At 43.2% G+C, this 60,948-nt stretch overlaps 3 protein-coding genes across 4 annotated transcripts in view; all 3 read left to right on the top strand.

Moving 5' to 3' along the window:
* Positions 1-1,995: 1,995 nt before the first annotated feature.
* C20H1orf68 (chromosome 20 C1orf68 homolog) lies at positions 1,996-20,361 on the top strand. Of its 2 annotated transcripts, none has more exons than XM_043877506.1 (2): positions 1,996-2,015; positions 19,344-20,361. In XM_043877506.1, the coding sequence occupies exon 2, from the start codon at positions 19,365-19,367 to the stop codon at positions 20,166-20,168; it is 804 nt and encodes a 267-aa protein (XP_043733441.1). In that variant the 5' UTR covers positions 1,996-2,015; positions 19,344-19,364; the 3' UTR covers positions 20,169-20,361. The 2 variants fall into 2 exon arrangements, with proteins under 2 accessions (XP_043733441.1, XP_043733440.1); XM_043877505.1 differs by lacking the exon at positions 1,996-2,015 and adding an exon at positions 18,517-18,541.
* Positions 20,362-35,918: 15,557 nt separating this feature from the next.
* Positions 35,919-37,174, top strand: LOC122678301 (late cornified envelope protein 5A-like). The gene is made up of 2 exons (XM_043878945.1): positions 35,919-35,945; positions 36,640-37,174. The coding sequence occupies exon 2, from the start codon at positions 36,662-36,664 to the stop codon at positions 36,980-36,982; it is 321 nt and encodes a 106-aa protein (XP_043734880.1). The 5' UTR covers positions 35,919-35,945; positions 36,640-36,661; the 3' UTR covers positions 36,983-37,174.
* Positions 37,175-57,660: 20,486 nt separating this feature from the next.
* LOC122677282 (keratinocyte proline rich protein) overlaps positions 57,661-60,948 on the top strand; it is a 4,203-nt gene continuing 915 nt past the window's right edge. Inside the window, exons 1-2 of the mRNA XM_043877230.1 lie at positions 57,661-57,693; positions 59,367-60,948. The exon at positions 59,367-60,948 is cut by the window's right edge and continues 915 nt beyond it. Coding sequence (XP_043733165.1) covers positions 59,395-60,948 — 1,554 coding nt within the window. The 5' untranslated portion in view covers positions 57,661-57,693; positions 59,367-59,394. The remainder of the gene's footprint in view (positions 57,694-59,366) is intronic.

Here is a 60,948-nt window from a genome sequence, read left to right as displayed (position 1 = left end):
GAAAATGGCACATGGACTCGGGTGGGGCCCTCTGGCCCTGCGACCTCTCTTAGGGGAAACATGTGTTGGGTACGTGACCGTGTGGCAGGGGGGGAAGGAAGGGGGGAGGGGGAGTCGGGGAGATGGGGTAGCAGGGTTGAGGGAGAGTCAGGAGAGGTTTCAGTGCCAGTAGGTGAGTTGGATGAAGGGGAAGGAGAGGGGCGGCGGGGTGGCGGGTAGGGAGGGGGCTCGTCCACGGGGTCGAACTCTGGGGGTACAGAAGCTTGCGGTCTGCGGTTAGTTGAGGAAGAAGAGCCCTTTTGCTTGGGAGGCAAGGTGCATAGAAGGACTTCGTGGGTGGAGCAGGCCTGGCATAGGGAGGGCCTGCTCCGAAGAGCCCAAAAGGCTTGGGCATAGGGGATCTCCGACCACTTGCCATTCCGTTTAAGGAAGTCAGTGAGATTTTGGAGAATGTTAAAGTCAAATGTGCCGACCTCAGGCCAGCGGTCTTGATTGTCTAATTGATATTGAGGCCAAATCTGTGTACAGAGTTGCTTTAAGCGGTTAGCTTTGAGTTCAGTGAGTGAGAGTGGTTTGAGATTTTTGAGAACACAGGCCAGAGGGGAATCTTTTGGGACAGAGTGGCCAGACCCCATAATTGAAAGGCAAGCAGAGGCTCCTATTGGGAACTCGAGTCGTCACCCGTAGTCGCAATAGGAGTTATGAGAAGAGAGCTCTGTGTCGAGGTGGAGCGTCCCCCACCGTCGCCCACAGAGTGGCCCTGGGCCGGGGGTCCCTGGGACCCGGAGAGGACTGAATTCTAGGGCGCCTCTAGAACTCCGTCCGGATCGGATCTTACCTTAATCTAGGGGCCGGCTGGAGTGGAGTGTTGCATGCAGAGCGGTCGAATGGCAAGAGGTCCCTATTCTGGAGGTCGTCAGAGAGAGAGAGAAAAGGGGGTAAAGCCGAGGCCTGGGGGTACGCAAATCATCAATAAAGTCTTAGCACAAGACTTGCACCGCTCACGAAGGCACTAGGCGTCCCCGAGGGGAACTTAAGAGCCCTGGCAGAGAAGTGAGCTCGGAGGATGTTTGCGCTCCCAGACTCCGGGAAAAGGGGAAAACAGTGAGAGGGAGGGAGAGTGAGAGAGAGTGAGACGAGTGCCTCGCCCCCTCCCGGGTTTCGGCACCAAAAATGTAAGGTATTTTTTTTTTTTTTTTTTTTTTTTAACAGAAGTAGGTTACCTTTATTTAGGCAAGGAGGGGCGACAGTCGGCCTAATGACCAGGCTGAGCGCCGAAAGAGATCAGGGAGGCTTCATACTTATAGAGAGGTTTGTGGAAGCGATAAGGGAAACGTCAATCAAGTGAGATATTTTGAGTATTCTTTTGTTGAGATGACACTTGTAGTTGGGCAGGGGGTGATAAGTCTTCTGGGCGGGTGTAGGGGGTGGTAGGTTTCCGGACAGGGGGTGATAAGTCCCAGATAGATGCAGCTGGCCTGGAACATCAGGATAAAACTAAAGTTATGCTTTGTTTTCTCCAAAGTTAGATGATTCAGCAAGGGGCCTTTGAAACTGTTGTTCTCTTTTCTAGGCCCAAAAGACTCCTTCAATACCTTCTTTATATCCAGTTCCAAAAGCAGAAGAAATGGTTTCTCACATTCTTTTAGCTTTCAGACTTTATTCAATATTTCCATGAGAGATAATTGAAAAACATTAATAGAGAGATAGCAGCATAGGCTAGATGTATCTGGAAAAAGTTTGGACTGCATGGAGGGTTGACAGAATCTCTGTAGTGATGTTCTGCTGGCAGATGAGAGTCCCCTGTTCCAGGCAGAGGGACTGGCAACAGGACCACAGTGCACTGCTTCTGGGCATCACGCTCCATCTTGGGCTCCCCATGACCCAGAGTCACACTGCTGTGTTCCTCCTCACCGTCTGCCTCTGCCTCTGCCTAGAGGAGCAGAGCTGTTCTGGGCCTGTCCTGTCACTCACAGGGGAGCTTCTTGACTTCGCAGTTGGACCATGAAGAACGAGTAGGTAATTTCTCTTCCTTTATCCCATCTCTAACCAGCTCTCTGGGTAATGAGGCATGGGGAAATGAGAAAGAAGACCACCTCCTAAAGAGGTAGGGAGCCTCTGGCATATTTTATGGTCCTTCTCATTCACCTTGAACTGAAACTATCTGCTCTGGAGATAATTTAAGAGATCTAAATTAAAGCTTTGGTAATGAGAATTCAAAACATCTGAGTCCCTCAAGCTCACTCTGGGGCATCACATTATTTTTTTTTTAGGGAAATAAAGTCACCCAATGCCAGTTTTCCAAAAGCCAAATTTTTGCTCACCAAATTAGTTCTAGGTGGGTTGTCCATAAAAAATATTTGTGTTTGATATGATTGCTAGTTGAAAATCAGCTTTATTTCATCTATATTAATGTCTTCCATGGCAGTTTTTAAGGTTTAGACAGTTAGACTGGTTGAAATCCGTGGACTGATTGAAATCCGTCATTGCTTTAAAATATTCACCAGATAATTGTTCCAAAAGTATGAAAAGAGAAAGGAAGCAGGATCTTGTGATGGGGAAGAAAACTCATGGTCAGAGATCAAGAGCAAAGCAGTGGCCTAGGCGGGTGGGAGGAGGTCTCAGGAGCTATGACGGTGAGGTGAGAGAGGAAAGGAGATACCCACCAGGATGCCTGGGGAAGGAGCCAGAGAGGCACAGAGGCACCAGGGGAATAGGGAGAACCAGGCTGAAGGCAGAGGATAGGAGGTCCCTGATGTCAGGGGAGTGTAATTGCCTCGGTTCTGTCTCGTCACAACAAAGATTTGAAGCAATGGACGTTAAAGTCCTTGGTGCGTCACAGCTCTCGGACAGTCCATGTTATAGTTCTTGGACAGATCAGTTTTATTTAGAAAATAAAGGAAAATACATCCTCGAGGCGTGAGGGCATGCCGACCCAAAAGACGTAAAGAGAAGAAAGAAAGAGAGAGAGAACGCGCACACGCGGGAGAGAGAGGCCCCCGGCCCTTTGGCTCCTCTTTTTATATGTTTTTTTTCCTCCCCTTAGGCCTGCCGTATGTAGATTGGGCTAGCCAGGAGTGCTGTTTGTTCTACCTGAGGTCCTTACTCCGGTCCTCGGAGCTTCCTTTGTTCTATTTTTGCGGGTTTTTCCCTTGTCTTTTAGCTACCGCCATTCTGGACTCCTTTTTTCTATTCTAACTACCTAACACTGATAAAGTGAAAGAGGAGAGTAAAAAAGTTGGCTTAAAGCTCAACAACCAGAAAACTAAGATCATGGCATCTGGTCCCATCACCTCATGGGAAATAGATGGGGAAACATTGGAAACAGTGTTAGACTTTATTTTGGGGGGCTCCAAAATCACTGCAGATGGTGATTGCAGCCATGAAATTAAAAGACACTTACTCCTTGGAAGGAAAGTTATGACCAACCTAGGCAGCATATTAAAAAGCAGAGACATTACTTTGCCAACAAAGATCCGTTTGGTCAAGGCTATGGTTTTTCCAGTGGTCATGTATGGATATTAGAGTTGGACTATAAAGAAAGCTGAGCACAGAAGAATTGATGCTTTTGAACTGTGGTGTTGGAGAAGACTCTTGAGAGTCCCTTGGACTGAAAGGAGAGCCAACCAGTCCATCCTGAAGGAGATCAGTCCTGGGTGTTCTTTGGAAGGACTGATGCGGAAGCTGAAATTCCAATCCTTTGGCCACCTCATGCAACGTGTTGACTCATTGGAAAAGACCGTGATGCTGGGAGGGATTGCGGGCAGGAGGAGAAGGGGACGACAGAGGATGAGATGGCTGGATGGCATCACCAACTCAATGGGCATGAGTTTGAGTAAACTCCGAGAGTTGGTGATGGACAGGGAGGCCTGGTGTGTTGCGATTCATGGGGTCGCATAAAGTCGGACATGACTGAGCGACTGAACTGAACTGAACACTGATAAAGCCAGGGTCAATGAAAAGCTACGCAAAACAGAAACTTTTATCTAGAGGATTGGGATTTAGAGTCAGGAAGGTTAGAAAGAACTGTAAGGACAGAGAAATCATGTGACCGTCAGCCCCTGAGTCCTCTCACTTCTGCACTTCTGTCACCTGGATGAGGGAGATGACCAAAAGACAGGCCCCTCTCCTGCAGGCATTTCCCCGCCAAATCGTCCTCTTCCCTTATCAGAGAAACCTCGTGTGTGTGTGTCTAAATGTAAATGTTAATTTTGTTTTATTATAAAAAAGAAAACATGCTTTTTGTGGAAACTTGGAACATATGTGGACTGGAAAATATAATCAGCAATGCATGGCCACTGTTGACTTTAGGCATTAGCATTCTTCTTCTATTTACACTTTTATGTATCTTTGATTTTAAGATGAAAGCAATACTTTATATTGCTCTGTTCACTGATTTTATACAACAGGCAGTTTTGATTCCTGTAAAACATGATAGAAGCTTAGTTTCACATCTTAACCAGTTTTCCTCCAGGAAGTCATACAAAGCAAAAAGGAGCACAGGATGCATGTGAGTAGATACATACACACAGAGACACATATACTACGTATATCCCTACATGTGTGGTGGATCTGGGATACAGAGAAAACCTACAGCCTCTGAATGATGTGAGGGTGTGGCCTGCACGGGCAGCTATGGGTGGAACCATGGGGAACAGCAAGGTCAGAGCAGCTTGGCAATGGCAAGCCTCAGGATAATCTGCCAATACTCACTCCCAGGAGAGAGCTCCACCCTGGGTGGGAACAGCCACGAATAGGACTAAGATGAAATTGGGGGTGTCTGCAGATCACTAAATTGCTCATGGCAGAAGATCTCTGCCATGAGATCTTCCAGTGGCAGATCTCTGGAAGCAACAGCCTAGCAAAGGAACTGCAATGCAGAGGCAGGTCCCCTGGTAGCCGAGGCCAGTGGCAACATGGAGCTGAGGAGTGTTTGGGGGTCTCAGGGTTGGCTTTAGACCTTCCCTGAACTAGATCAGATCCTGAGAGTCCAGGTGAAACGGCTACCCATGCTTAGTCGTTTAGTCTTTCATTGTAACAGAAGGGGGAGCCCTTGAGCAGAGAAACGTGGAAAGCTTAAACTAGGTCCATCCCCACCTCTAGGGCTTCCACAGAAATTTCCTGCTAAAAGTTGGTCCAGGAAAATCCAATTTTGCAGAACTGTGTAACAAAAAACCATAAACACAGAAACCATAAGACATTAAATAGTGTGAAAAAGTACACTGAAGTTCATTCTTTAAAAAACACACAGGAGACAAATGTTGCAGCAAAGATGAAAAGAATAACCTATCATTTGAACATGAATATTGCAATTTTCAGGCTTCCCTGGTGGGCTCAGACTGTAGAGAATCTGCCTGCAAAGCGGTTTGATGGTTTGACCCCTGGATTGGGAAGATACCCTGGAGGAGAGCTTGGCAACCCACTCCAGTACTCTTGCCTAGAGAATCCCTGGACAGAGGAGCTTGGCGGGTTACAGTCCATGGGGTCACAAAAAGTCAGACACAGCTGAATGGCTAAGCACAGCATAGAATTACAATTTTCATGGAACAATTGAAGTTATGAAGAAGAACCACAAATAATAACAACAATTTGTTTACCAAGAACCTGACATGAGACAGAGCCTGGTTGTGAGCAGGAGCTTTTAGTTGATCTGTGCCTGAGTCTTAATTTATAAAGGTGACAACATGCAGGGGCTCTTGCAATTGGGAATACTTATTACTTTTATTTCCTAAGAGAAGGCAACACACCATGTCATTCAGGGCCACATGGCGGTGCACTGGGTTTTGGAGGCAACAGCAGGAGTGAGGGGAAAACAGAGACCATAACCCTTATTGTTCAGGAGGGAAGGGGAAACAGAGACCATAACCCTTACTGTGTTTTCCATGGGATAGGAGCAACAGTTTAAGACTGGCTAGTTTGAATAATTCCAGCAGGCTTTGGGGAATAGGGACTGTCTCCAGTTGCCTGGTGCCTGACCCTGGGATGGTTCAGGGCAAGAGAAATACTGTCTTGGTGTATGAGAGTTGGAAAGGAGATGGGGCATAGACTTGGGATTGGTTGGTGTGCATATGAAACATGGAATTAGCTAGCTCTGGGAGGGACAGTCTTTTCCCATCAGTGGTCCCTAAGATGTCAAAACATGATAAATAAAGGAAAAATATATTTTTCATTATAAATAATGCAAACAATATCATTATTACAATAGTTTACTAGAAAAGGCAGATGATTAAGCAAGCAATTACAGTAACTCATGTTATGGGTGAAAAAATTGGGGACCTAAGTTAGCCTGGGTGTCAGGAAAGATGTAAAAGAAGCATTTTGCCCAAATATTTATTGTTCCTTTGAATTCTCTGTTTTGTCAATTTTCAGTTTTAATAATACCCCTTTATCTTTAAGCACTTAGTGTTTTACTTATTTATTTGTTTTACTGTCTTCTTATTGATCATATCAGGTTTTGAAAGTTTCTAACTTGAGACTAGGATTCCACACAAATATTCTGACTCTTGAATTTGGCTGCTGCCATGCACAGTCTACTCTTTCTGTTGTGTTGAACATCAGGGTTACTATCTAACTTCGGTGTCTGTGTTTCTCTTTCCAGTTTAATTGTGAACTCTGAGTGCAGGGGCTTAGGTTGGTTTGTCAGTATTTTTCACAGTCACAGGGCACAGTTGCTCACAGATTAAAGGTCCAGATGTGGGTGAGTTTGTTGTGATAACTGTTCCCTGTAACCTATGACTTTATCCCTGTTTCCATGAGACCCTCAAGTGAGTTTTGAATGCCTTGAGATTGGGACATTGTATTAGTGGGGTGACAGGAGGACATATCTAGAAAAGCACTTGCCAGGAAACTCTTTTTCCACCCCTATTTCAACTCATGCATTATGAGCTGGCAGTCACAGTTACCACAAAGGTAGTTAGTTCCTGGTCTTTGAAGGGAGGGAAAGCAAGTTTGAAATTTAGTCATCTTCCTTGTCCTTGTTAAAATATCATTCACACAAGTAGCAACTTTGTCATCATTAAGCATCTATTTTCCAGAGGAGATGTTGCTAGAAGTGCAAATCCCACCAAGATGTCCTCTCAGCAGAACCAGCAGCCATGCCAACCCCCTCCCAAGTGCCCCCAAATCGTCCTACCTCTAAGCATCCCCCAAAGTGCCCACTCCAGTGTCCAACTCCCTATCCATCTCCAGTCTCTTCCTGCTGTGGCCCCAGGTGTGGGGGCTGCTGTAGCTCTGGGTGTGGGGACTGCTGCCTGAGCCACACAGAGCCCGTCTCTCCCACCAGCCAGGGCACCAGAGCCCCTACTGCTATGAATGTGAGTTCTCGGGGGGCTGCAGGCGCTGTGATGGCCCTGGGGGCTGCTGCTGACCTTGACCAGACCACGAGAAACACTGAAGAAGGGCACTGGAAGAATGAAAGGACAAAGGACCTACTGCAGCCTGGTTTTACCCTCTTCTCTCATATCTTTCCTTTCTGGACCCTCATCAGTTAAATAAACAGAAAATTTGCCTCTCTAAGCCATCTGTGTTATGCCTTGGATTTTTGTATTCTATTGGCCTCATGTTAGTATCTGTATTTCTCAAATTGTTGGAAAAATTCTAAAGCCTTGCTTTGCAACTGTAAGCATGCCTTTCCCTATTTGTAGTTTTTATTCCACTTTTCTTCTCTTTTACCTAAATCCCAATCTTTTTTCCCTAGATAGAAAGTCAGATTTACTGAAGAAAAAAACAACCAATTAAACTTTAATGAATTCATGTTTAATGTATGCATAACTTCAAGAGAGTTTAAAATGTTGCTGTTTCATGTAATGCCAATAAAGAAGGGTTGCCTAGAATTCCAGGATGAGTCTGACTTAAAAAAGTATTAGCAGGGGGTAGGAGAAATGGGGAGATATTATTCATAATATAAACTTCCAATCTGAATAGGAATAAATTCTGGGATATACTTCAGAAGAATTGATGCTTTTGAACTGTGGTATTGGAGAAGACTCTTGAGAGTCCCTTGGACTGCAAGGAAATCCAACCAGTTCATCCTAAAGGAGATCAATCCTGTGTGTTCATGGGAAGGACTGATGTTGAAACTGAAATTCCAATCCTTTGGCCACCTGATGTGAAGAGCTGACTCATTTGAAATGACCCTGATGCTGGGAAAGATTGAGGGCAGGAGGGGAAGGGGACGACAGAAGATGAGATGGTTGGATGGCATCACCCACACAATGGACATGAGTTTGCGTAAATTCCGGGAGTCGGTGATGGACTGGGAGGCCTGGCGTGCTGCAGTTCATGGGGTCGCAAAGAATCGGACACGACTGAGTGACTGAACTGAACTGAACTCACAACTTGGTGGTTGTAGACAATACTGTCCTATATACTTGAAACCTGATGGAGCATAAATCTAAAATGTTCTAAGCACTAAAAAAAAATTAAAAATAAAAAAATAAAGTGTTCTCAGCACTAAAAAATGGTGTTTATGTAATATAACAGAGATGTCAGCTAACACTAAGCTGGAATCACATTTCAATACATAATTATATCAAATCAACAGGCTTTACAATTTAAACTTATACAACGTGTCATGTTAATTATATCTCAGTAAGGCTGGAAAAATATTAGTGATAAAAAAAAATAGCCATGTCAATGAAGTAGTTTGAACAGAAGATCCTATTTACTTGAATAAAACTGTACCGATTGCCTCATACGTACATCTTTAAGGCAATATCTCTCTCATTAAGATAACAGAATAATTACAACTTTTTCTGGGAACTGATGGAGAAAACTTACAGATCTTTGAGGATGTACTCACTAGTTGTGACATGCATGTACCAAAATCTGGTTAAATAAAGTGCTGTTGAAACCCAGACTTTTAGTTTTAAAAGAAGCCTATACACAGAGACCCACTCTGTCCTAGAGCTGGGCAGTCCCCTTTTACAGAGTTCTGCTGGTTTGGGGCTCCCTCTGAAGCAGAACTCTTGGATATGGCAGATTAGGTATTGTAGACCCATCTTAGCTTGTGGTCATGCAAGGGGGAGGAGGCACTGAACGAATTCACTGAGAGGAAACACTGTAGAGCTGAGGGAGGCGTGGCTTGCACACTCAGGTCTTCTGAGAAACCTGATTTTAAATAAATCGAGTTTGTTGTTATTGTTCTTGCATTTACCACCACTTGAAATTACATATTTCTTTCTTTTCATTTGCCAAATACCTCTTACTTTCTCCCTGAAGAAGACTGTATTCTGTAATTTATACTATATAAGCTTCATGAGGTCAATGTCCAGTCATGTGAACAGAGACCACTCTGGCTATTTGAAACAGAGAAGAGTTTAGTGCAGGGACTTTTTAATAGAAGTCTTGGAATAAGAAACACAAGAACTAAGGGTGCAAAGTGCAGTATGATGACTATAGCTAACACTGCTTTTCAATACATAGAAAGTTGTTAAAAAAGCAAACCCCATGAGTTTTCATCACAAGGAAACTTCTTCCCTTTATCTTTCCTTCTTTTTCTTCTTTTTATTGCTTCTATATGAGAAGATGGATGTTAGCTGAACCTGTTGTGCTAATCATTTTACAGTATATGTAAATCAAACTGTCATGCTATGGGCCTTAAATGTCTACAGTGATGTATGTCAATTGCTTCTCAATAAAATTGAAGATAAATGAATAAATAGTCAAACTAAAAAAAAAAAAAAAACACCTTAGAGAGACTGAAGAAGTAGAAGGGCTGCTTGGGTGTTAGCCAAAGATACAGAAGCATCAGGGACAGGGCAGCACCACCCAAACTCCTGTCTGCAGTCTTAGGACATGCTGAACAGCTGTGCTTGCCCTGTAGGGCACAGGAAACAAAACCATGCATCTTAATCCACTCACCCAAAGAAGCACTGTTGTGGTGGATCTCAGAACACTATTTGAAATTCTGATCCTGCACTTCTTGAAATGATGTATTGGGACTGAGAATGTGTGGAACACGGTGGCTGATGTGGCCAGGTGCTGTTTGAGGAGGTTACAGCTTTTCTGGGATATAATTTATCTGCATTAAAAGACAATCCCTATTTTTTTTTACCCTACCCACCTGCCTTCACTGTTTTTGCTCAGGGCTGAATGCAACTGAGGTTACAGCTGATGAGGGATAAAAGACAGCCGTACTAGCAAAACTTATCAACATTCAGTTAGTACTTGCTCACATTAGGCATGTTCTTTGTTTCACAGTAATATTTGCTTGCACATTCAAAAGATATTTATTAGGTAGGTACCTATGTTACAAGAGCAGTTTTAAGATTTAATAATATGCATGGGGATTCCCAAGTGGCACAACATTAAAGAATCTGCCTGCCAATGCAGGAAACACCAGAGATGCAAGTTTGATCCTTTGGTCAAGAAAATTCCTTGGAGTAGGAAATGGCAATGCACTCCAGTGTTCTTGCCTGGAGAATTACATGGACAGAGGAGCCTGGTGGGCTACAGTCTATGGGTTTGGGTAGAGAGTGACTTGACTGAGCACACATGCATGCATGCAATATGTCACTTATGCATGCATGCTCAGTCACTCTAATATAAATGTGAACAAAACAGGTAAAAATTTCACCCTCCTTGAGCTTATTCTAATAAGGGAAGACAGATGACAAACAAGATAAATAAGAAAATATATACTATTTGCTCATTCGGCAGGTATGTTTTGAGTGTGCCAAGCACCTGAGTAAGACATTGTGGATACAGCAGTGAACAAAGGAGATGAAATTTCTTTTGTGATACATTTACATTTTGATGGGAGAAAATGGAAAACACTATATATGTAAAATGGATAATGCATTAGACGATTCTAAATTCTGAGGAGAAAAATTAAGCTTGGAAGAGAGGCAGGAAGTGCCAGTTGGTCTGGGTTTTCATTTTAAACAGAATCAGCAGCAAAGGCTTCCCTGAAGTCATATTTGAATAAAGAGTTAAAGACTGTGAAGTAAACATGTTAGTCACCTCCAAAATGTTAGAACATTTTTAGTAGAGGAAAAAGTAAGAGCAAAGTTCCCCAAAGTAGAGTGCCTGGAGAGTCAGATGAGCTGCAAAGAGACCCATGTGGCAGGGGGAGAGAGAGGGGGAGTGAGTGGGACCAGATGTGAGGGATCAGGGAAGTAAAGGGTGGAGTCATGAGGTCAAGTCTGTGAACCCCTGTGAAAGCGATTATACCAAACTGAACTAGGAAGAAATAGAAAATCTTAACAGACCCATCACAAGCACGGAAATTGAAACTGTAGTCAGAAATCTTCCAACAAACAAAAACCTGGGACCAGATGGCTTCACAGCTGAATTCTACCAAAAATTTAGAGAAGAGCTAACACCTATCCTACTCAAACTCTTCCAGAAAATTGCAGAGGAAGGTAAACTTCCAAACTCATTCTATGAGGCCACTATCACCCTAATGCCAAAACCGGACAAAGATGCCACAAAAAAAGAAAAGTACAGGCCAATATCACTGATGAACATAGATGCAAAAATCTTAACAAAATTCCAGCAAACAGAGTCCAACAACGTACTAAAAAGATTATACATCATGACCAAGAGGGCTTTATCCCAGGGATGCAAGGGTTATTCAATATTCACAAAGCAATCAATGTGATACACCACATTAACAAACTGAAAGATAAAAACCATATGACTATCTCAGTAGATGCAGAGAAAGCCTTTGACAAAATTCAACATCCATTTATGATAAAAACCCTTCAGAAAGCAGGTATAGAAGGAACAGTCCTCAACATAATAAAAGCCAAATATGATAAACCCACAGCAAACATTATCCTCAATGGTGAAAAATTGAAAGCATTTCCCCTAAAGTCAGGAACAAGGCAAAAGTGCCCAGTCTCACCACTACTATTCACCATAGTTTTGGAAGTTTTAGCCACAGCAATCAGAGAATAAAAAGAAATAAAAGGAATCCAGCTTGGAAAAGAAGAAGTAAAATTCTTACTGTTTGCAGATGACATGATCCTCTACATAGAAAACCCTAAAGACACCACCAGAAAATTACTAGAACTAATCAATGACTATAGTAAAGTGGTAGGATATAAAATTAACACACAGAAATCCCTTGCATTCCTTTACACTAACAATGAGAAAACAGAAAGAGAAATTAAGGAAACATTCCATTCACCATTGCAATGAAAAGAATAAAATACTTAGGAATAAATCTACTTAAAGAAACAAAAGACCTATAAATAGAAAATTAGAAAACACTGATGAAAGAAATCAAAGATGACACAAATAGATGGAGAAATATACCATGTTCTTGGATCAGAAGAATCAATATAGTGAAAATGAGTATACTAACCAAAGCAATCTATAGATTCAATTCAATCCCTATCAAGCTATCAATGGTATTTTTTAGAGAACTAGAACAAATAATTTCACAATTTGTATGGAAATACAAAAAACCTCTAATAGCCAAAGCATTCTTGAGAAAGAAGAATGAAACTGGAGAAATCAACCTGCCTGACTTCAGACTGTACTAAAAAGCTACAGTCATCGAGACAGTATGGTACTGGCACAAAGATAGAAATATAGATCAATGGAACAAAATAGAAAGCCCAGAGATAAATCCACGCACCTATGGACACCTTATCTTTGACAAAGGAGGCAAGAATATACAATAGAGAAAAGACAATCTCTTTAACAAGTGATGCTGGGAAAACTGGTCAACCACTTGTAAAAGAATGAAACTAGAACACTTTCTAAAACCATACTCAAAATACTCAAAAATAAACTCAAAATGGATTAAAAATCCAAATGTAAGACCAGAAACTGTGAAACTTCTAGAGGAAAACATAGGCAAAACACTCTCGGACATAAATCACAGCAGGATCCTCTATAATCCACATCCCAGAGTAATGGAAATAAAAGCAAAAATAAACAAATGGCACCTAATTAAACTTAAAAGCTTTTGCACAATGAAGGAAACTCTAAGCAAGGTGAAAAGACAGCCCTCAGAATGGGAGAAAATAATACCAAATGAAGTAACTGACAAAGAATTAATCTAAAAATAAAAATAAGCAGCTCCTACAGCTCAGTTACAGAAAAATAAACAACCCAATCAAAAAATGGGCTAAAGATGTAAACAGACATTTCTCCAAAGAAGACAGATGGCTAACAAACACATGAAAAGATGCTCAACATCACTCATTATCAGTTCAGTTCAGTTCAGTTGCTCAGCCATGTCCCACTCTTGGTGACCCCATGAACTGTAGCACACCAGGCCTCCCTGTCCATCACCAACTCCCAGAGTCTACCCAAACCCATGTCCATTGAGTCGGTGATGCATCCATCCATCTCATCCTCTGTCGTCCCCTTCTCCTCCTGCCCCCAATCCCTCCCAGCATCAGGGTCTTTTCAAATGAGTCAGCTCTTCATGTCAGATGGCCAAAGTATTGGAGTTTCAGCTTCAACATCAGTCCTTCCCATGAACACACAGGATTGATCTCCTTTAGGATGGACTGGTTGGATCTCCTTGCAGTCCAAGGGACTCTCAAGAGTCTTCTCCAACACCACAGTTCAAAAGCATCAATTCTTTGGCACTCAGCTTTCTTTATAGTCCAATTCTCACATCCATACGTGACTACTGGAAAAACCATAGCCTTGACTAGATGGACCTTTGTTGACAAAGTAATGTCTCTGCTTTTTAATATGCTGCCTAGGTTGGTCATAACTTTCCTTCCAAGGAGTAAGCGTCTTTTAATTTCATGGCTGCAATCACCATCTGCAGTGATTTTGGAGCCCCCCAAAATAAAGTCAGCCACTGTTTCCAATGTTTCCCCATCTATTCGCCATGAAGTGATGGGACCGGATGCCAAGATCTTAGTTTTGTGAATGTTGAGCTTTAAGCCAACTTTTTCACTCTCCTCTTTCACTTTCATCAAGAGGCTCTTTAGTTCTTCATTTTCTGCCATAAGGTTGGTGTCATCTGTGTATCTGAGGTTATTGATATTTCTCCTGGCAATCTTGATTCCAGCTTGTGCTTACTCCAGCCCAGCATTTCTCATTATCAGAGAAATGTAAATCAAAACCATGATGAGATATCACCTCACGCTGGTCAGAATGGCTGCTATCAAAAAGCCTATGAACAATAAATGCTGGAGAGGGTGCAGAGAAAATGGAACGTTGGTTGGAATGAAAACTAGTACAGCCACTATGGAGAACAGAGAGGAGATTCTTTAAAAAGCTGGAAATAGAACTGCCATACAACCCAGCAATCACACTGCTGGGCATATACACTGAGGAAACTAGAATTGAAAGAGACACAGGTACCCCAATGTTCATCATAGCACTGTTTACAATAGCCAGGACATGGAAGCAACCTAGATGTCCATTGGCAGATGAATGGATAAGAAGGCTGTGGTACATATACACAGTGACCCATGGGGCTCTGAGACATGTGGGCTGGGGTTTTCATCTTTTGACAACCCATAGGTTCACACAGTGGGAATCCTGGGTGACCCTTCCCCACATATGTGAAAACATTTTGGTTCTGTAGAGGATGCTTCTTAGGGGACTTGCATTGGTTTCTCTTGTGATAACCTTGGTGACTTTGAGGGCAGAGAGGGAGGCAAGAAAGAGGCCAGGTGATGATGCTTCCTTAACAGGCCTGCTCAGTGACCACATACTGGAATGTGCCCTAGACGGGATTCAGAAATTCCTGTCTAGCATCTTCTCTTACCTGGATGTGTGGCCTTGAGTAAGTTTCTTTCCTTCTGTGCAGACCTCAGTTACAATATAGGGGGTTAACTCCTACCTGTGCCTGTAAATGTCCTCACTAGTCCTCTATTCCATGACTCTATAATATAATCTCCCAGTCATCTAGGGGGAACCCCCAGTTGTCACTGGAATAATGATGGAGAGGATCTTAGAGCTGAGTCTGGAACAGAGACTCATGCAGATATGGGATCTAATGGAGGGGACCCCCATACTATCTTCTCAGACATGGCAGTGACATTTTTCACTGGACTTCAAGGTTCCTGTGCCCTCCCCTTCCTGGGAGGTGGCGTCTCACTTCCTCTTTCCACAGAAAAGGAAGGACTCACATTTTTACCTTCAGAGCATCCACAGACCCTGATCAAAGAAAGCTCACAAGAAGAAGGGAGATCCAGGCCCTGTCCTCAGAGAACAACATGTCAACTTGGGTACTTCCCCCGCTGATTTCCTGGTTGGGGTTGAAATCTTGGTTTTGTTCACACACTCAGGGGCACAACTTCAAACACCTTATAGCACATACAGCTAATGCTGTAAAGAACTCTAGAGATAACCTAGTATACATTAGCTGATTCTGATTCTCCAGGCGGTAAATTCTGAAATAAGCTAACCAGTGGGACTTCAGAGAATGCTGAAGACCAGAAGATCTTCCTAAGTAGAAGTTAGGCCAGGTGATGATGAGGCAGGTACTGACCCAGTTTATCGCAAAGACCAGATCCCATGACTTGTGTTAGTCCTCTCCACCTCAGAGATGCCAGAATTCTGAATCTGTGATTCTGTTATTCTGTGAATTCACAATTCTCTCTACCTGCTACACTGTGAGTTTACTGGACTATTATTGCATGAGTCCACAGTCTCTGATTCAATGAGTTTTTATCTAAAGAGATAAACAGGGCCTTGTAGGGATAGCCCTGTGACTCATCCTGGCACTTAAATCAGTCATCTGACAACTCTGCCTTGCCTTGCCGCCTATAGAATAGGTGGGGCACAACCCACCTACCTGTGGCACCTGGAAGCAGTATCTCTCGCCAGGGATGTCAGTGCTACTTGAACATGTCAAGCCCATTAGTAGAGTCTGACCCCACAGAGCAGGACATTTGCTAATGAGAGCTCACAGATGACATGAGATGGAAAGACTGGTTAACAGCTAGATGGGCTCTCACCGCACAGAGGGAGAAGATGATTGAGACTGCACAGTCCATGCAAAGCATCCCCATTCATTCATTCACTCATCTAGTCAGAGCTCCCTATGTCCGGTGCTTGAGGCAGGTGATATACAGGGAACATGTCCACAGTCTCCAACACATGGTGATTATAGTCCAGTGGGAATAACTCCATGGACCACTAGGATGTGGATAAATTTCCTTTCTAGAACAAGCCCTTATAATCACAGGATATCATAGCCAGAAGGGGCCTCATCTAGCTCTTTATTTCAGAGTGGAAGAAGGAAAGGTCCAGAGATGGAGGGCACAGTGGAATCACACTGCAGGGCAGTGGCAGAATCAGAACCAGGGCTGAGTTCTACTTGTACCTGGAAGTGTCTCTCTAAAATGCCTTAAAATAGCTGTACTTTTAAAGTGTTTTCTTCCTTGTAGAGTGGGGCTGTCCCATCCTATGTACAAGATAGTGGGCTTAATGAATGTGTCTGTTGAGTGACTTAAAGGAATGGTTATAAAGCGTTTTGGATTTTAACACTTGAAACATTTGCTGTGGTAGGAACAATTTGTTGTGGTAGGAAAAAAAATGAAATATAAACCCAGGTTCAAATATAAACCTGGGGTTCTACATCTACTACTTCTAGCTATGGGAGCTTGAGCAAGTTTGTTTACTTATTTGAGACACTTATTGTAGGAACTAAATTTGATGAGTTATCCCATGTGAAGTACCTGGCCTCAATAAAACATCATCTCTTTCCTCTTCTGTTTGCACAATGTCAGGCCTGGGTATTGATGAGCTTACAGGTCTTAGGGAAATTGAGGGTCCTTAATGGACAAATGCAGGAGCACCTCTTACCCTAGAGGCCTCAGGGCCCATGGTGGGACCTGGACTGGCTGATCTAGGGGAGTGGTAGTTTGGAACCAGTGCTAGTCTCAGGATTAAGATAATCTACACTGGGCAACCCAGCGTGGCCTGATGGGAAGAGTGTGACTCTGAAACGAAACATGCTTGGATTCAAGTGATGCTCCATTGCCTACCAGTGGCATGACCTTGGTGAAGTGGTTAGGCCTTGGATCTTAGATTATTCTCCTTTAAAAACAGGGCAGGGGAACTTCCCAGGTGGTTAAGGATCCATCTTCCAATGTAGGGGATGTGGGTTTAATCCCTGGATGGGGAACTAAGATCCCCCAGGCTGCAGGGCAACTGAGCCTGCTCACTGCAACTACTGAGCCCATGCACTCTGGAGCCCATGAAAGATCCTGCATGATGCAGCTAAAACTCCATGCAGCCAAATAAATAAATATTAAAAGACAGGGCTAACGTAGCCTATGTTTAAGGGTTATTGTGAAGATCAAATGAAGTAACACAGGTGAAGAAGCCAGGACAGTATGCAGTACATTGAATACATTAAGAACATAAGTGTTTAATACATATATTCCCATTTCTCTCCCTATATCTACTGTACTGGGAAGGGAATGGAGGTAGAGATCCAGGTGCTGGTGCTAACTTGTTTCACTTTGTTACCCTATGGACTCAGCCTGCCAAGCTCCTCTGTCCATGAGATTCTCCAGACAAGAATACTGGACTGGGTTGCCATGCTCTCCTCCAGGGGATCTTCCCAACCTGAGGATCAAACCTGCATCTCTTGTGTCTCCTGCATTTGCAGGTGGGTTCTTTATCACTAGTGCCACCTGGGGTTTTAGAGATTCAGGGACTATACTACGTCCAGAAATAGGAGGCAATATGTTGTAGAGATAAAGACCATGGCTTATGAAAGCAGACTGCCTACGTTTGAACTCTTGCTCTGGTATTTACTTGCTTTGTGACAAGGAGTAACTTAATCTTTTGGGGCTTCAGTTACAGTACCATCTATAAGTGAACATGTATTATGAACTGTTTGGCACATAAAAAGCATTCAATTAAATTCCCCTGTTCTAGGTCCTTGTGGATCTAGACCTGATAGAGAAGTCCAGGAAGGTTAGGATGAGGGAGTTTATAGTGCATGAGGAGGAGAGGAGAGGCAGCCTAGATATAGAGCCTGGGGTCTGGGATCATCAGGTACACACCCAGTTTCCCCAAGAAACTTAGAATAACCTGCCAGCCCAGAACAAGCCATTTCTTGGAGGGGTGCTTTGCTGCCACGTTGAGGCAGAGACTGCAGGGCCAAACTCTTTGGGCCCAACAACTCAAGCCAGCAGGAAGCACCATGGAAGCCCTCAGAGAGAACACATTACGTAGCTGGGAAGATTCTGTGTAGCTTTTAGTACAGTGTGTGAAGAATTGAGACCCTAATTACATCTTGAACAAGTCCTTGAAGACTCATGTGATGTAGAAATCATTTCATAATGGCAGCTCTTGCAGGCATCTCATCTCTCATAACTCTTAGGAGAAGACTGAATAGTTTCATGAAGAAAGTGATAGGAATCATTTATCTTGTGTTCAGGAAAATTCAGTGTCAAGCAGAGACATGCCCTGCCTCTGATGATGGGCCAAGCATACTGGGGAGGAATCTCACCAATGCCATGCCAGGCCTCGTCCTTGTGACCTCATGCTTCACTCAGATGCCATTAAATTGCTTCATTGCTACCCTATAAAAGGTGTCCCCAACGGCCAGTTCTTCAGATCACTGGCTTCTTCCAGTCCTGCTTGATCAGCAAAGAGGGTAAGTCTATGCCTGGGACAGTGACACAGAAAGAAGGAGAGCCTTGGTGACACTTGGCTCTTGGGATGAGGGTGGTCAGGATGAGACACAAAGGGAAGTCACTGCCTGGAAGCTCAGAGTCTGGAGTGTGAGAGGACAGGACCAGCTGTTAGTTCTGCATGAGAGGGTTTTGCAGAGAACTGGGTTGCCACCCTCTCCCTCTTCGAGTTCAGCTGTGCCATCCTCTCTTGGGTCCATTAATGAGGTGCAAGGATAGTACCACTGATCCAAAGAGCAAAAGGTGGAGACTTATTCAAATTTGTCCTACCTCTGTTAGGATCAGCTTGAGACTCAGGTTGATTCAGCCTCTGGTGATGTGAATTTGTAATCCCTGGGTCCTGGCTGACCAGGCAGGAGGAAGAAGAGAAGCCTCTTGTGGGGGACTTGGTGAGGAGGGGGAAATCAGCTGGGAAATGACAATTTCCCCAGGTGAATTCATAATGCAGGAGTTGGAATAGGTGAAACAAGTCACTTGAAGAGTTGGGTAGAAACATGGAGATCTCTCTGTCAAACTCTTCCTCTTCATTTTCCATTTTGGAAACAGATTCCCACAGGTGAGCAGTGACTTAGGCAAAGGCACCCAGCTCAGATAAAGTCACAAGAGCTGAGCCTAGGATCCCTGATTCTGAGTCTGCCCTAATGCCAGATCTTGGTGCCTGTGACCTTCTCAAAAAGGCTACTGCTTACAGGCCACTTTATCCAAAGGGGAAGCTGCAGGTTTCCTTGGAAGCCTTCTTAGACCTAATGAGAACTTTCTTTTCAGATTTTGCAAAGCCACAGGAAGATGTGTGACCAGCAGAAACAGACACAATTCCCTCCATCTTGCGTGAAAGGTTCGGGATTGGGGGTTGTGCAGAGTACCAAATGTACTTCTGTAAAATGCCCACCTCCATGTCCGACTCAAACCTTCGTGAAATGCTCACCTCCGTGTCCAACTCAAACCTTTGTGAAATGCCCAGGTCCATGTCTGACTCAAACCTACGTGAAATGTCCACCTCTGTGTCCAACTCAAAACTATGTGAAATGCCCAGCTCCGTTCCAGACGAAGACCTATGTGAAATGTGTAACTCCTTGCCAGACCCTCGTGAAGTGCCCAGCTCCAAGCCAGACGACCTATGTGAAATACCCAGCTCCCTGCCAGACATTTGTGAAGTGCCCTGCTCCATGCCAGACGACCTATGTGAAATCCCCAGCCCCTTGCCAGACCCAGACATACTATGTTCAGACCCCTGCTCCTTCCCAAACCTACTATGCTCAGGCTCCTGTAAGAGGCTCAGTCACCTCATGTTGTGTCCCTGATCCATGCTCTGCTCCCTGTTCCACCAGCTACTGCTGTCTGGCTCCCCGGACCTTTGGGGTGAGTCCCCTGAGACGCTGGATCCAACGGCCCCAGGAGTGCAACTCAGGATCGTCTGGTGGCTGTGAGGATTCCGGATGCTGTGACTCTGGGTGCTGCAGCTCTGGATGCTGCAGCTCTGGGTGCTGTGGCTCTGGATGCTGTGGCTCTGGGTGCTGTTGTCTAGGAATTATTCCCATGAGGTCCCGAGGTCCTGCATGCTGTGATTGCGACGATGACTGCGACTGTTAAATACAGAAGAACAGCTCTGCTCCAGAACTCACCACCCTGATCTATCTTCTTGGAGACTCCCCAGCTTCTGCTCCCCTCCCTGTATTCAAATCTCATTGCTCCACCTCCCTACCTTGCTTCATTATTAAGGCAGCCTACCAGAGTTAGCGCAACTCCCAAACTCTGGCAAGAATAAAGCTTTGAATGCAGTTCACAGTGACTTCCTGTTTATTTGGTTCATATATACACTTTCCCCTCAGAAACTCATCTACCTTCCCCACTCTACTCTTGTTTCTCAGCAAGATGAAACATCTGCAGGGCATGAACAAGCAGGTTGGGCTGGTGGCCCCTGGGGACTCTTTTGCCTCCCAGAAAGCTGGGAATAAACTTCCCTATGCAAGTCAAGCTTCCCAGGTGATGCTAGTGGTGAAGAACCTGCCTGCTAATGCAGGAGATGTAAGAGACGCAGGCTTGATCCCTGGGTTGGGAAGATTCCCTGGAGAAAGAGCTTGGCAACCCACTCCAGCATTCTTGCCTGAAGAATCCCATGGACAGTGGAGCCTGGTGGGCTACAGTCCATAGGGTCACAAAGAGTTGGACACAACTGAAGCAACTTAGCAGCACACATGTTATCAGGATCTGGGGTGGAAGATTTGGGGGCTAAAGGACACCTCTCTCTTGCCCTCTGATCAATCTGAGGAAATGGTATGGCCTTGATGAGGATGTCCTGGTAGCATGACCACTGGATGTAAACTCAGAGTTTGTCATCCTGAATGGAGAAGCAGCTATGGAATCAGAACTTCCCAGGAGCATCACAGTTATATTCCAGCTGCTGTGTGAGTGGACGTGAACTCATGGTGGGTGTTTACTCATCTGATAAGCTTGCCCTCCTGACACCATAGAGTAAAGAGTTGAGAGAAGAAGCTAAAGCTGCCCTGAAGCAGGTAGACATCTCCCTGTCATCACTGGAGAGACAGCTCAGGTAGTGAGTGGGAGGTTTCAGAGAGGAAGATAAGCCCTGTGGATAGTCTTTTGGGTCCTAAGGCCAGGCACTCTTCCTCATTAGCACCTTTTTCTCCATGACTTTGCTAACTCTGGAGGGCTTGGGGTAAATTGTTTTTTAGTAACAAAAGACTATAAACCCACACATTAAAAGAAGAGGTAGAGGGATAAGTGATGTTCAAAGCAACCCTGCAAGGCTTGGTGCATGAGCCCCGGAGATGTGTTTGGTGAATGCATAAATGGATGTTTTTACAAGAACAGAGAATTTTGTGTTTGTTTCTAAGCAACCTCTTTTGAGTCACCCTGGGACAGAAAGTGGTCTGGACTCCTGTGCTGCATTTAAACATTGAAATCACCCATGGCTCCACAATCATATTCCATCCCTCTATTCAAATGCCATCAACTTGCAGCCCAGTCACTGGATGCCTGCTCAGAGCTGGGAGCAGTCTTGTCCAGGACCATAATTTCCTCATGTACCACCATGTGGCACCTCAGTGTGGGAGGTCAGAGTGCAGCTTGTTCTACAATTGACAGAAGCATCTAATGCTTTTCCCCCAGGTGGCAAAGTTGGTGAAGAATCTGCCTGGCAGTGCAGGAGATGCGAGAGATATGGGCCCGATCCCTGAGTTGGGAAGTTCTCCTGGAGAAGGAAATGGCATCCCATTCCAGTGGTCTTGCCTGGGAAATCCCATGGACAGAGGAGCCTGGCAGGCTATAGCCCACGGGGTTGCAAAAGAGTTGGATATGACCAAGCACACATGCTATAATGCTTTTTTACATTTATTGTTTAAAAAATCACTAAGTTGCATGAGCTATATAAACATTTTAACAGACATATACAGATAAAAATGAAACGTTATCTTTAGACTTCTAATTCTACACCCTTTTCCAGGGGTGTCCATGCTGAGTTAGAATTTTATCCATTTAGACCTTTTGGTTATATATCAACCACACACAGCTGAAAAACTCCTGGAGTCCCCTGAGGCTTAGTTTCTGTGAGAATGGCATCTCCCAAAACTCAGTCAAGCATTGATGTATCTAAAAAATACTGTTGTTGTTCAGTTGCTCAGTTGTGTCTGACTCTTTGTGAACCATGGACTGCAGCACGCCAGTCTTCCTTGTCCTTCACCAACTCCCAGAGCTTACTCAAACTCATGTCCATGGAATTGGTGATGCTATCCAACCATCTCATCCTCTGTCGTCCTTTCTCATCCTGCCTTCAATCTTTCCCAGCATCAGGATCTTTTCTAATGTGTTGGTTCTTTGCATCAGGGGGCCAAAGTATTGGAGTTTCAGCTTCAGCATCAGTCCTTCCAATGAATATTCAGGGTTAATTTCCTTTAGGATTGACTCGTTTGATCTGCTTGCTGTAAAATATTGTAGGCAATCTATTTCATAATCCACAACTTACTTCTAAAATCCCCATTTTTCTCTCCTCTTCAATTGTCCCATATTCTACAGCTGCTCAGAATATTCTCACTAAGCACCACTAAATGCTCTACAACATCCAAAAATTGTGGCTTCTTTTATCTCTCTTCCCCTTTTCTCCTCCTCTCCCCTCCATGACCTGACTCAAGTCTGGTCCTAGTTGTGTAACCCCAGTCTCTCTGGTTCCTTTGTTAGTTTTCTCTGTCTTTTGCCCTGTTCCAGGATTCTTCATTTCAGAGGGAGTGACCAGGAACAAAATCCTCTCCTTTTCTCTCCAGATGTATAACTCTTTCTCTCCCCTATCCTATTGATCTTGTATAAATAAGATAGAAGGGATCACAAAGCTTAAAAGGCAAACATAATTCTCTTTGGTAGGGAGTATCAGTCAAAGGAAAGGCAGGGGAAAATACAAGTATTAATAAATCTCAATTATCTGTTTAAAGATTTTCTTTTATTATATAGAATCACAATATGTGTGTATTGCTCTATGATTACCTGGTTTTATGTAAATTCATGGCTGATTCATGTCAATATGTGGCAAAAACCACTACAATATTGTAAAGTAATTAGCCTCCAACTAATAAAAATAAATGAAAAAAAAAAGAAATTAATATTGAACATCAATTTTGGTTAGTGCATACAATTGTATCTTCCCATTACTTTTGTTGTTTGTTTTCTAATGTTGTGGCTGGTGATTTAGTTAACCATCCTCTTTTTCGCCCTTATGATATATATTTTAGGCTCTCTCTGTCTCTCTCAGTCTGTCTCTGCTATTAAGGTCTTAATAAAGATGTTTTAAAGTTTTAAATGGAAATATAACACACAGAGAAGTACACAAATCATAAGTATATTACACAGTGAACATGGCTGTATAACCACTCCCTAGACCTCAGAAAGATTAAGCTCATGCTGAAAACAAGTAAACAAAAATCAAATCCCCATGAAACATGGGGCTAAATTTGGAGGCATAAAATGGATTAGAACAGAAATATCTTCCTAGAACTCCAGAACTTCAGGAGGGCTGTACTTGTGTGTTAGATGGCTGTGTAGAAAAATCACGCAAATAAAAGCTGCAAGTGATGGAATCTAGGCTTTCAAGGCATCCAGGGCAAGTACCCAGGAGCAGTTCCCAATGAACACCACCACATGGCCATGGACACCCCCTCTTGCACTGGTCTCAGGAGACCAGAGACCAGAATTTGAGTAGCTCTCATGAACCTGGCCAGTCTGGAAGGTCTAGAAATCACTTTTACATCTGATTTTCATTCATCATCTCATAAATAGTTATTGAACATCAGTTTTGTTTCAGGCACCATCTCTATTATGTAGGGATTTACAACAGAGAGAAAGAATAAGCAATTAGAGATCCAGTAAATAAATGAAAACATGCACAGCTGTGATGAAGGAGGGCCAGGTGTCCTGACAGCATATATAATATGCAGACTTTACTTGGTCAGGGTGGTCAGAAAAGATTTCTCTGAGGAAGTACAGCTTGATCTCAAGGTTGAGTAGAGTTAATTATAGAGCAGTGAGGGAAGACTTCACTAGGAAGAGGCAAAAGCCTGAACAAGTCTTCTGCAGGAGGAAGGACAGTCACCAGAGTAAGGAGCTAATGGGAGAGAGTGAAAGGTGAGGCAGAAGGGGCTGGAGGGCCCGGTGAGTCCTGCCACGTATGGTGTCAGTGGAGGAATCAAAAGGAGCTGTTGGGAGATTTCAAGTGGTATGATTTGGTTCTATTAAAGTTTATTTCTTTCTGCAGAAGGAAATTCACATTTGTAAAGCATATAAAAGACAATCTAAAACAATTGCCTAGTAGCATCAATTTACCTGGATGTGGACAAACTCTGCCCTGTGTAGCTACCCATCTCCAGGCCTAGTTTGCACAGCTATCAAACGACAACTTGGGCGGTGCCTTGAGTGAGATGCCTTCAAGTATCAACATCGGGTGGCCTTTGCTTCCCAGCACAGGGACTTTCTCATTGCATGATTCTGACACTCTCATCTCTAAAACTGATGGGTTAGAAAAGTTCAGAATAGGGACTTCCTTGGTTGTCTAGTAGTTACTACTCAGCACTTCCAATGCAGAGAGCATGGGTTTAATTCCTGGTTGGGGCACCAGGGCATGCACCAGGGCACAGCTAAAAAATAAAATAAAAAGTTCAGAATGTTCAGTTTCAGGATATTTTTAGGGTAATCGAAAGTTTTGCCATGACTTACTTTTTATAACTTAAAAAATCTTGATATGCCATTCTTCATGGAAAATAATTTAGATTTTTTGACTCCTGGTCCCTAAAATATAGTTAAAGGACTCACTGTGAATGAGTTAAAGAGAACAGCAAGTATTGAACATGGAACCAAACCCCTGGAAAAACTGGGAAGAGCTCCTCTCCTATATTTGGTGTTTGACGAGAAGGGAGAATATTGGCCAAGTCTTCAGTTGGAAGCTGGATGGCGAAAATGTCACAATCAGATGTCATTCCTCATCAATGGTGTAAGCATCTCCACCCAGCTGATGGTTGTTGGTGACCTGATTAGCAAGTAGACTGTGTGAGACAAGTAGGTGCTGGAGTGGGCTGGGCCAAAGGGGAAAAGAGAGGGGGTAGGAAAGTGTGTTTAGCACCAAACGGCTGAGAAAGGCAGGCAATGATTAATAATCTCAGAGACCCCAGTGGTCAAACCTTGTGTTCAAGCCACAAGGATGCTCTGTTGGGAAGTCTGATTATCTTAACTTCCTAGACTGGGGACTGTACAGGAGATGGGAACTAACTCCTATTTGACTTGATCTCCCCAGAGCCTAGCATAGGGCGGGACTAAATATATTCTTGTCAATGAATTAATGAACCTTCTTCATGCATGCATCTGTCCTATGGGAATGTCCTGTATTGTTTGAATCCAGTCTGATGACCCAGGGAATGGGAGAGAAGACTCAGAGGCATAGCATCTATGGATTTCAGGCAGAAAATGTCAAGCTCAATGTGGGCTAGTGTCCAACGAACCTGTCTCAGTACTAAGCTCTCCATACACCACATATCTGACCACCAGACTCAGGGAGCATCCTGCCCCAACTCTTCATTCCTACTCTGCTTCATTTTTCCTCCTACACCATTTTACTACTACTACTGTATCACATTGAAGGAAACCAACCCTGAATACTCTTTGGAAGGACTCATGTTGAAGCTGAAGCTCCAATACTTTGGCCACCTGATGCGAAGAGCTGACTCATTGGAAAACACCCTGATGCTGGGACAGATTGAAGGCAGAAGGAGAAAAGGGTGACAGAAGATGAGAAGTTTGGATGGCATCACCGATTCAATGGAAATGAACTTGGGCAAACTCGGGGAGTTGGTGAGGGACAGGGAAGCCTGGTGTGCTACAGTCCATGGGGTTGTGAAGAGTCGGACACCACTTGGCAACTGAACAACAACAAACTGTATCACATATTTATTCGTTTATCATGTTGCCTTCCTGATAGGTTGGAGGCAACCTGAAGGCAGAATATATCTGAGTCACCATTGTATCCCCGTGCCAGGGACAATGTCTGGCATGTGACAAATAGTTAATACATATTTATTGGAAGAATGATTGAAGCTCATTTAATCCTCGTTATTACCTAAGAGGTAGATACAATCTTTATCTACGTTTTCTAGCAGAGAAGTAGAGAGCCTCCTAGGGTGAAGTAACTTGCCAAAGTCACATTAACAGTAACTCAGATTTTAACCCCGCCTGACTTCAGAGCCTTTGTTCTCAACCAGTGGGTGCTTCTGCTCTCTAGAACTATATTGAAAATCTACTTCCTATCAAAGAGCATCTTTAATCTTTAACCTCTGTTCACTCTGTACTTCCTTTACCCTCTGGGTCGCCTTTAAATATTACTTGTAATGATAAAACTGCAACACAAAATCTAGTGTACAGGCTCTTTTTAAATTACAAAACAACTTCAAACTCATTTGAAAATGCTGGTTTAAAGATAGTAGTGCTGTTGATCTCAGGTGGGCTCTGCCTGCTGTGGCTTGAAGCAGGATCTCAGTTTCTCAGCCAGAGTGTGGTCAGGCTATGGCAGAATGAGTATGGGATCCTCGCCACTAGACCACTAGGGACCAGTGGCCAGTGACATGACCTTGGCCCACCAGCTCTGTAGAAATGAATTTCCACATAAAGAAAAGTAGTGAAACAAGTCACGTGTTTAATAGGAGGAAAAAGGGTAAACACACCTGTGGGCTTAGAGAGAGTTGCCCCCTTGTGGTCATTTGAATCTCTTATGGGGCATTTCTTCTGGGTTCCCTTTGGACAATCATGTTGCTTTGTCTAGTTCTGAGTCCATATTTGGTATATCTCAGGGTCCTCCACTGTGTTCACACACATCTCTTAGCCAAGATGGATTCTAGTGTGTAGGTTGGCATCACTTACTATGGGGTGGTTGTCCCCTCTCTTTTTGACCTCAAAGGTACCTTCTGCACATACCTAGTTGGAAAGGTCTCCTTGACTTTGAGAATGAGGACTATATGGGCTTTTATCTCTTATCTAGGCAGTGTTCAGCTTCTCCCTCCTGCTATTTTAGAGTATCTGTCTGAAAGGGATGGACTCCAGCTCCTCAGCCTGGGGCCTATCTCCTACCTCCATATCATTACTGCTCAGATGAAGTAGGTGAGGAGCCTGGGCTTCAGAGAGGTTAAGGGACTTAATCAAGATGACTAGCATGTGGTAAGGCAGACTTCCAAACAGGTATTTTGCACAGAGATCTTATTCTTGTCTTCATGACAGCTGTTGTCCCCTTCAAAGTGAAGTGATAGTCACTCAGTCATGTCTGACTCTTTGCCACCCCATGGACTGCAGTCCACCAGGCTCCTTTGTCCATGGAATCCTCCAGGCAAGAATAATTTTGCAAGGAATAATTTCCTTCTCCAGGAGATCTTCCCAACCTAGGGATCAAACTTGGGTCTCTTGCATTACAGGCAGACTCTGTACCATCTGAGTCACCAGGGAAGCCTGTTGTCTCCTTGGGTCCCTCCATTTTCTGTGTCATTCTCTTTCCTCATCCTTCTGTTCCTTGATCCCCTTGATTCTCATGTTCTGTTCATATTGCAGAAGACATTTGGAATAAACCTTCCTCCCAGCATGACTCTCCTAAAGGTCCCCCACAACTGGGGAATTATGGCCTGGGAGGAAACCAAGATAGTTCTGAAAAGCCAAGGCAGAGGTGGTGGCCTCATATGTCAGGAGTTACTTAACTTACACACTGGAACTCTTCTCTTCAGTTTCCATACCCTCAGGAAGGGTTTACTCACTCAGTGAATAAACACGGTTGGATACAGTCTCTGTTCTTGGTGCTGGGTAGAGGGAATAGTGCTAAGTGCTGGGACACTGAAATGCAGAAGGCACAGTCTCTGCCTTTGAGGGGTTTCCAGACTTTTGGCTGAGCTAGCACTTTAAACAACAAAATGATAAATGTGGCAAAGGAGGTACAACACAAAGGAAAAATGCTTAAATTACCTTGGAGAAGGAGGTTAAGGTCAAAGCAAACTATGAAAAGCTTATTATGAAAATTAGGCTGGAGACTGACAACACTTTGGCCAAGGAGGGCATACTATAACATCAGTTACCTGTAAATGTAGCTGTTGGAACAACTGAAAACTTACGATGTGCCTCCCTCCAGAGAGGATTTGTGTTTGCTTTTCCCAGGCTCCAGAGGGGTCCTATTCTAGGACCATCCTTAACAGAGTTCCTGAGGGGAGGTGTCTGGAGCATGGCAGCAAGTCCTTGCAGCTGGTTTCCTTCTTGCTCAGCCTTACCCCTGAGGGAGCCCAGTAACTCCAGGAGGGTCCTCTGTGAGACCTCCCACCCTGGCAGGAGAGGGGCTGGGCTCTGATTTTTGTCACAAAGCTAGGTCACCAAAAGAAAATGTTGAATATGTTAATTTTATCCTTAGGATGAAAGTAGCTATATTACTCTGCTAATTTCTTTGGTTTGTATTTTCTTTCATTTTCTCTTTAGTTTTTCTGGTAATTCATATTCCTAAATCATGTGTGTGTGCATGCACCCATATATACAAATGTGATTAAGGAATATAGAGTCAGTCCCCTACATACAACTGAGTTCCCTTCTAAGAGCATGTTCCTAAGTTCAATTTGTTCATAAATCTTATAAAGTTAGCCTAGGTACCTAACTAACACAATCAGCTATGTAGTACTGTACTGTAATAAGTTTATAATACTTTTCCCACAAACAACATGTACATAGAGAACAAACAAACACAAAAAGTAAAACATTTTTAATCTTACAGTATAGTATCTTGAAAAGTACTGTAAGTGAAGTAGTTAAGTACAGCTGACATGCAGAGGCTGGCACAAATATTGGCATCTTTGAAAGTTTGCAAATTCAAGATTCATATGCAGGGGACTGGCGCTTCCCTGGTGGCTCAGATGGTAAAGAATCCGCCTGCAATGCAGGAGACCTGGGTTTGATCCCTGGGTCAGGATCCCTTGGAGAAGGGAATGGCTATCTACTCCAGCATTCTTGCCTGGAGAATTCCATGGACAGAGGAGCCTGGCAGGCTACAGCCCATGCGGTCACAGTCAGACACAACTGAGTGATTAAACACGCACAAGTAGGGGACTTACTGTATAGGTACATATGTATATATGATATTACATTATATATACATATGTGAACATAAGTATACAGATTGTGTTACATCATTTTTGTTGTTTTTATTAGGACAGTTCATCTGAGTAATACAGCTCTCCATTATTGAAGTTCAAAGGTTAGATCCAGGTCTTTCATTAATGAATTCTGTTCCTCAGAACACAATTACCATAAAATTCAGTGTAAATAAAGATTTCCAGAACTTAAATAAACCAGGAAACAACATTTTATGAAATGTAGCATTGTAATGATCCTCATGACCATTATGTTTACGTAAAGTATCTGAAAAGTCTTGCTGCAGAAGCAGTTTTACTTTATAAAACTTCATTATTCTAAATTAATTTGGTTATAAAATTTCACCCCGTGAGTATAACATTTTTAACTGTGTGATGTGCATGAAATTAAAAGATGCTTGCTCCTCGGAAGAAAAGTTATGACCAACCTAGACAGCATGTTAAAAAGCAGAAACATTATTTTGCCAACAAAGGTCCATCTAGTCAAAGCTATGGTTTTTCCAGGAGTCATGTATGAATGTGAGAGTTGGACTATAAAGAAAGCTGAGCGTCAAAGAATTAATGCTTTTGAACTGTGGTGTTGGAGAAGACTCTTGAGAGTCCCTTGGACTGCAAGGAGATCCAACCAGCCCATCCTAAAGGAAATCAGTCCTGAATATTCAATGGAAGGATTGATGCTGAAGCTGAAAAAACCAGTCCTTTGACCACCTGATGCGAAGAACTGACTCATTGGAAAAGACCCTGATGCTGGGAAAGATTGAAGGCAGGAGGAGAAGGGGATGACAGAGGATGAGATGGTTGGATGGCATCACCAACTCAATGGACATGAGTTTGAGTAAACTCTGGGAATTGGTGAAAGACAGAGAAGCCTGGCGTGCTGCAGTCCATGGGGTCGCAGAGTCAGACATGACTGAGTGACTGAACTAAACTGAACTGAACTAATGTGCATTTACAGAAATGCTTCATTAAACACATGGATTATCATGTAGCTTCCCAAAGAGGATATTTGTTTCCAGCAGTTCCATCCTTCACATCATTAAGTGATATGGACTCAGAAATCACTGCATCTTTAAAGATCTGAGCTACTTTCCCAGTAGAGGTAAGACAAAGGATCCACATTTACTTTCAATCCTTTTGATCTTCAAATGGTCACAGAGTTTCACCCACTTGGGTTATTTTTGTATGCTTGGGCCACCTTATGACACAGCTATGAAAATATTTGTGATGTTAATCACAGATGTAGGAGAAAAAAACCATTGAGTATCTACTGTGTGCTGGGCATTGATGAGGTATTTTTCCATTATTTAATTCAATAATCAGTAATCAAAAATCCCTACAATAGTCAAGCAACGACTATCCTCCCAATTCCAATGATCTGCATACCAAACCCTTTATAGGATAAAGTGTATCAGATAAAGCTTACACAGCAGATTCCCCTAGTGTGGTAGAGTAGAAAGAAAACAAATGTTCCTAGAGTAGAATGTTTTCTTTAATCTCTACTATTAAGTGAACATCAACAAGATATTGAACTTTTTAAAGTCTTAATTTCTTTGCTTGTGAAATAGAAAGAATATTACCAGCCTTGTAGTGTTACTGTGAGAATTAAATTAAATAGTGCATATAAACTATCTGAGCCACTGTGGACATTCAACAGTTGGGTTCCCTCCCTCTCTATCGGCCCTCTTTGATGGTTATTTTGTGTTTCTCATCTAATTCATGACATTTTCTTCCCCTTTCCTATTATATCTCCCATGTGGCAAAGTGTCCTGAATTCTGGGCAAGAGGCTTTTTTAAAGACCAAAGGCACTTATAACCAAGCTCTGTAATAAAATGAGTCCCTTGCCTCTGTAATGGCAATGGGGAAATGGCAGATTGAGCTGTACTCTGAGGTGGCTGTCTGACTGTGGTGGGGTGGGGGGTGAGGGGAAAGGAGTTTGTCCTACAAGGGCTAAAAAAGTAGGCATATAAGGAAGGTATTAGAAAACCAAGCTGAACTTCAGTTCTAATTCAGAAAAGCCCAGGAAAAAGAATTCTTCTTGGCAATCTCTGAAGATTCCAGAAATGTAGTAAATTGCACAATGTGTATAACTCATGCTTTATTATCAGCCTCAGAGTGGTGTAGGAGAATGTCATAAGTCATAATCACTGAAAAATGAAAATGGGTCATGAGTCAGAAAAGAAGTATAGAATTCTCCTAAGATTCAGGGTAAGAGACCCATCAAGATCTTTACCATGTCATCCCAAGTTCTCAGCATATAAGGATAGCTGGAGAGGAGCACTCCAGAAGTGGTTAGTGTCCAAAGCAGCCTTCCTGTCCTGTGGGGAAGAAGATGATGTCCCCTGATCTCATGCTTATGCTTCACCTGTCATCCTCTGTGGCCATCACAAGTCAGGACATCTGCTCAGCACATAGGGACTCAGTTGTGGCATTTCTACTGGTGTGTATGTGTGTATGCCTCTGTGCATGCATGCTTTGTATATGGGGCATACTTCACTCTACAGCCTGAATCACTGTTTTGTGCCTCTGATATATATATATGTGTGTGTGTGTGTGTGTGTATACATCCCCATGTATACATCCCCATGTATATGTATATACATCCCCATAGCATACTTGTTTTATAAATGGAAGTCTGTATCTTTTGAACCCCTTCAGCCATTTTGCCCACTTCCAAATCCAATGCTTCTGGCAATCATGTTAAATGCAAAGAGTTGTTCATCTCTTACCCCAAATCACTTCATATTGCCGCTTCTTCTCCATTGTTTTCATAATATCACTACTCTAATTCTATAGAAGATTTTCACTCCCAGATACACCTTATTTACAAATCTTTGTGTCTCACTTACACACTATACTTATCAATAGAGATCTCTATATTTTTATACCTACCTTTTCTGTCTCCACCTCTGTTCATTTGCATTGTTTGGACTCTGCCTCTAGATAGTCACACCTGTTTCAGAGATAATATAGCCTTGCCTATAATCATCTCTGTTTGCCTCACATTAAACTTGGTGGAGTGCTTGTCTGTTGGGCCTTCTAGATAAGGTCCAGCTCTGAAGATAAGGGTGGTTTCCAAATCTCAGTGAATCCTCCCTATTACCTAGTACACCACTTTGCACAGATAATGGGTTTCCTGAATGGTGTAGAATGAGACACACCTAATCCTCATTCTTCTTCCATCTTTGTCTTCAGAAGTCTCCACCTACTGCCTTTGTTGAGTTCAACAAGGAAAATAGGACAATAAGCCAAGGAAATCATGTTAGGAAGACTAATACCTATTTTAAAAAATACCAAAATATTGAACTAACCACATTAATTAGAATAGTAGTAGTAGTTATTATAGGCTTCCCAGGTGGCACAATGATAAAGAATCCTCTTGCCAGGGCAGGAGACACAAGAGACCCGAGTTCGATCCCTGGGTCAGGAAGATCACTTGGAGAAGGAAATGGCAACTCACTTCAGTGTTCTTGACTGGAAAATTCCATGGACAGAGGAGCCTGGAGAGCTATCGTCCATGCGGTTGCAAAGAGTCAGACACGACTGAGCAACTGAGCACACAGTAGTTGTAGAAGTTGTTGTTTAGTCGCAAAGTCATATCTGACTCTTTTGCAACCCCATGGACTGTAGCCCACAAGGCTCCTCTGTCCATGGGATTTCCCAGGCAAGAATACTGGAGTGGGTTTCCATTTGCTTCTCCATGGGGTCTTCCTGACCCAAAGATTGAACCCGCACCTCCTGCAATGGCAGGCATATTCTTTACCCCTGAGCCACTAGGTAAGCCAAGTTGTAGTAGGAGCTACCACTTTCTGAGCTCCAGCCATGTGTGGTACTATGCTCAGTGCTTTGCAGGCAGGATTCATTTTATTCATACAGATGAGCAGAACTGTGATGCTATTTTGTAGACAACAAAACTGTAGCTTAAAAAATATAACTCACGTAAGATGGCACGGAGAGGTAGGGATTCCAGCTTAAGTCTCTGACTCTAAGACTGTCTTTTTAAACTAATATGCTGAGACACCTCCAAGTTGTCTTAATCAGGGCACTCTTTTTGTCAATCCTCTGTTCTTGCAGTATCAGCTCTAGCCTCTCATGACCAGAGGTATGCTTAGAGTCAGTATCATCATCACTTTTATTAATTAACATTAGCTTTTCAACAACTCTCTCTCAAAAATCCCAGTGTGAATCAAGGCCACCTCCTTTTGGATAGCTTCTTTGAATCAGTACCACATGTCTCATAGCCCATTTGGCTTCATGACCTTATCTCAACTGCTACGTATAATATTAAAATAGTAGTTCCTTCACTCCATTTTTTCTACTTCATTACTCATCTGTCTTTTTAAGTTTCTTGACATAATGACCTCTGCTTATTCTATAGTGTTCCTTTTCAATACTACTATAAAATCATTTTAATCCTCACCATTAAACTATTTCCGAAGCCGTTCCATTACCGTTGTTGTTGTTGAGTCATGGTGGCCTCTCGTGTTGCTGAGCAGTCTCTAGGCATTTGGGCTAAGTAGTTGTGGTTTGAGCTCTAGAGCTCAGACTCAGTAGTCATGGCGCACGGGTTTAGATACCCTCTGGCATGTGGGATCTTTCTGCACCAGGGAGAAACCCGTGTCCCCTGCATTGGCAGGAGGACTCCCAACCACTGGACCACCAGGGAAGCCCCTGGTAGATCTATTTTAAATACTGTAGTGTGTACATGTCAGTCCCAAACTCCCAATCTATTCCGGGACTCGATTTCTTAATTAGTTTCATGACACACTGTTACCTATTGATCTGGGAAGAGACAAAGGGATGGGGTTATAGCCAGTCCTCTAGAAACTGCACATAGTCCCAGCTTAGTTGAAGCAAGCCACAGCTACTAAAACATTGGCCCATGCAGTACAGTGGGTCTCATGTGCATGCATGCCTGCTCAGTCACTCAGCTGTGTCCAATTCTTTGAGACCCCATGGACTGTAGCCTGCCAGGTTCCTCTGTCCATGGGATTTCCCAAGCAAGAATACTGGAGTGGGTTGCCATTTCCTTCTCTAGGGGAACTTCCTGGCCCAGGGATTGAACCCATGTCTCCTGCATTTGCAGGCAGATTCTTTACCACTGAGCCACCAGAGAAGACCTATATACCACCAATACCCTTCAACTTGCCAATCTCAGGATTCTGTCTATAGCAGTTCACACAGTGGGCAGCATCTTCTGCTTCAAAAATTCTTTCCCTGCTTTTTCCAAAGTGCCATGACATTCTCATGATTTTTCCAACTAGATATCTTAATTTTCTTTCTTAGACTGCTAAGTGTTTACATTGTCTTTGCCTATCAAAAGTTGGATTACTCTCGAAGTTCTGTGCCTGGCCTTTTATTGTGCATGTGGTGCTTTCCTATAATGACCTTGTCTCCTTGCCCATCTTCATGTAGTTTGATTATCCAGGAACCAACCCAGTTTGTGTTAGGCAGTGCTCCTCTATATATGCCTGGCAAATTCATATCACAGGATTTCTTCTGTTCTTTTAAACTGCCCTGACTACAGTGTGGGCTCATCAAAGTTTAGATGGAGATGTGTCCCTATCCACAGCAGTTTGCTCGATAGTAGATGCTCAAATAATGTCAACTTAAAGGAATCCACATGTCTTATTTTATTTATCTTCCTTATAAGTATCACATAAAGAATGCAGTGCTCCAGTGGTAAAATTAGCTATTCTAGTTCCCAAGTACATTCAGACCTCACCTTCAACCTTGAAGCAAAAAACCTATTAGAAATCCCAGGCTCCTTCACATCTCAAGTCTCCTCTCCCAAGATGGCATCACCATCCCCTCTGTATGCCCACTTCCTTCGGGGAGACATCAGACTCTTCAAGGACAATATTTTCATGCTCACTCTAGACTTCCCCCTTCTTTCTATTTGATTTTACTGTCACAGATACTTATTCCCATTATACTCTCAAATAGTATGTTTCTCAGGAACTAATATCCAGGATTAGTGGAAATAATGCTACATCTCTCTGGGAATCTATCTTGCTACAAGGAATTCTGGAAGCCAACAGGCTGCCATGCTGACTGCCTGAGTCTGCCTCAGGGTCTCATAAACATCTACCTTCTTCTTTCCTGATGTTTAATTTTCATCCAAAGTTTATTGTTCCAGATACTGTGCCATACACATACTACAGAGAAGGATGGCTTTCAAAGGGTTCTGAGTTTAGATAGACAGGTAGAAAGACTTCGGGATAACACTGAGCTCAGAGCTATGAGGAACATGAACAAAAGATCAAGATTGTATGACACACAATTCACAGTTCACTGCTTACAAACTCATCCTCCAAGACTACCAGCTCCTGAAGGCAATCTGCTTCATCACCGTGTCATTGATATCTTGCAAAATTCTGGACCCAAGATAGACAATGCGTTGCATGATTATTGGCCTAATTAGGAATGAATCCATGGAGGGAGAATGGCTGACTGGCAGCAGACCTGGGAAGCACATGTCTAGCAGTCTCTGGCTTCCGGGATTCCTCTAGGTCTTATGTGGGGGAGATTCTGGATCCCAGGCACTGGGGATGTGAGGAGTCACTCATCCCAGATTGTGAAAGTGACTGCTCTGCATCCCCAGGCTGAGCCTCACCCGTGGTGAGCCACCAGGCCCAGGATAAAAGGGCTCCAGTGTTGGGCTCTTCAGTGCTCAGCTCTGTCGCTGACAGTTTCCACCCCTCCACTGACAAGGTGAGTGCCTCGAAAAGGAGGCTCTGGGGACAGGACTGCAAAGGGGTGAGCAGAAGGAGGAGGGAGAGGGGAAGGTCTCTGGGGGAGTGGGAACAAAGTGAGGGAGTCAGCAACCTGCAGAGATGCTCTGGTCCAGGCCTCTCTCTACAGAGCCTGTCAGGCCATCCTCAAGTAAGTATCTGGTGAGAAGCAGACTGTAGAGCTGAGAATATTCAAGGTTGGTGAGGAGCGCAACAAAAAGCCCTCCTCTGTGGGCTGCGGGGCAGAGGAAGAAAAGAAGGAAGGAGAAGAAGCAGGAACGTGGGGTTAAACTGCCAAGACTATGTCTTTCCTCCTTGTCCTCATCCAATAAAGGTTTTCAGAGATGAAAGCATCCGCTGGATATGCTTAGGAATGATGGATCCATTGTGGGAAGGATTCTGAACTATGGCCATCAGTGCTTCCAAGTGGCTGGGAAGCCTAATATGGGGCTGACTTTGGGCCCCACGTAGGGAGATGGTTCCGTTTTTCAGAAAAAATAGAAAGAGAAAGAGAGCTTTACTGCAGTCCTTTCACTTCCTGTCAGTTTTCAGATTCTGTTTGTAGATTCTGCTCACAAAGTAGCTTGTCTTGGCTGAGGAGTCAATGAACTCCAGGGTGAAGGATGTATCTGCTTGTCACTTGTGCGCTGATGGCTTTCTGCATTTCTCCCTAGGTGTACTGACTTCCTCTGCAAGATGTCCTGCCAGCAAAGCCAGCAGCAGTGCCAGCCCCCTCCCAAGTGCCCCACCCCCAAGTTTCCTCCTCCCAAATGTCCCCCCAAGTGCCCACCTCCATGTCCTCCCCCAGTCTCCCCCTGCTGCGGCCCCAGCTCCGGGGGCTGCTGCAGCTCGGGGTGTGGGGGCTGCTGCCTGAGCCACCGCAGGCGCCGCAGGTCCCACCGCCGCAGAGCCCAGAGCTCCGGCTGCTGTGGTGGTGGCAGCGGTCAGCACCCCGGGGGCTCCAGTTGCTGCCACGAGTCTGAGGGCTCCGGCTGCTGCTCTGGGGGCTGCTGCTGATCTCGCCTGTGAGGACTTGTGACAAGCAGAGCTGGAACCAAAGTGCTGAATGCCCACCCCAGCCTGCTGCTCACTATCCTCTCCCTCTGTGCCCTGCAGACTGAGCTGCTGAAATCTTCCCACGGAAACATCTGCATTTTCCCTAAATATTTCTGGCCTCCTCTTCTGAGTTACAAAATAAAAAACCTTCCCCACTGAGCCCACCTCAGCTCTCATTTATTGTTGCAGCAGCACCCCACAGGTCAGAGTCAGCAACATGTGGCCCAGCCCTGCCCTGCCCTGCCTGGGGAAAGCCTGGTTCCGGAGTTGGGGGAGGTCACCTGGTCTATACCCATGGGGTGTCCCTGGAAGGACCTCTGCTGACCTCTCCTGTACAGAGAGGCCCACTCTAACCCTACAGATGCCATTTGAGGGTATTCACCTCCTGTGGGTCTGCTTTGTGTATCCATGTGTGCTAAGTCACTTCAGTTGTGTCTGACCCTTTGAGACCCTATGGACTGTAGCCCACCAGGTTCCTTTGTCCATGGGATTCTCCAGGCAAGAATACTGGAGTGGGTTTCCATTCCCTTCTCCAGGGGATCTTCCCAACCCAGGGACCAAACCCAGGTCTCTCACATCTCCTGCATTGGCAGGCGGGTTCTTTATGACTAGTGCCACCTAGAAATCCCCTGAGTATGCTTAAACTTTCTCCAATGTTCTTCCTATTACTCCATTAAGTTTTAAATTAATAGACACAATGATAATGTCTCTAACTGTTCTTATTAAGTGATTAAACTGCTAGTATTATACCCAACAGTAAAAACCTGGAAGCAAGCCAAACGCTCATCAAACGGAAGGTAGACAAGTCATTGTGAGATATTCATACATGGTCTGTGATTCAATGTTTTATAAGAATGAGCTGAAGCAACAAACAATGAAGTGACAAAAGCGATTCCTAGAAGATTACATGCAGCGTGATGCCCTATTTTAAAATTTAAATATACCCTTTTGGGCTGTTGTACATATATGGCTGAAAATTAACTATACAAAAAGGAAAGTGAGGTATGGATGAAAACTTTTTTTTTGGACTAATATGTACTTTGGGTGGGCAGGAGCGTGGTGAGGAGTGCTGGGGAGAAATGTATGGTCAGAGGTAACATAACTGTCAACATCTTAGCTCTCTTTTTGATGGGCTCCCCATTTTTTTTATATTATTAAAATGAATGAATGATTGAACAGATAGACAAATCAGTGAACTAAATAAAGTGAGCAGGTGCAGAGCAATGACAATAGTAAGTCTTGATTCAAGGATTCTGATTTCTCCAATTCTATACACTTAAGGTCTTGTTTTTCCAAAAATGTATCATATTCATTAACTTATATAATGTTCTCATTTGATTCTCATGACTCTTTAAAACATATTGTTTTGATTACTTGTTAATTTTACAAGTAAGGAAATTGAAGTCAGAAATGTTAAATAATCTGCCCTAGTTCATGCAGGAAGAACAGAGTCAGATCCCTGTCAATCTGTGAGCCTTCCCTTCCTGCTCTCTCCTCTCTATCTCCCTACCTCTCCTGAGCAATATTATCTACTCCTGTGACATCAGTTAACATTATCACACTGATAGCTGAGAAGCCACTTCTCAGAGAGCCCTTCATTGACCCCTGAACCTAAAATAGCTGCCTTGTCACTCAAGCACATCACTCTGCTTGACTTCCTTCATATCACTCATCACCAACCAATAGTTTCTTACTTATTTACTTTTTTTGTGCCTCTCTCTTCTCACCTTAATGTAAACTTCACCAAGGTACAAACCTTGTTATCTTGCCCAATGGCATCTTTCCAGTATCAACAATGGAATATTGTGGAAGTGTCAAAAAACGTTTTTTGGTTACATAGCTCCTAGGCTCAGTGGTAAAGAATCTGCCTGGAATGCAGGAATTGTTAGAAATGAGGGGTGATCCCTGGATCGGGAAGATCCCCTGGAGGAGGGCCTGGCAACCGGCTCCAGTATTCTTGCCTGGAGAATCTCATGGACAGAGGAGCCTGGCGGGCTAGAGTCCAGAGGGTCGCAAAGAGTCGGACACGACTCAAGTGACCTAGCACACAGTACACAGCTCCTAGGCCGATGTATAAAGTCCATACCTGTTTCTTGTGGGTTTCCCAGGTGGCCCTAGAGGTTAAGAACCCATCTATTAATGCAGGAGACTGAAGCGATGGAGCACGCACATACTTCTTTCCTGAGCTACAAATTTGTTCATTCGGCAACCTTTTAGATTTCACCAATGAAGAGTTCCATTGTCATCCCAAATTCAAAGTTTACAGTAGAAAATCCATTCCTAGCCTTCCATTCATCAGACTTGTTCTACATTGACTTTAACTCAATGAATAGTATCATTATCTGCCCAGTTCAGAACCTAAAGACATCCTGGATTTTCGTCTTTCTTGTGACAGACCCAGTGTTTCTTAGGTGGTCACTGGCAAATGAATGGTAGAAATATCATTAAATTAAATGACACCCATCAAAAGTCAAAGAATGATTTTTATAAAATAATGATTATTTCCATTTAAGTAGGTCACTTTAGGTATTTTATTACATTACTGGAACCCATGGACTGTATCCCACCAGCCTCCTCTGTCCATTGAATTCTCCAGGCAAGAATGCTGGAGTGGGTAGCCATTCCCTTCTCCAGGGGATCTTCCCAACTCGGGGACTGATCCTTAGTCTCTGGCATTGCAGGCAGATTCTTTACAGTCTGAGCCACCAAAGGTGTCCTTCATGGGTAACACTGATGAATTAAAGACAAGGTATTTTCTCAATAAAATTTGGGTTGTATGATCTTGAAGTAAGTCATTAACTTCTCTGTGTTTAATGTACTCCTCTATTGAAGAGGGCTAACATAGTTAGGGTTAAAGGAGGGCTGTAAGGGTTAAGTGAGTTAATACATGTAAATAGATGGCTTAGGATAGGACAGTAACTTCTGCTCTCCTGTGACACAAAACCCTCAGAAACACATTTATTTCATGGAGTGCAGTTCTTTTGTCAGCACCATCAAGATCAAGCTCATCTGTATCACTAATGTCAGCCTCATCATCATGAAATGGCCACTCCCATCAATGACCCTGGCCCTCTGACCCAACCTTCATAACTAAGCATACATCATTCACTTCCTTTCTGAATATCTAAAGCTCCTGTAATCAGTTCCATACTCAATTGGATACTGTCTTAATGCAATTTAAAGGTTTTCTTAGCTTTTGGTTTGGGGGCAAGATTCAATAAATGATCATTTTCTTGCCTCTATCCTTTCTACTTCCTTATAAAGTTGTCCTTCACTTTTCAATTATTAGCAACTTTAAGCTGATTCACCAATAGAAGGATTAAATAATGACTTCTGTTCTCACATATCCAGTGAAATCAGCTACTCTGAAGTCACTGTTGATGTTCTAACAGACCATCAAATGGAGTGGACACTCACTGGGGCATTTTATAATAGTGATCACGTTTTCCTTAGAATTCTCTTTCTTTGAATAATGATGAATGCCCTTTTTCCCTTTCTTAGGCTAATATTGACAATGCTTATGCTGGGTCCATTCTCTTTCCTTATCTGCCATCCACCAGTGAAGTCTTGGATCCTAGTTCTGATGACCACTAAGACCTCATCCTCATCATATCATCCACTAGGTATCAAGTTCCTCCCTGGTCTGAGTTGCATACCCTCCCCTAAGCCCCAGTAGCATCCAGGACTTGTCTAACAGAGTAGTCATGTGCTTTACTTATCTGTCTTCAAATTGGCTTGTGATAGCCTTCAAGGTAGGGATGATTATCTTTCATTTTGAGTAATAGAATGTTTGTTTCAATGTAGAACACATCAACATTTCATTAATTAGGTCTACTTGTATCTCATTTCAGATGTGTCAAGGGAAAAATACAGATTTTCACAAACGAGTTTTGTCTATCTTCAAATGTGGTCTTAAACCAAAGCCCAGTGCAATAACCCATGACTGAGTGGCAGAGTTTGTCACTTGCCTGTCACCAACCCCTTCCGATTTCTGATGGCCTCTCATATCACTGTCCCTATCCTGAATCCTCAATCCCTCATGCTGTCTCCTGGCCACTGATTAGCTGCTCCTTGAATCCCCTTTCCTGGCCAGTGACCTGAGCTTTATGCCCTTGGCTGGCTTGCTGACACATACTTGTCTCATCTGACTTCCATTCTCTTAGGCCTGTGCACTCAGGCCTAGTAAATGTACTATTTCTGAAGCATTGATAGGTGATGACATCCACGGCCATGTCACATTTGACTCAGTGTGTGTCCTGCTTTAAAGGGCTTCTCCAGCCCAACAAATGGATCCTGAGACCCAGGCCTCTTCACATGTGTGTCCAAAGGCAGACATCATTCATCCTTTCAGTCAGTGATCATTAACTTACTGCCTTGCCTCTACCCACCCTGGGAGCATTCAGTGGGGCTTCTGGGCATATGTAGATGAATAAAAACTAGTACAGCTTCTGCCCTAAATGTGATCTCCCTCTGGAAGAGCACACACAGATGCAAGGACTCGGCTCCATAGGAGCCTACCCATGAGTCATGGGGCCACCACTGTAGCACACCACAAATTGGTTTACGGGGCACTGTTTACATGTATGTCCTCCAGGCACCTGTCTCATCTCTATGGAAACAGAATTTTGTAAAATTCCTGTCTCAAGACAGAAAACACATAAGTATTCAATTAATGAATGAGCCACTATTAGATGATGACATCGAAAGCATTTCACATGTGACCAGTGTGTGGTTTCCTTCAAGGGATGTCTGAAGCCTGAAGAATGGTACCCTGAGCCACAAGTCTCTGCCCACTGGTGCTAAAACACAGTTCTTCATTCCTCTCTTAATCAATTAAGCATCAAAATTCATCTTTTCATCACATCTACCCATTCTGTTTTTGAAACTACAGAGGGAATGGAACTGAATAAAGTCCAGATTTATTCAGAAATAAAGATTCTATGCTCAACAGATTCTCCATCTGGAAGAGAAGGAAGACAAGCAAATGTATATAATACTGTTCTGAGTTAAGAGCTGTTAGAGGATGTAGTAAATTAATAGAAAGTATGTCCTCAAGGAAACTCAGTGGCCCTTGAAGACAGCAGCATCTCATAAAATTCTGGGCCCAAGATAGACAGTGTATGATTATTGACCAAATGAATGAATGAATGCATGCATGGGCAAGCTAGTGGGAATGGGGAAAGGCTTGCTGGTGGCAGGCCTGGGGAGAAGATGTCTGACAGGCTCTGGCTTTCTGATTCCTCTTGTTCATGTGCAAGGAAATCCTGGTGCAAAAAGAGTCTCCTCATCCCAGGTTGTGAAACTGACCGCTCTGCATACATGGGCAGTGCCTCATCCCTGGGAAAATATCAGGCCCTGGACAAAGGGGCTCCAGGGAGAGAGGAAGGAGTCACTTCAGAGGAGTGGTGGTGGGAGTTGGGGTGGGCTTAAGGATCCTGCAACTTGCAGAGGTCTTTGTTCTCAGTATCATAATTTTCTAGTTTATTCATTCAAAAAAAAAAACCCCATCATTTTGGGGGGATGCATCCTACTCCCATCTGATATGTTTGAGAGTAAGGATCAGAAAATGAGTGCACTACTTTGTGTCCTCTGGGGGTAAGAAGGCTTACGTCAGTGGGTTTGGAGCCCATATGGGGAGTTGGCCATCATACCCTAGGGGAAGCAAAACAGACTGAGGAGACAGAGTATTCATTAAGGTTTGCTTACCTTCACATCAGTATCCAGATGCCATTGTGGAACTTGGTTCAAGAACCTGCTATTTGTAGAGGAGAGATTTCAATGAAATCCAGGGGAAAGAAAATAATGAGAATCAATCTTTGAAATGGTGCATTGGTTTCTTTTTTGTGTCTCTCAGGTTGGCTGAACTTCTCCTGAACTATACTTCCAGTAGAATAAGCAGCAGTGCCAGCCCCTCCTGAGTGTTCCCCAAAATGTCCCGCCCAACTACCTACCCCATGTCCCTCTCCAGTCTCTTCCTGCTGTGGCTCCAGCTCTGGGGATGGGGGGAGGGTGGGGGCTGCTGCCTGGGCCACCACATGTTCCATCCCTTTCACTGGGGCTGTATCTTAACTGCTGTGAGTGTGAGCTCTCCGGGGGCTCTGGGGGCTCCAGGTTCTATGAGGGGTCTGGGGACTGCTGTTGACCTGAACCTCACCCACAGGAGAGCAGCAATGGGAGGATCCAAGTAACACAGATCCACCAGACCCCTCTCCCTCCCCTCACAATCTTTCTTTCATTCTGGAGTTTGTTAAAATGTAATCTTTGCACAAGGCTCATTCTTGTGCTCCCCACAAATTCCCTCTCTCCTCACCCTACACACCCTACCATCAAGCCCCAAATCCCACTAAGAGAAAAATTAAGTTTCTTCTTCTGCACCCCGCTCCTGGCCCTTGATGTCTCACACAAAGCCTCACCTCCCTGCAGCTCTGCCTCACCCATGCGGGTCAGTGTTTCTCCAGATGACTTGGCCCAATTCAGGTAACAGCCATCCTAAGGAGCGGCCAGCTTTGTCCAGACCCCCTCCCAAGACAAAGACCCCAGTGACTTTGTCCTTTAATGTGGAAAAAGGACCTTCTTCCCTTCTGTCAGTCCTGGGCTTGGGAACTAGAAATGCCATGTGTGTACAGGGGCAGTGACTCTTATGCTGACTATGATTTATGTTAATTTAAAGAATGTTCATGACATGGGGTGTATTTTATTTTTATGACATCCTTTGAAAAATAAGCGATAAAAACACAACCAACAGAATGAAGATATGAAGATATAAAGATTCAGAGAGGCCAAACACAATATATTTGAGAGCTAAGACCAAATAAGAAAGCCCCCCATCTGTTACTCTTTTAATTATTTCTACAATCCCATGATATGTTCTATATGATTTCATATTTAAAATAATTTTGTCCCATTGCAAACAGTTTCAGAAATGATTATTTTTCCATTAGGTAAGCATACTAATGTAACAAAAACAGCTGTGATGTTAGGTAAACGTAATCATATAATGATGATAATAACAGTAATAGCCTTTATTGAGGGCCCATTCATGGCTTGACTCTTCACATACTTTTTATTTAGCCTTTCTAACAAAGTATGAGGCAAATATTGTTTGCATTTTATGTATGATGAAACTAACCAAGGCTGAGCAAGAGTAAGCGACTTGCTCTGCCACGCTCTTGCTTGGAGGAACCATAGGATAAGCCCAGGCCTGTCTGCCTGCAACGATCTTGCTATTTCCCTGGGGCACTCAGCCTCCTAAGTGGGGTTTACTTCTTGAGATCAAAGTAGGCAAAGTGTTGATGGTGTAAGACGGTGCCTAATAGTATATAGGGTCAACAATTCATTTCCTGGGTTAAGACAAACAGTCTCCACACCTATGTCCCTGTTTTAGCTCAGTTCCTCCCACATTATACCTCACAGGGCAGCCAGAGGCTGATCCTGTCCTGTCACATCTCTGCTTAAGATAGTTGCCAGTGATCTGGATGCAGACCTGAGGGGCCCCTTTCTCTTGCTTCACTGGCTGCTTTCAATTCTATGAATGTGCATAATCGCTCATATCTCCTACACTGTCCCTTTGCACATGCTGTCCCTTCATTCTAGCATATACTTCATCCTTTGTTCCTATTTATCCATTAGGTCTCAGCCCATATTCATGTATTGAGGAAAGTCTTTTCTGGTCTCCCTGCCCAGGTTAGCTCTCTCCCATTTCCTGCATCCTCAGCCCTAAGCAGCTCTCGTTGCTCTGCAGACCTGTCCTGCCAAATACTAATCAGGGGCATCATTGGCTATTTATCTGTGTGGTCTTTTGATTGATGATTATCTTCTTCACTCAATTAACAGCTTTCTAAGAACAGGGGCTACATTTGATGGCTCCTTTATCTCAGCACTGTAACTCCAGGATGTAGCATAATGTTTTATACACAGTTAAACCCAGTAGCTGAATGAATATAAATGCATGCATTGAAGAATTAATGAGTCAGCATCATTGATATTACCACCATCATTCCTTCAATCTATATTACTATAGAAATATTTTTTTTAAATTGCTCCAGCCCCAGGGGACATACATATCTAAAATATATGTATAGTCTATCTGAAGTTGAAATTCACTTGGGGACCCTGTATTTCTATTTGCTAAATCAGACAATTCTACCATAGATACTTGCCTTTTTGTGTTGTAAGCCATGCAATTTCATGTTTGGAAGCTCATAGTCTCATTTTCCCCAAAGAGTTCACTTATTTTTAATTTTTAATTGGAGGGTAATTTCTTTACAATGTTGGTTTCTGCCATACAATGTGAATCAACCATAATTATACATATATCCTCTTCCTCTTGACCCTCGCTCCTGCCTCCCTCATCCCACCCCTTTAGGTTGTCACAGAACACTGGGTTGAGTCCCTGGTGTTACACAGCAACTTCCACTAGAGATCTGTTTTATGTATGGCAATGTATATGTTTCAATGCTACCCTCTCAATTCGTCTCATCCTCTCTTTCCCTCACTATTTCCACAAATCTGTTCTCTATGTCTGTGTCTCTATTCCTGCCCTGGAAATAGGTTCATTAATGCCATTTTTTAATAGATTCCATATGTATGTGTTAATATATGATATTGGTTTTTCTCTTTCTGACTTACTTCACTCTATAACAGTTTCTAGGTTCATTCACTTCAGTTCAGTGGACTCAAATTCATTCCTTTTCACAGCTGAATAATATTCCATTGTGTATATGAATATGTACCATGATTTCTTCTTTTGTATTTATATTTTATTATTCATTATTCTATTTACTTATCTTCTGACTATGCTGGGTCTTTGCTGAAGCATGAACTGCTTTCTAGCTGCAATGCATAGGCCTCTCATCGTGGTGGCTTCTCTTGTTGCAGAGCACGGGCTCTAGGGCACACGGGCTCAGTAGTTGTGACTCCTGGGCTCTAGAGCACAGACTCAATAGTTGTAGTGCACAGGCTTGGCTGCTCTGCTCTGTGTGTGGGGTCTCCCAGGACTAGGGATCAAACCCACGTCTCCTGCATTGGCAGGTGGATTCTTGACCACTGAGCCACAAGGGAAGCCCTGTACCACAACTTCTTTATCCATTCACCAGCTGATGGATATCAAGGTTGCTTCTATGTCCTGGCTATTATAAATAGTGCTGCAGTGAACACTGTCTCCCATTGGTTTCTATGTGTAGCTTTTTCTGTGGAGTGAGAAGGTAAAATCTTTGAAAAGTGGTGCCTCCAAATTCTTTAAGTGCCTCCTTTCTACGCTCTTATCCTGTGCTTACATCTATCAAAGCCCTTATCACATGGCACTACAGATGTCTGTTCATTTATGTATTTTCCTTATTAGACAGTAAGCTCCTTGAGGACAGAAGCTATGAGTAGCTGTTCACAGAATGTTTGTCGAGTGGATGGATGATGACTGATCTTAATTCAATCCTAGGAATCTGATAGGTAATCTGTAAATACTTGGAGAGTGACCTGGATTTAATAAGCTCCACTTGATGAACTAAGATCTTATCCATTTAGCATAGGACATCTGAGATAATTACTACCAGCAGGGAAGATTTGAAAGAAGTAGTCATCACCAAGAAGAATACAATATTTCCTTGGATTACAGGTCAGCCTCCAGTAAACATGCCAGCCTGAATGATTGTGTCTCCAAGATGCTTGGGGAAGATGCCTGACTCAGGTTCAAGGAAAGGTTGTTCCCTAAAGAAATTATAGAGGGTATCCTGTATAGGTATCCTATATAGGGAGGTTGGATCTCAAGGAGCTTGTGAGTCTATGCTCCATGAATGTGATTTAGTTGTCACCAAGGCTTAAGGATATATTTCTACTTATGTATGCATATGTATGTATGTGATATCTATCTTGATAGATAGATATCTTACAATATATATGCAAATGTACATACAGAAGCAAATATATATATATAATTTTTATTGAAATATAGCACACATACCATACAGTTCATCCACAGAAAGTGTATAATTCAATGTTTTTTTGTATGTTCACAGAGCTGTGTAGTTATCTAATTTTAGAATGTTTTCATTACCCCAAAACAAAATTCTGTAGCTATTAGCTGTCACATCTCATCCCTCTGAGCCCAGCTTTCTGTCTCTATAGATTTTCCTCATCTGAACATTTCATGTAAACGGAATTATATGGTATGTGATCTTTTGTGACTGGCTTTATTCATTCAGCAGAATGTTTTCAAGGTTTATTCATGTTGCAGCAGGTATCAAAATTCAACACCTTGATATGGCCAATTATAATACTCCATTGTATCTGTACACCACAAGTGTTTATCCATTCATCAGTTGGACACTTGAGCTGTTTATGCATTGTGGCTATTGTGAACAATTCTGTTATGAAACACTTATGTATACATTTTTTGAGTGGATGTTTTCATTTTTCTTGGAGTGATTTTTATTTTGCTAGGAGCAAGGGGGTTGGTGGATCATGTAGTAAGTAACTCTAGGTTTAACTTTTGAAGCACTGCCAAATTGCTTTTCACAATAACTGTACCATATACATTCCCTCCAGCAATGTGTTGAGGCTTCCAATTTCTATGTATCCTCCTCAACACTTGTTACTGCCTATGCTTTTTTTATTATAGTCATGTTAGTGGGTGTGAAGTGGTATGTCATTATGATTTTTATTTGCATTTCCTTAACGACTAACGATATTGAGTATTTTTTCATTTGCTTAACTGGCCATTTCTATATTTTCTTTGGAGAAATATCTATTCAGATCCATTATTTATTTTTAAATTGCCATATCTTTTTATCTTTTATCTTTCAGTTGTAAGTGTTCCTTATATATTGTAGATAAAAGTCCCTTTTCAGATATTTACAAATATTTTCCTTCATTCAGTGGGTCAGCTTTTCACATTTGCAACATAAAAGGTTTTAAAAGTTTTATGAAGCTCAATTTATCTATTTTAAAAATTTTGTCCAAATTTTGCTTTTGATGTTGTATCTAAGAAACCACTTAAATAAAGTAAAGCCCAGAAGATTTACTCCTATGCTCACTTCTAAGAGTTTTATCATTTAAGCTCTTACACTTAGGTTTTGATCTATTTTGAATTAATTTTTCTATACAATATGAAGAATCATATATCCATTGATGTCAGAAGGGGACCGATTCTAGGACTCCTTCTGAAACCACAGTATGCTCAAGTCCCTTATGTTTTAATCAAATGTGCACTATTTGCACATAATCTATACACATCCTCATGTATACTTTAAATCATCTCCAGATTACTTATGATAATTAATGAGATATAAATGTCATGTAAACAATTACCAGCACACAGTAAATTTGTGTTGATTTTTGAAACTTGATCATTTAAAAATATTCTTGATCTGGGATTGGTTGACTCCAAGAATGAGTAACCTGTGGAAATGAAAAGCCAACCATATTTTAATCTTAATTTCACCTATAAATTCTTATGAGCAATCCATATGACTTTATTATATAATTTTTTCATCTTTCTATGAACTGACACTATCTTCAAAGCTTTATACTTATTTGTCTCTTTCTATTGTTGTTCTATGACAATCCAGTTTTATCTTTGCTTCTCTCACTGTCTTTTTCTAACTCTTATCAGTTCAGTTCAGTCGCTTAGTCATGTTGACTCTTTACGACCCCGTGGACCGCAGCACGCCAGGCTTCCCTGTCCTTCACCAACTCCCGGAGCTTACTCAAACTCATGTCCATTGAGTCGGTGATGCCATCCAACCATTTCATCCTCTGTTGTCCCCTTCTCCTCCTGCCTTCAATCTTTCCCAGCATCAGGGTCTTTTCCAATGAGTCAGTTCTTCACATCAGGTGGCCAAAGTATTGGAGTTTCAGTTTCAGCATCAGTCCTTCCAATGAATATTCAGGACTGATTTCCTTGAGGAGAGACTGGCTGTATCTCCTTGCAGTCCAAGGGACTCTCAAGAATCTTCTCTAACACCACAGTTCAAAAGCATCGATTCTTTAGTGGTCAGCTTTCTTTATAGTCCAACTCTCACATCCATATGTGACTACTGGAAAAATCATAACTTTGTCTAGATGGACCTTTGTTGGAAAAGTAATGTTTCTGCTTTTTAATATGCTGTTGAGGTTGGTCATAACTTTTCTTCCAAGGAGCAAGCATCTGTCAATTTCATGGCTGTAGTCACCATCCACAGTGATTTTGGAGCCCAAGAAAATAAAGTTTGTCACTATTTCCATTGTTTCCCCAACTATTTACCATGAAGTGATGGGACTGGATGCCATGATCTTAGGTTTTTGAATGTTGAGTTTTAAGCCAGCTTTTTCACTCTCCTTTTTCAGTCTAACACTCTCTTAACTGAGCTGTTCCGACTAGCTTCACTCTCCTTTTTCACTTTCATCAAGAGGCTCTTCAGTTCCCCTTCACTTTCTGCCATAAGAGTGGTGTTATCTGCATATCTGAGGCTATTGATATTTCTCCCAGCAATCTTGAGTCCAGCTTGTTTAACTCTATAATTTGAGCCTAATGTTAGGACTAGAAATAACTTCAGGGTTTACAAAGTCCATCTGAGACCCAAAGAATATAAGTAACTTTGCTGGAGGCCACACAACTTTTAATGTCTTCTTTGTGTTAATAAAAGAAATTTATAAAGGATAAAAATGTTTTACAGTAGTAAAGTAACTTCAAGTTTAAATTTAAGCAAAGAAAAAATATATACATATAAATACAGTATCAAGTCTAAACTGGAAGATATTTTATCTTTAAAATCTGCAACAAATAAATAATTCAAAGATAAAAAGTTAAATATCTTTATATTAAATGTAATCAGTGAAATTTCACCTTCTATCTAGCCAACTCATTCCTACAGAAGTCTTTCTTGGTATTATTAGAAAACAACTTTTTAAATTGGCTTCTGGTGCTTATTACTAGACTGATTTTCATAATGTCATTCAAAACATTTGGTGGGCACTGTCTAGGAGCCTGGCTTTCGGCTAGGCACAGTCTTCTGCTACCAGGATGTTCATCATTTAATGAAGATATGAGACATATCAGCAAAGAAGTGCAATGTTTCTAGACTCTATAAAAGACGACGATTCAGGGCCCCCAAATGGCTCATTTTACCTGGGTTGGTGGTGAGAATAGAGCCCAGTAAAACAGATGGAGACATTGGTATCTGAGCTAAATGTGATGAAGATATTAGCAGACATTTGACATACAACGCAAAGAGGAGTGGGTGGAAAGAGAGAGAGAGGGCAGAAGAGAGTGCTCTGAGCAGAGGAAAGAATTTGGAGAAAAGGCAGTGAAATGAGGCACCAGACTATATTGGGAGCAATTGTGAGGAACTGGCTATAGCTCATGTCTTCTCAGTAACCAAAGACGGACTGGCATTTGATATATCCTTGCCACTGAGCCTCCTTTAGCGTTCTCTAAATCAATGAATATTGATAACCCAGTGATGCTATACTGGTAACATTCTGTGAGGCTGAGGGTCTGCTTAAGCAGGACTCTCCATTCAACAGTATGATGACTGTCTGAGAGCTTCAGTTTAGTTCAGTTCAGTCGCTCAGTCATGTCCAACTCTTTGCGACCCCACGAATCGCAGCATGCCAGGCCTCCCTGTCCATCAGCAACTCTCAGAGTTTACTCAAACTCATGTCCATAGAGTCGGTGATGCCATCCAGCCATCTCATCCTCTGTCGTCCCCTTCCCCTCCTGCCCCCAATCCCTCCCAGCATCAGGGTCTTTTCCAATGAGTCAACTCTTCACAAGAGGTGGCCAAAGTATTGGAGTTTCAGCCTCAGCATCAGTCCCTCGAATGAACACCCAGGACTGATCTCCTTTAGGATGGACTGGTTTGATCTTCTTACAGTCCAAGGGACTCTCAAGAGTCTTCTCCAACACCACAGTTCAAAAGCATCAATTTTTCGGCGCTCAGCTTTCTTCACAGTCCAACTCTCACATCCATACATGACCACTGGAAAAACCATAGCCTTGACTAGACAGACCTTTGTTGGCAAAGTAATGTCTCTGTCTCTGCTTTTTAATATGATATCTAGGTTGGTCATAGCTTTCCTTTTAAGGAGTAAGCATCTTTTAATTTCATGGTTGTAATCACCATCTGCAGTGATTTTGGAGCCCCCCAAAATAAAGTCTGTCACTGTTTCCACTGTTTCCCCATCTATTTGCCATGAAGTGATGGGACAAGATGCCATGATCTTACTTTTGTGAATGTTGAGCTTTAAGCCAACTTTTTCACTCTCCTCTTTCACTTTCATCAAGAGGCTTTTTAGTTCCTCTTCACTTTCTGCCATAAGGGTGGTGTCATCTGCATATCTGAGGTTATTGATATTTTCCCCAGCAATCTTGATTCCAGCTTGTGCTTCTTCCAGCCCAGCATTCTCATGATGTACTCTGCATATAAGTTAAATAAGCAGGGTGACAATATACAGCCTTGACGTACTCTTTTTCCTATTTGGAACCAGTCTGTTGTTCCATGTCCAGTTCGAACTGTTGCTTCCTGACCTGCATACAGGTTTCTCAAGAGGCAGGTCAGGTGGCCTGGTATGCCCATCTCTTTCAGAATTTTCCACAGTTTATTGTGATCCACACAGTCAAAGGCTTTGGCATAGTCAATAAAGCAGAAATAAATGTTTTTCTGGAACTCTTGCTTTTTCGATGATCCAGCGGATGTTGGCAATTTGATCTCTGGTTCCTCTGCCTTTTTTAAAACTAGCTTGAAAATCTGGAAGTTCACGGTTCACGTATTGCTGAAGCCTGGCTTGGAGAATTTTGAGCTAAGAGCTTACTACCATTTAAAGTAGTTGGTTTAGTTCTGCCTCAGACTCTGAATATTATTTTGTGATGGTAACAGTGTTTCAAGATAAGTAGACTTTCAGAAGCCCAAATTCTCTGCACACGCATAACTTACCTAGCATAGTTTTTATTCTGCCAATGAAACATACATAGATTACTATTCACTGAGCAACATCATTAAATTTGCAAAATGTGAAAAAGAAAACTTAGAGCAGAGATATAGCTCCACTTTGGGTCCTACTCCCTTGTTTCTATGCATCCCCCATCTAAATGTTTCAAACAGAAAAAGCAAGAGAGTTCCAGAAAAACATCTACTTCTGCTTTATTGACTATGCCAAAGCCTTTGACAGTGTGGACACTACAAACTCTGGAAAATTCTTAAAGAGATGGGAATGTCAGATCACCTGACCTGCCTCCTGAGAAATCTGTATGCAGGTCAAGAAGCAACAGTTATAACTGGACATGGAGCAACAGACGGGTTCCAAATTGGGAAAGGAGTACATCAAGGCTGTATATTGTCACCCTGCTTATTTAACTTATATGCAGAGTACATCATGAGAAATGCTGGGATGGATGAAGCACAAGCTGGACTCAAGATTGTCGGGAGAAGTATTAATACCCTCTGATATGCAGATGACACTACCCTTATGGCAGAAAACTAAGAAGAACTAGAGACTCTTGATGAAAGTGAAAGAGGAGAGTGAAGAAGTTGGCTTAAAACTCAACATTCAGAAAACTAAGATCATGGCATCTGGTCCCATCACTTCATGGCAAGTAGATGGGGAAACAGTGGAAACAGTGACAGACTTTATTTTTGGGGGCTCCAAAATCACTGCAGATGGGGACTGCAGCCATGAAATTAAAAGATGCTTGCTCCTTGGAAGAAAAGTTATGACCAACCTAGATAGCATAATAAAAAGCAGAGACAGTACTTTTCCAACAAACGTCCATCTAGTCAAAGCTCTGGTTTTTCCAGTAGTCATGTATGGATGTGACAGTTGGACCATAAAGAAAGCCGAGTGCTGAAGAATTGATGCTTTTGAACTGTGGTGTTGGAGGACTCTTCAGAGTCCCTTGGACTGCAAGGAGACCCAACCAGTCCATCCTAAAGGAAATCAGTCCTGAATATTCACTGGAAGGACTGATGCTGAAGCTGAAACTCCAAAACTTTGGCCACCTGATGCAAAGAACTGATTCATTGGAAAAGACCCTGATGCTGGGAAAGATTGAAGGCAGGAGAAGGGGCTGGCAGAGGATGAGATGGCTGGATGGTATCACCGACTCGATGGACATGGGTTTGAATAAACTCCGGGAGTTGCTGATGGACAGGGAGGCCTGGCTTATTGCAGTCCACGGGATCACAAAGAGTCAGACACGACTGAGTGACTGAACTGAACTCCAGTGTCTCCCTGTATCTCTCCTCTGTATCTTCACATTTCCTTATACATCCACTCATTACCTCTATCACTGTCCTTATTGTGCTTGCTTTCTCTTTTAACTTTCAATGTCTCTCTTAAGAGTGGTTGCAAACAATTGGGGAGCTCTTCTGTTCTGTTGAGTATTAGCTTTTCTTTGTTCTCTTGATGTGTGTTTGTTTCATCATCTATTAACAGCCACATGGTGACAATCTGTGATACTATTTTTTTTTTTTTTTTTGCCTTTACCTTTACCCTGGTTGACACACAGGTACTCTGTTGCTTAAATAGGCATGTGACCTGTTGAAGATGGTCTTAGGGAGAAAAACTCAGTGGTACCCTGGTGTCAAGGTAAAACCCTGACTATTTTAATTCTTGATGGTAGAAGTTACAAGACACTAAGAATTTGTATGGAAAGATTGGAAGATATCTAAATGACAAACATCACCACCATTTCAGGAATGAGTTCCAGAACCTCCTCTATTAGAATGATGGTAGAGGAAAAGAAGTGAAAAGAAAATTGTGAATGATACAAAGGAAGAAGCTGTATTAAATCTGTTAAAATATACATCTTTGCACACAAAGGACAAGTATTATTGGACTACCTCTCAGGATTAAGGAATCATTAAGACTCCAGTAAATTCTTTTAAGGTTCAGCAAGCCAGTATACTAAAGGATAATATAATAACTCCTGAAAAGTTATTATATTATAGTATAATATAAAAACTCTTATACTATAATAAAGCATAGAATGCCTCTCTGTGTATCTGTAACTCAAGGCAATTTCATTTCATTATGTGTATATATACATACACATACATATACATATATATATAACATATATATGTATATATACATGATATATATATATATTTCCTAAAGCCTCTATCTCTAGATAACTTGACTAGAATCCTGATTCTGCCATTTTCAAGTTTGTGACCTATAACAAACTACTATTTCTTTGAACTTTTGTTTTCCCAGTTATGAAATTATGATAATAACATGTGTCCCGCATGGCTATTTTAAAGATTGAGAGACTTAATGTATGTCAAATATCTTACCCAAGTGACAGTTTCATAACAAGTGCTCAATGAAATATCTCTAGATTTATTGTGCTTTTTTCAAGTTGCCACCATCTTTTTAAAAATCAACGCAGGATTCAATAGTCCCATTCTGGTGGTCAGACGGCTGGACTAGGTTTTCAGGTTTGCCTTTTCATTGATTCCCTGACTACCTTCAGGACCAACGCTACCCAAGTTCAGAGCACCGTGGCCAAATTGTGTGATGAGAGAAGTAACTTCTCTGTTGTAGTGAAAGAGGCCTAGTCTGAGATCAGGTGTTTTTCCTTCCCTGCAGAAGGACAGGTGGGACCAGATAATTTCTGGGTCCTTGTTGCTCTGACCCTCTGAAAGTCTATGACCCCACTTGAGTTTAGAATAATGGTATCTGGAGACCCCTTTGGAATGAATGATGGGAACCAGAACTCTGATCAGGCTGATCTGGACGGAAACTTCCCCACGGGAAGGATTTCACAGCCGTGACTGGAATGTGTACTGTAGGTCACAAAGCCACTTTCATACCCATTATCTGATTTTATCTTTATGAGAACCTGGTGAAGTAAGTATTTTCACTCCCATCTTCATATGTGGAAACTAAAGCTCAGAGTAATAGACAGCTAATAAAGTGCTAAGTACTTTACACCAATTATCTCACTTAATTCATACAATACTCCTCTGAGTTTTCTTTCTTCCTCTTCTTCTTCCTCTTCCTGCTCCTCTTCCTCACTCTCCTCCTTCTTATTTTTCTTCTTTCCATTTTATAGATCTGAGGCTCATGCAGGTTAAGGAGCTTTAACCCCATCAGCAAATAGTAGAGTTAAGATTCAACCTCAAATCTCTCTAACCTCTATATTAAATGCTTACCAGTTTATATAAACAAGTGAAATGACCCAGGGTTATTTCATTTTCCTTCAATTTCGCCAAAGAAACATAAGAGGAAAAATAAAATAATAAAAGGAAACTTACATTTGGAATGACATTGTGGCTGTAGTAAGGAATGATGGAGAATTGTAGAAAATAAAAGTACAGGCCCTATCGGGGGTGGGGGGGAGGCAGTTGTTAATCAGGTTGATGGAAGGTAGGCTTACCTGTGTTGGATCTTTCAACTTTAGAAGAAAAGCTGAATGTCTGGAATCTTAAGGAAAATCCATTTCTAAATGCTAATGATTACTAATTATCTAAGTGAAAAATATGTTGCACAAAATGAAATGTGACCCCATCTTGACTGTATCTGGCTCACAGGATTATTCCTGTTCTGCACTGTGCTGTCCTCAAGGACCACTCCAAATAGCACTAGCTGCACACGTGCTGTAAAACCATCAGGCTGCCAGCGAAAGACTGGGACGCAGCAGGCAACCATAGTCCAGACGTGCCTGCTGCTCACGATCAGCATTTACTCTTAGTAGATGTTCAGTGCTTTGAATATCATTCTTGTCTGGATGCTTCTGTATGAAATAACTGCCTCAATGTTCACCACAACTCAGGGAGATTGATTTAATTATCTTCATTTTGCAGATGAGTAAATTAATATTCAGGTTGGTTATAAAGGTCACAGTTGTACGCAGCCAACCTGGGATATGAGAGTTAGCTCTAACCCAATATCCTCTTCATCCTGTAAAGTTTCCTCTATCTTTTAGGTGATTTTAATTATCTCTTAAAAGAAAGGCAATGCCAAAGAATGTTCACACAATGAGTGCACACAATTGCACTCATCTCACATGCTAGCAAAGTAATGTTCAAAATTCTCCAAGCCAGGCTTCAACAGTACATGAACTGTGAACTTCCAGATGTTCAAGCTGGATTTAGAAAAGTCAGAGGAACCAGAGATCAAACTGCCAACATCTGTTAGATCATGAAAAAAGCAAGAGAGTTCCAGAAAACCACCTATTTCTGCTTTATTGACTATGCCAAAGCATTTGACTGTGTGGACCACCACAAACTCTGGAAAATTCTTAAAGAGATGGGAATATCAGACCACCTGACCTGCCTCCTGAGAAATCTGGATGCAGGTCAAGAAGCAACAGTTAAAACTGGACAAGGAGCAACAGATTGGTTCCAAATTTGGAAAGGAGTATGTCAAGGCTGTATATTGTCACCCTGCTTATTTAACTTATATGCAGAGCCCATCCATGCTGGGCTGGATGAAGCACAAGCTGGAATCAAGATTGCCAGGAGAAATATCAATAACCTCAGATATGCAGATGACACCACCCTTATGGCAGAAAGCAAAGAACTAAAGAGCCTCCTGATTAAAGTGAAAGAGGAGAGTGAAAAAGTTGGCTTAAAACTCAACATTCAGAAAACTAAGATCATGGCATCCAGTCCCATCACTTCATGGCAAATAGATGGGGAAACAATGGAAACAGTGGCTGACTTTTTTTGGGGGGGAGGGTGGGGGCTCCAAAATCACTGCAGATGGTGATTGCAGCCATGAAATTAAAAGACACTTGCTCCTTGGAAGAAAAGTCATGACCAACCTAGACAAAATATTAAAGAGCAGAGACATTACTTTTCCAACAAAGGTCCATCTAGTCAAAGCTCTGGTTTTTCCAGTAGTCATGAATGGATGTGACAGTTGGACCATAAAGAAAGCCGAGTGCTGAAGAATTGATGCTTTTAAACTGTGGCGCTGGAGAAGACTCTTGAGAGTCTCTTGGACTGCAAGGAGATCAAACCAGTCCATCCTAAAGGAAATCAGTCCTGAATATTCACTGGAAGGACTGATGCTAAAGCTGAAACTCCAAAACTTTGGCCACCTGATACAAAGAACTGATTCATTGGAAAAGACCCTGATGCTGGGAGGGATCGAAGGCAGGAGTAGAAGGGGACGACAGAGGATGAGATGGTTGGATGGCATCACTGACTCAATGGACATGAGTTTGAGTAGGCTCCGGGACTTGGTGATGGACAGGGAAGCCTGGTGTGCTGCGGTCCACGGGGTGGAAAAGAGTTGCACAACTGAATGACTGAACTGAGGTGAATTATCTGTTATTTAATTTAAAGAAGGATTTTTCTTCTGTTTTCTCTACCTGGTTAGAATCTGAGACACGAAGGAATGTAGGGGCCTGGAATCATCTTTCAAGAGAAAATATGCCTTTGCCACACCTCATCATCCCCTCAACCAGGTCTTCTAGGAATGGAGAAAAAACTGACAGTGTTAAGAAGGAGGAAGAAAACAAGGACCTGCTCCTTCATAGCTCAGAGGCTTCGACACTAAGGCGAGACACTCCCACATTCTATAGGTGACTGCAAGGACAAGCATACAGGGAGGTGACTGGCTGCTGGAATTGGGTGATGCCCGGCAGATGCCAACCAGTTGTCTCATGGTCTAAGTCAGACCCAGAAGCCTTTATATACAGTCCTCTCTCCAGATTCCTCAGCCTGAATGACTGCTTGCCTGTGAGGAGGGTGAGTCTAGGGGTTGGGTCTTGGGATTGGGGTCTGGATGATGCCCAAGGGGTTCCCAGATTCACAAGGATGAGGCACAGTGAGGGCAGACCCTGGGACCAGAAAAAGAGAGGTACTCCTTCAGAGGAGAACAGTCTGGAGGGCTTTTAGAGGATGAAGGAAGAATATCTACAGAGTTGGGCTGAAAAGCTGGGACACTGAAGTCAGTGTATTTGCCTTGGATAACCATGGTCTTATCCTTAGGTACCATTTTCTTGCATCAGGACCTCTTTCTCTGGAAAAGATGGATTATTAATTTACCTCTTGTGAGCAGACATGTGTGTAAGAGGGTTACCTTCCTCAAGGACATGTATACTTAGACAGGCTGTAAGAATAGACAGTGGAAGGCTTTGCTCTTCATTAGAAGTATTTCAGTATCTCAGTTCAGGGAGATGTGTTTTGACGGATGGACTAATTGTCAAAACAGTCTCCATGCTGTGCTGGTCACTGGGCTGATGCCCATGAACGGGCAGATTTGAGGAGGACAGAGGAATGGGGATGGCCCTCAGTTTCTCCCTGGCTAAGTCTGCTGTTGGGGAGCATGCCTGTACCCCCACATCGTGTTTGTAACACTCTGCTATTTAGAGCTTTATGTGTGCCTGAATGTCAGTCTTATGATTTAGGAAACTTGCACTTTCTGGGTCACCCCATCTTAGGTAACTGTGCCTTGCCTCTCAGAGGGGCTGGGGAGAAAACATTTCTGAAAGCTGAGGTGACTGACATCAGGAATCTGCCTAGGCAAGTTTCCAAGACAGTCCTGAGCCTTTCCAAGGTTGGTGTATTTGGTATGTGCGTGTTTTGCATACATCCACAAGGGCTTGTTCAAGTAAATTCACCTAAAAAGACTGAATAGAGAGAAACAAACATTTTATGCTGGGTTTGAGCTGTCTGGTAAGTGACTGGATCCTTTAATCTACAGTGGATACTTTCTTTGAGTGCAGATGGTGCCTGAGTGCATGTGTGCATAGTCACCCAGTTGTGTCTCACTTTTTGCAACCCTATAGACTGTAGCCTGCCAGGCTTCTTTGTCCATGGGATTTTCCAGGCAAGAAGAATACTGGAGTGGGTTGCCATTTCCTCTTCCAGGGGCTCTTCCTGACCCAGGGGTCAAACCCGCGTCCCCTGTACTGCAGGCAGTTTCTTTACCGCTGAGGCACCTGGGAGTTCTGGGGCTTGCTCCCATATGTGCCCTTTTGCATGTTTGCACGTATGTGCAAGTTGCCAGTGTGAGCACTTGAGGACATCCAAGCTCCTGTGGGTGTGGAGTTCCCACTTTGGGTTACAGCCTTGGGAGGAAGGTTTCTCTCTACTTCATATAAAGCTCCCTCCCACCTCTTAGGACTTGCTGAAGTGAGGGAATTCTCTTGTCATTGGCGCCCTCTTGTGCTGGACACTGGAATGCCCATTTGCAGTCCCTTTGAAGCTCCCTCAGATCAGGTCTTTTGGCAGATTCAAGGCAGATCTTGTGGGCAATGGTGACTAATCTTGGGTCCAGCTCACTCTGTAAGGACTCTTGGGTACAAGTTGAAGGTAGGGGAGGAAAGGCCAGGAAATAAGCAGGGTATCTTCCCCTAGTCCTGGTCACCACTCTCCAACAACTCTCACCCTCCTGATCTTGGTCTTTCTACCCTCAGGTTCTGCTTACTTGCCTGCATCAGAACCATGTGTGACCAGCAGCAGATTCAGTGTTACCAGCCGCACCCCCAGTACTGTGTGACATGTTCCCCCTTCTGTATCTCCCAGGCCCCTTGTGCCAACAGCCAGGTGGTGGTCCAAGCTCCCTGCGAGATGCAAATTGTGGAGTGCCCTGCACCATGCCCAGTTCAAGTCTGCCAGGTAAAATGCCAGGCTCCATGTCAGTCTAAAACTACAGAGGTGAAGGGCCAAGCTTCATGCCAGTCTAAGACCACCCAGGTGAAGGGCCAAGCTCCATGCCAGTCTAAGACCACCGAGGCGAAGGGTCAGGCTCCAAGCCAGCCTCAGATTACATGTGTTCAAAGCCAGGCTCCATTGCAGTCTGAGGTTTCCTATGTGCAGTGTGAAGGCCCATGCCCCGTGCAGACCTGCTATGTAGAATGTGCTCCAGTTTGTTATACAGAAACCTGTTATGTGGAATGCCCAGGCCAGAGCTATGTACCCTGCCCAGCACCTCAGCCTGTCCAGACTTATGTAACAGGTCCCCCGGTGTGCCAGCCTCAGGGAAGATTCTCCACCCAGTGCCAATATCAGGGCTCCTACAGCAGCTGCGCCCCCCAGCGCCAGTCCCGGGCTTCATTTAGCACCTGTGCGCCCCAGTGCCAGACCCAGGGCTCTTACGGGAGCTTTCCTGCACAGAGTCGCTCTCGGAGCACCAGCAGGTGCCTCCCTCCTCGCCAGCTGCAGCCTTCTTACCGCAGCTGCTCCCCACCACGACGTTCTGAGCCCTACTACAGCAGTAGCTGCCTGCCGTCAAGATGTTCTCCGAGCTCCTATAACTATTGTACCCCACCCCGCCGCTCTGAGCCCATCTATAACAGTGACTGTTCTCGGCGTCCCACTTTTGGCTGCTCTCAGAGATGTGGACCCAAGTGCCGAATAGAGATTTCCTCCCCTCGCTGCCCCAAGCAGGTTCCCCCCCAGAAGTGTTCTGTTCAGATTCCTCCCATCAGACGCTGCCCTGAGAGTTGTGCCCCACGACCCTCCTGGGTTACCTCCTGCCCGGATCTGAGACCACATGCAGAGCCGTGTCCACTCCCAAGCTTCCGTCCTCCGCAGCGTTTGGACCAATGTCCAGAGCCATCATGGCGGCGAAGTCCACCTCCATCTCCATGCCCACGTCCACTTCCGGCCCCACGCCCACATCCACTTCCGGCTCCACGTATGTGTTCACGTCCAGAGCGCTGCGGAAGTCCAGAGTTCCGTCCCTGCTCTCCACCACGGCGAATTTTGGAACCTTGTGTGTATCCAGAACCACGTCCAGTGCCATATCCAGCCCCGCGTCATCCTCGCCCAGTGCAGTGTGATCTTCCAGCACCGCGTCCGTGTCCGCAGCCCTGTGAGCGCCAAGAATCTTTTCCACGTCCGGAGCCAATTCCTCTTCCATCGCCCTGCCCAAGCCCAGAGCCACGTGTGGATCCGCGACGTTGTCCCAGCCCCTGCTCAGGTCCAAATCCAAATCCGTGCACAGGAGACCTAGGCTGTCGTGAGTCCAGTCCACACCGCCTGGACACTGAGGCC

Source organism: Cervus elaphus, chromosome 20 (genome assembly GCF_910594005.1).
Source record: "Cervus elaphus chromosome 20, mCerEla1.1, whole genome shotgun sequence".
Taxonomy (NCBI): Eukaryota; Metazoa; Chordata; class Mammalia; order Artiodactyla; family Cervidae; genus Cervus; species Cervus elaphus.
Note: the sequence above shows the minus strand (reverse complement) of the source record. Positions and strands in the feature narration are given on the sequence as shown.

Excerpts from the sequence above, each read along its gene's own strand:
- C20H1orf68 (XM_043877506.1), top strand. The coding sequence starts at position 19,365 with ATGTGTGACCAGCAGAAACAGACACAATTCCCTCCATCTTGCGTGAAA.
- LOC122678301 (XM_043878945.1), top strand. The coding sequence starts at position 36,662 with ATGTCCTGCCAGCAAAGCCAGCAGCAGTGCCAGCCCCCTCCCAAGTGC.